This window comes from Sorghum bicolor, chromosome 5 (genome assembly GCF_000003195.3).
Source record: "Sorghum bicolor cultivar BTx623 chromosome 5, Sorghum_bicolor_NCBIv3, whole genome shotgun sequence".
Lineage (NCBI taxonomy): Eukaryota > Viridiplantae > Streptophyta > Magnoliopsida > Poales > Poaceae > Sorghum > Sorghum bicolor.
This window is the reverse complement of record NC_012874.2, coordinates 60,555,754-60,627,842: the sequence shown is the minus strand read 5'-3', so window position 1 is coordinate 60,627,842 and position 72,089 is coordinate 60,555,754. Positions and strand designations below refer to the sequence as shown.

General features: G+C 41.6%; 4 protein-coding genes across 5 annotated transcripts; 2 read left to right on the top strand and 2 right to left on the bottom strand.

The window, feature by feature from the left end:
- Window positions 23,826–30,413, top strand: LOC8057005 (heparan-alpha-glucosaminide N-acetyltransferase). Of its 2 annotated transcripts, none has more exons than XM_021460808.1 (13): window positions 23,826–24,162; window positions 26,222–26,359; window positions 26,502–26,583; window positions 26,720–26,796; window positions 26,973–27,085; window positions 27,203–27,314; window positions 27,436–27,552; window positions 27,730–27,821; window positions 27,906–27,972; window positions 28,100–28,175; window positions 28,524–28,615; window positions 29,889–30,032; window positions 30,153–30,413. In XM_021460808.1, exons 1-13 carry the CDS (start codon window positions 23,935–23,937, stop codon window positions 30,177–30,179), a joined length of 1,365 nt encoding a protein of 454 aa, XP_021316483.1. In that variant the 5' UTR covers window positions 23,826–23,934; the 3' UTR covers window positions 30,180–30,413. The 2 variants fall into 2 exon arrangements, with proteins under 2 accessions (XP_021316483.1, XP_002450896.1); XM_002450851.2 differs by having other exon boundaries at window positions 28,097–28,175.
- Window positions 30,508–38,531, bottom strand: LOC8057003. Its single transcript, XM_002449599.2, has 5 exons — window positions 37,867–38,531; window positions 37,010–37,773; window positions 32,624–32,672; window positions 31,754–32,464; window positions 30,508–31,439 (listed from the first exon to the last, which is right to left on the bottom strand). The coding sequence occupies exons 1-5, from the start codon at window positions 38,491–38,493 to the stop codon at window positions 30,684–30,686; spliced, it is 2,907 nt and encodes a 968-aa protein (XP_002449644.2). The 5' UTR covers window positions 38,494–38,531; the 3' UTR covers window positions 30,508–30,683.
- On the top strand, window positions 53,776–54,819 carry LOC110435589 (uncharacterized mitochondrial protein AtMg00810-like; the record flags this gene model as incomplete). Its single annotated transcript, XM_021461282.1, has 1 exon — window positions 53,776–54,819. A coding segment is annotated over exon 1 (1,044 nt), but the record flags the coding sequence as incomplete, so codon positions are not given.
- Window positions 69,655–71,189, bottom strand: LOC8057002. The gene is made up of 2 exons (XM_021461772.1): window positions 70,765–71,189; window positions 69,655–70,656 (listed from the first exon to the last, which is right to left on the bottom strand). The coding sequence occupies exon 2, from the start codon at window positions 70,288–70,290 to the stop codon at window positions 69,862–69,864; it is 429 nt and encodes a 142-aa protein (XP_021317447.1). The 5' UTR covers window positions 70,291–70,656; window positions 70,765–71,189; the 3' UTR covers window positions 69,655–69,861.

The following is a 72,089-nucleotide window of genomic DNA, read 5'->3' as shown; positions in this document are numbered from 1 at the left end:
ATAAGTTCACTATCCCACTCACATGGTTGGCCAATGCTATTACAAATTTTCATCTCGAAGCTCACAAATCCAAAGAACCACCTTGACCTCTGGTCGAGTTAAAGCCTCTTCTATCTAGCCTTAAGTATGCCTTTCTCAACAGTGATCCCAAAACTCTCGTGATCATAAGTGACAAGCTCTCTGAGGCAGAAGCCATCAAGCTGATCACTATTTTAGGAAAAAGCATCAGTCTATGCTTGGCTACTCACTCCAAGACTTAATGGGGATTAGTCCTACACTTTGCACTCATTGCATCCCCAATGATCCCATCTCAACTCCTTAGAGAACCCTAACGAAGACTTAATAATGCAATGCGAAAGGTCATAAAGAAGGAAGTCTCGAAGCTCTTACATGCTGGAATAATCTATCTGGTTCCTAATAGTGAGTGAGTAGTTCAAAATGATAAGAACAAGTTGATTCCACAATGAACCATACTGGATGGAGAATGTGCATAAATTATAGGAGGCTTAATAAGGCAAACAAGAAGGATCATTTCCCCCTACCGTTCATCAATGAGATGTTGGAGCGGTTGGCCAATCATTTCTTATTCTGTTTCCTTGATGGATACTTCAGGTATCATCAAATTCCAATCCATCCAGACCATCAAAACAAGACTACTCTGACCTATGTCCCTATGAGACTTATGCTTACAAACGTATGTCTTTTGGACTATGCATCACTCGAGCCTTGCTCCAACGTTGCTTATTGACGATCAAAGCTTCAACTATAAAGGTTTTTTTTTATCTTGTAGAACCCTACAATGTTAGTATGTATAGGACGATTCTCCGTATGAGATTGTTGAAAATTTAAAAATCTAATAATTTTAAATAAATATCTGTGACTATAAACAATTATAAATAAAAACTTGTTAACTATAAAGTTATAGATCATGTCGACCAATATTATTTTTGTATTGACCATGTCAATATCCAAAGTTGTTTGAAAATTGTAAAAGTTAAATTTTAACACCTTAGAACTTATGCACATATTTGTAGACCACATTGAAAACTACAACTGTGGTTTAGATCATGTCAATCTTCGATGTACGGTTGTTCAAAAAGTTTAAACTTAGAATTTCAAAGTCTAAGAACTTGAACCTATATTTTGATGCTAAATATTTTCAAATAAAAACTTATGAACTATAAAGATGTAGATCTCGGTAAGCTCTACAGTTTTGATATAAAGGTTGGCTTCATTTAATTTTATATGCAAAAGCTATGATTTTTTTTCACAACTATTTATAGATACAGGCGTTACTTAAAAGCTCTTCTGTGGTTAATGGCAATTTTCAAAGGTGGCCTTTTTAAGACACCCGTTTTTTAAGATCCATTTGCAAAGACGGTTGTTTTTTGGATTGTAATTTACGATTGACAATGAAAAATCACTAGGCATTTCAGGATACAAAATGATACTTTTTGACGGCCTATGTTAAAAGGGCACACGTCTCTTAAAATTGTTGTTCTTTGTAGCAGTCAAGTGAGATGAAAACTGATTGTCCTTTAAGTATATGGTTTGATGTCTCTACTATGCACTTAATTGCAAATCGTGTGTTTGCCACTGTTGTGGCGTAATTAGTGTGGGCGCTTGCAAAGGTGTGTAGCGTTGTGTAAGTGCACCCAAATGGTACATAGTTTCAAAATTTGTATGTCAGATATTGGTAGGGACATCGTTGAGCAATCCTCTAGATTCATCATTCAGCAATTGTTCATCCAACCCCATCCAGATTCAGATCCTGAATTTGAGTGTCTATTCCTCTTCTAAATGAAAAAGGAGAAAGTTTACATAACCCCCTAAACTATCTAGAGTGGAATACTTCATCTCCAAACTATAAAACTAGATATTCTACCCAGAACTTTCAAAACCGGTCAAATAAACCCCTAGAGTGGTTTTAGTGGGTGGTTTTGTGTTTATATTTTTTTATTTGTTCCCGTTGAATCTTTGAAAAATCATAATAAATCACAGAAAAATCATAAAATGAAAAATTCAATTTTTGTTGGACTTCTGATGAGTAGATCTACATAATGAATATATAATAGGGTATATATTAGTACGAAGTTTTTGTTGTAGCTTTAAATCTATGTTTTTCTATAATTAATAAGAATAATTCATATATGTAGTTCCTATAGTTCAATTGTGGTAAAATTTTTATGGTGGGCTCATTATTGTATGCTTGAACTATGGTAAAAGTTTTGTACCCATTGAATCACGTATAACTTAATTATAGATTTATTTAGCTTTATTCTTGTTAAATCTATGCTTTATCTATAACTAAGTTATACGTGATCCAATGAGTATGGAATTTTTACCATAGTTCAAGCATAAAATATTGAGCACACCATAAAAATTGTACCACAATTGGACCATAGGAACTACATATATGAATTATTCAAATTACTTACAGAAAGACATAGATTTAAAGCTATAACAAAAACTTTGTACTAAAGTATACCATATTATATATTTACTATGTAGATCTACTCATCGAGAGTCCAACAAAATTGAATTTTTTATTTTTTGATTTTCCATGATTTCAGCAAAAATAAATAAAAAAGAAAAAGACAAAACCACTCTCTAAAACCACTCGAGGGAGTTATTTGACCGGTTTTAAAAGTTTAGGGGGTAGAATATCCGGTTTTATAGTTTGGGGATGAAGTTTCACCTTATATAGTTTGGAGGATTATGTAGACTTTTTCTAAATGAAAAACCACCTGGTTCGTCCTCCTAGGGTGGATCTTGTTTTTCTTAAAACAAACCGAAGAGCTCTACAAAAGAGGTCATCAAGATCTTTCATAGGTATTGCAGGTGATTTTATGGACATCTGGTCTATCCTTTTTCTTTATTTAAAGCAGGATTTATTGTTTCTTCTCCTTGAGTCCTGAGATGTTGAAAATACAAACCGTTAGATTTATTATGGGCTAGGCCCATTTAAATTTAATAAATCAACAACTCTTTGGTGTGTAGTTGTGAGGAATATTATTTGTGCTGGACTGAAATTCCAAAGGACGTTGACTTGACTTATAGATTGAGATTATTTCACTTAACTGGAGAGTTGAGAAAGGAATAGATGCATGCCACACGCGCGTGCGTGCTGCTGCCATCATCGCTGACCAGGCTGTGGGCATGGCGAGGCGAGGCAAGGCAACACTCACCTCCCGTGGTATACACATTATGTGCAACTGAGCTGATCTCTTCGCTTACCCGTCTCCTGAAATTCCTGCGGCCTCTTCTCCCCACGTGAGACGTCTGCTGGTGTCTCTTCCTTCCCGGGACGCGAGGGTATAATCCTCTATCTCCTCATTCCTCTCTGAACCCCAAACACAACCAGACAATACAATTCCATAGCAAAGATGGCATTCCCCATCTCGTAGCTCTCTACACGCACAGGAACGAGAGGACAGGTGACTCTGAAGCCTTGCCATCAGGGATCCTTGCACGGGAAGGTAAGCAATTAGGTTTTTGGGGGAGCGTATGTACGTGACTGCCCTAGAGCCTCCGCCACTGTCGTCTTCTCGGTGGTGATCATTGCCTCGTCTTCTTCCCGGTGCTGGTGCATTGTCATCTTCAACAATATGGAGACTAGACAAGGCTCTGGAATGTGACTATCCATTGGTATAACCGATTTATCTTCTTACTTCTATATGTTCTTGTCGCTATCTATAACATGTTTATCATGTTTTGTGTTAATGTTCTTTCCGGTAAGCTTTGTCATGTGTCACATGTTTAGATACTTGTTTGATGATATGTTGTCTTCATGTCTACATGCTATCTATCATATCCATGTTATCCACATGATGTTTGATCTTGCTGATAAGCTATATAATTCTTGGATGAATTATCATGATCCAATTGTTGATTTCATCATATCTGCAATCATGTTGTTCATGTTCACCTTCATAATTAAATATGTCATCACCTTTTTGCTATTTTTTGGAATTAAAATGACATAGAAAATGCCTAATTTTCAAACAATCCAAAAACCTAATTTTAGGCTATTTTCTGTTAGAGGTTTTACTGCTGCATTGAGGCCTGAACCTTTTACTAGGGAAAACTTCTTGATTTGGTGTGCTAAGATGGAGTTGTGGCTTACTGCGATGAGTTGCTACCATGCTGCAGAGGGCAAGCCTGCAAACTTATCTCCTGAGGATGAAACTAAGTTTAAGGTTTCTGATAACCTCTTTAGAGGTGCATTTATTGGCGCTCTTGATCCAAAATTTTAGAAAAGCTACATCACCCATCTTACAGGCAAAGATCTATAGGATGCACTTGTGGGAAAGTTTAGAGTAACGGATGCTGGTAGCAAGCTGTATCTCATAGAGCAGCTGTATGACTACAAGATGGTTGAGAACCGATCCGTAGTAGAATAGGCTCATGAGATTCAGGCACTAGCTAAGGAGCTTGAGCTTTTTCCATGTGTCTTACCTGACAAGTTTGTGGCTGGTGGTATAATCGCCAAGTTACCACCTTATTGGAAGGACTTTGCTACCTCTCTCAAACATAAGAGACAAGAGTTCAATGTGGAAGAGCTCATCGGTACTCTTGATGTTGAGGAGAGGGCGAGAGCAAAAGACAATAGAAAAGGTGTTGAAACTTCTAGCGCTAATGTTGTGTAGAAGAGAAACTCTGGATTCCACAAGTTTAACAAGAAGAAGAACCAGAACAAGTAAGAGAACACCCCTAATCCCAATTAGACTACACAATTTAAGAAAAAGAACAACAATAACAAGAAGAAAGGAGGATGCTTTGTTTGTGGCAATGAGGATCACTGGGCAAGTGAGGTCCTTGATCACAAGTTTAAGTAGGAGAAGAAATCAGCTTATATTGTGACTACTGAGACTAGTACAAGAACCTCTGGGTATAGTAATTCTTTACCATTTGTTCTTTCTATTTGTAATTCACTTGAGCAATGGATGGATAGTAATGCAAATATACATGTGTGTGTTGATGTTTCTTTGTTTGCTACCTACCAGGTCAGGAGGTCTGGCGCCTTGTTGATGGGCAATGGGGCGCGTGCTTATGTTCTTGGTGTGGGTACCTAAAGTTTACTTCGAGGAAAGATGATGCCATTGAAGAGCATGCAACATGTACCCTCCATCAAGAAAAATCTTGTTAGTGCTTCTATGCTATGTTGAGATGGCTACAAAGTTGTTCTAGAGTCTAATAAATATGTTGCGTCGAAACGTGGATCCTTTGTTGGTAAAGGATATGATTGCGGAGGGTTGTTCCACTTATCACTGTATGATGTGTATAATAAAATGGTGAATTCTATCAATATTGTTGATGAGTCAGATTTATGGTATTCATATTTCTATCATGCTAGTTTTGGCTGTCTTATGCGGTTAGTAAATCTAAATTTAATTCCAAAATTTAACTTAGTCAAAAAGTCTAAGTGCTATATGTTGAATCAAAACAACCCCACAATTCTCACAAGTTTGCCGAGGCGAGGAATTTGGCACCTCTACAACATGTTCATTCTGATTTTTGCGAAATGAATGGAATTTTGACTAAAGGCGGTAAAAGATACTTCTTGACATTTATAGATGATTCTACTCAATTTTGCTATGTGTATCTCTTAAAAACAAAAGATGAAGCATTTTATTATTTTAAGGCCTATAAAGCTGAAGTTGAGAATTAACTTGAGAGGAAAATAAAACTGCTAAGGTCCGATCGAGGTAGATAATATTTATCTAATGATTTCGATGAGTTCTGTGTGGAACATGACATTGTTCATGAGAGGATACCACCATTCTTTTCATAATCTAATGGGATTGATGAAAGGAAAAACCGCACTCTAATAGAGTTGGTGAATGCCATGTTGAGAACAGCAGGATTATCCAAGGAATAGTGGGGTGAGGCGATACTGACAGCATGTCATGTCTTATATTTGCGCACTTGGGGTTGCTTGGCTAAGGTTAATATGCGAGTGAAACAAAAGCATAAACTTGGGCCTAAAATTGTTGATTGTGCATTCCTTGGTTATGCTTTCACAACATTGGATATAGGTTCTTAATTATAAACTCTGATGTTCCTGACATGTATGTTGGTACTATCGTGGAATCCAGAGATGCTACATTCTTTGAAAATTAGTTTCCTATGAAGAGCACACCTAGTGAAACAAGTCATGAGACTATAATTCCCATGAGCATGAACCTTCTATTTCAATAGATCATGCCGAGGATTCTCATGAGCATATTCCTGAGGAGGATGACACTATAGTCACTTGAAAGAGCAATAGACAGGGGGTTGCAAAATCTTTTGGTGCTGACTTTATAGTGTACCTTTTGGAAGACACACCAATTACCATTAGAGAGACATATTCTTCTCCTGATGCTGACTTGTGGAAGGAAACAGTAAGGAGTGAGATGGATTCAATCATGTCTAATAGAACTTGGGTGGTCGTTGACCGTCCTTATGGTTGTCAACCTATATGTTGCAAATGGATATTCAAGAAAAAGCTTAGGCCTAATGGTTCAATTGAGAGGTACAAGGCATGGTTTGTGGCCAAAGGATATACCCAAAAGGAGGGTGGAGATTTCTTTGACACCTATGAAAGGTCCTAATATGGCTAGAGGGGGGTGAATAGCCTATTTAAAACTTCTACAAACTCACTAGAGCAAGAAGTTAGTAAATAACAAAGCGAAGCTTTTTGCTCTAGCTCTAAAGGGGTGTTTGCAAGCCACCTACCCAACAATTCTAGTTGCTAAGATCACTATGCACACAAGAGCTAAGTCTCTACAAGCTACACTAGAGAACTAAGCTACACAAGGCAAAGTAAGCAACCAAACTAATTACACTAGTTTGCGGTAAGTAAAGATAGGATGAGATATTTATACCGCCGTGTAGGGGATGAACCAATCACCAATATATACAATCAAGCACCGGGAGAATGTCAATCAAACACAATTGAGACACCATTTTTTTCTCCCGAGGTTCACGTGCTTGCCGGCACGCTACGTCCCCGTTGTGTCGACCAACACTTGGTGGTTCGGTGGCTAAGAGGTGTAGCACGAACCTCATCCTCACTAGGACACTACAAGAACCTACCCACAAGTGAGGTAGCTCAATGACACGAGCACTTTACTAGAGTTACCTTTCGGCTCTCCGCCAGGGAAGGTACAAGACCCCTAACAATCACCGAGAGATGGCCACGAACAATCACCAACTCGTGCCAAAGCTCTTCCGCTGCTCCAAGCCGTCTAGGTGGCGGCAACCACCAAGAGTAACAAGAAAACCGCAGTTAGAACGATCCCCATGTGCCACTAGATGCAATCACTCAAGCAAATGCACTTGGAATCACTCCCAATCTCACAAAGATGTATAATCTATGAAGGAGATGAGTGAGATGTGTTTGCTTAGGCTCACAAGTATGTCAAGTATGCTAGAATGCCAAGAGGGTGAGCCCTAAGCCGGCCAACAACTATTTATAGACCCCTCAAACAAATAGAGCCGTTGGCTCTCTTACTGGGTCTAACTCGGGGTCACCGAACGCTCTTCAAGGGGCACCGGACGCTCAACACCTACGTCCGGTGCTCCAACGTCAGCCGTGTGTCAGAGTCTAACAGTCACCTGTAGTGCACCAGACGCTGAGCAAGTTAGCACCGGACGCGTCTGGTGCACACCGGACTCATGCGCAGAGAGTTCCGCAAACCTACGGGTCACCGGACGCTAAGCACCGGTAGCGTCCGGTGCTCACCGGACCCATGCGCAGAGAGGGTCGCAAAACGCCCGCACACCGGACGCTAACCACCGGACTCTCTCTCAGCGTCCGGTGCTTCCAGTCAAACACTCCGACCGAAGTCAGATAGCACCGGACTCATGAATAGGAGCTCCCCAGCGTCCGGTGTTCACCGTCCGGTGCTTAACCCTAGCACCACAGCACACCGGACGCTCAGCCACAGCGTCTGGTGCCTCAAAGGCCAGCGTCCGGTGAGTGTTTCTCTACGAGGAACACTCCCGTGACTTCTCCAAAATTCCCACCGGCGCAAAAAAATATGCACTTCATTTTCTGAAAAGCGCGAATCCATCCTCTCTCTACCCTTCAAAAGAAACGTGGAACCCATCCTCTCTCTACCCTTCAAACTCCACCTCCTTCTCATAGAGTGCCAACACCACAAAGTGTAAACCAACATGTGCACGTGTGTTAGCATTTTCACAAACATTTTCTTCGAAGGAGTTAAGTTAGCTCACTAGGTTCTAAATGCATGCACATGAACAATGACACCTAGTGGCACTTGATAACCGCTTAGCTAAAGAATTCCCCTCTTTATAGTATGGCTATCTATCCTAAATGTGATCACACCCTCTATGGTGTCTTGATCACCAAAACCAAAATCCTAAGCAATACCTTTGCCTTGATCTCCATAGGGTTTTGTTTTTCTCTTTCTTCTTTTCCAAGTTGAGCACTTGATCATCTTGTGGTCATCACCATCATCCCCATGATCATCTCTTGCTTCATCACTTGGCATGTACCAACCTCATTAAGTCTACACACACTTAGTATAGAGGTTAGTACTAGGGTTTCATCAATTATCCAAAACCAAACTAGGGCTTTCAACCTATTCACCAGTTGCTCGATTGACTATAACTCGAACTTTGATTGTAGTGGCAGCCTCTTATGGTCTTATCATTCATTAAATGGGTGTTAAGACAACTTTTCTAAACGAAGAGTTAGAAGAAGAGATCTATATGGATCAGCCAAAAGGGTTCATTACAGATGGTCAAGAGAACAAGGTGTATAGGTTGCTAAAATCATTATATGCCTAAAACAAGCACCTAAGCAATGACATGAAAAAGTCGATAATACTCTGACACCTACCGGCTTCTCTGTGAATGAAGCTGACACAAGTGTATTATCGGTATGGTGGGGGTGACTTTGTAATGTTGTGTCTTTATGTTGATGACATACTCATCTTTGGATCAAATCTCAAAGTGATTGAGGAAGTGAAGAAACTTCTATCGAGCAATTTTGAAATGAAAGATTTGAGAGAAGTAGATGTCATTCTCAACATCAAGCTTATAAAAGAAGGTAATGGTGGGGTAACTTTGTTACAGTCCCACTATATGAAAAAGGTTTTAAGTCGCTTTGGGTTTAGTGACTATGATCCTGCTCCCACACCTTATGACCCTAGTGTGCTATTAAGGAAAAAATCAGAAAATAGGAAGAGATCAATTAACATACTCCTAGATCATTGGGTCGCTCATGTATCTTGCTAGTGCAACAAGGCCTGACATCTCTTATGCTGTATGCAAGTTGAGTATGTTTGTATCTAAATCAAGAGATGATCATTGGCGTGCTCTTGAGAGAGTGTTGTGTTATCTAAAAGGTACTATGAGTTATGGTATTCATTATACTAGACACCCAAAAGTGCTAGAAGGCTACAGTGATGCCAACTGGATTTCTGATGCTGATGAGCTTTATGTCACAAGCGGATATGTGTTCTTGCTTAGATGTGGCGCTGATTCCTGGAAGTCTTGCAAGCAAACTATCTTAAGGAAGTCTACAATGGAAGCAGAACTCGCTGCATTGGACACTGCTGGGGCTGAGGCCGAGTGGCTTCATGAGTTCCTATTGGATTTACCGGTAGTTGAAAAACCAATACCGGCTATCTCTATGAATTGTGATAACCAAACTGTGATTACTAAGGTTAACATAGTTCTAGAAATAATATGAAATCTACAAGGCATGTTAAAAGGAGACTAAAATCTCTCATAAAGTTAAAAACCTCCAGAGTTATAACGGTGGACTATGTTCACACGTAATCTAGCAGATCAATTTACTAAGGGACTATCACAAAATGTGATAGAAACTGCATCAAGAGAGATGGGTATGAGATCTATGTGAAAATCTACTATAGTGGTAACCTGCCCTATGTGATCAGAAATCCCGTGAAGTAGAGTGGTGAAACAAGCTATGAGTAGATTTAGAGGAAAGTTCCTATGAACCTATCTCTGATGCATAACTTTCCTTCTATAAGGCAGAATGATATTTATCTTAATATATTCCATGGTTACAGTCTATGGCATTTGGATAATCCCTAAATACTTATGAAAGGCACTGAAGTGTGACTTATATGCTTCAAACAGCGGGGATACCTGTTGAAGCCTAGTATCAGAAAAGGACTTGAGTGAATCTCACCTTAGACAAAACTATCAATTCAAGGCTTAGTCCATTGTTTAGTTGTAAGTGAGTGAAACTCTTATTCTATTTGGATGTTCAACTTAATAGTCTCCATCGAAACACTGGTATATCAAAGAATTGTTTTTCTGGTACTTCATCATTACAAAACCTAGAGTTTGGTGGGAATTGTTGGATTTATTATGGGCTAGGCCCATTTAAATTTAATAAATCAATAACTCTTTGGTGTGTAATTGTGAGCAATATTATTTGTGCCGGATTGGAATTCCAAAGGACGTTGACTTGACTTATAGGTTGAGAATTATTCCACTTAACTTGAGAAGTTGAGAAAGGAATAGATGCGTGCCACACGTGCACGCGCTGCCATCGTCACCACCGGCCGACTAGGTTGGGCCGGGCCGGGCTGGGGCATGGGCATGGCGAGGTGAGTCGAGGCATGCAGGCAGTGGGCGAGCGTGGTAAATTTTTACCACTCACCTCCCGTCGTAATGGAGAGAGTTTCAACTCTCCTGCATTATGTGCAAGTGAGTTGATCTATTCACTTACCCGTCTCTTAAAGTTCCCATGGCCTATTCTCCTCCCGCGTGAGATGTATTGATGGTGCTCTTCCTTCCTAGGATGCGAGGATATAATCCTCTGTCTCCTCCTTCCTCTCTGAACCCGAACACAACCAGACTCTACAATTCCATAGCAAAGATGGCCTTCCCCATCTCATAGCTCTCTGCGCGCACAAGAACGAGAGGGCAAGTGCCTCCGAAGCCCTTGCTGTCAGGGATCCTTTCACGGAGAGGTCGGCAATTAAGTTTTTGGGAAGAGTGTGTACGCGACTGTCGGAGAGAGTCCGCCACCGTCTTCTTCCCGGTGGTGATCGTCGCCTCATCTTCTTCCCGGTGCTGGTGCGTCGTCATCTTCGACAACATAGAGACCGGACACAGGCTCTGGAATGGGACCATCCACAGGGTTTAACCGATTTATCTTCTTACTTCTATATGTTCTTGTGCTATCTATGATCCGTTTATCATGCCTAATATGTTCTTTCCAGTATAAGCTTTGTCATGTCTCACATGTTTAGATACTTGTTTGATGATATGTTGTCTTCATGTCTACATGCTATCTACTACCATATCCATGTTATCCACATGATGTTTGATCTTGCTGATAAGCTATATAATTCTTGGATGAATTATCATGATCCAATTGTTGATTTCATCATATCTGCAATCATGCTGTTCATGTTCACCTTCATAATTAAATATATCATCACCTTTTTGCTATTTTTTGGATTAAAATGACATGGAAAATGCCTAATTTTCTAACACAAACCACGCCTTCAGTTACATCCGGACACTTAATTAAACTTGATTTGTAGCGTGGGTACTCGATTGGTATAGTAGTACTTTCACACCTCTTGTGTCGCCCAGAAGGCCAAATCTATGAGAGCCGAAAGACGAAAGGCGACCTGCTAGCTAGTCAGCTGTCGCATGCATGCGCCATGCAAGTGCCTCGATCTCTTCTGACGAGCAAGTGACCACTGACCACCAATTAAGCTACTCTATCTGCACCCAAAGGTCATTAGCTATGGCTTCAACTAGCAAATATATAATTTAATTATATATATTGCGCTAGCTTGCGTCGGGTGACGACGTACGCGCCGCCGGGCCAATGCGACCTGCCGGGGATCAACTGCAGTGCATGCAGCCTCCCCTGGTTAGGGTTAGCCGCGCACGCGAGAAATTCGGCCTGCTTACATAGTTACTACATGCGCGTCTAACAAGTTTAATAATACAACCCACTTATTAGCCGTAAGTTTCCTTGCAGTTAGTTTTTGTGCCTAAGCTGGCTATAAACTTACAGCCTGCTTTTCTTTTCTCTCCTCATTTTTCTCCTCCAACTTAACATTTAGCTAGCTTACAGCCTACTATAATACTTGCTCTAATGGTGACGCGGAGCAGGGCATTGGCATCCGCAGATGGCGATGCCCTTACTTACCCCTGCACACAGGGTCCAAGGCAGGCAGGCAAACCAAGCAAAAGGCCACCCTGGATGTTAGGCCGTGCGCCTTTCAGGTACGGGCTGGCCGGTGGTGTTTGCATACATTATGTGGGCGCCTGTGTCATTCGGCGCATCTTGTTACTAGCAAAAGTTTAATTAGATACATCTTTAATATATGTGCCAAGTGGTATGGTGGGCTTCATTTGGAGAGCTTAAGGTGCATGCCTCTGCAGCCAATGGCCATGGCGGCTCTAGTACTTTACTTCAGTGTCAGCCACCTCAGGGTAACGGAGAAATTAAGTTATCCTTCATCTTGTGCTCTATTGGTCGCAAGCTGATATCCAGATTTAAGGACACGCCTAACTGTGACAAACTAATAACTAGCCATGTCGTTCGATCTCTAGGAAAACAAAGACTTTGCTACCCCATATTAGTGATCAATATACATACCTGGGCTAAAAATTAACGTCCGTAAGGGTGGGTTATTCGGTTTTTTTTTGTGATATTCCATATCGAACAATAGTCTCCATCTGCCATCAAACCGATAGGGGTTGGTCAGATGTGATGGCCAGGATCGATGGTGCGGGTGGAAGACATCATGATGGATGAAGACGGCTACTTCGACTTGTGGTCATATTTATGAGGTTTTGATCTTGATTGGGGTGGTCGTTGCGGTATTGGCAACGATGGTAGTGAAAATCATGGTGGACTCTGGGTATTTTGGAGAAGTTTTTTTAGGATTACGTGGCTTAAATCGATGGCAGCAACATGCAAGATCCTACGCGGCTGATGGTTTTCTCGATGATCATGGAGATAGGATGTTCTATTTTTGATCGTTGTGGAAATGGGTTCAGGTGATGGTGTTCATTTGTTTGCATATTTTCTTCTATGATGATTATGCTTCTACATACGTTTGTTAGGTTAACAAAAGGTACATGTTATGCATTAGAATGCGTATTGGCTTTTAGCTTGAGATGCTTAGTTAGTTTTAAAGTTAGCATGCAACATACTAATATAACCTCTTGATTATGCATACATGATTTTTCCTACACTTTTATGTAATTTCTTGATTACACATACATGATTTTTTCCTCATGATACACACTTAGCAGTCAAAATCAAATACCAACAAACTTTAGCTCAAAGATTTTCAATACCATTGATAACAATAGCCATCAGTTCTATATTCCATTTTGTAAGATTTTCTAGAACCAACATAGAGCACCTCACAAACTTTAAATCAATAATCTCGAATTTCATAAAAAGAGACATGAAAAGACAAGTTTGAGGTTTGGAACCTTGGAGATAGGTGTTTGGCTTCAAGCCATGATTTGATCAAGTTCCAAGGGTCCCAAACCAATCCAAAATCAAGTATACAACTCAGCCAAACCAATAGATTGAAAATCACCATGAAAGGGAAATTTCAGATTTTGGGGGAGAACAAGTGTTGCACAACTTGATCTTTATGTTACTTCACCATGTGAGGTTACAATCCAATTCTAGCAGATCTCAAAACTTGGATGGAAAAAATCTCAATCAAAGAACCTCTCCTCTCCTCCCTCCCATGCTCTAACCCTAAGCAAAGCTCTCCACCTAACAAATGCGAGTCTAATCCCTAAAGGCTTGGCTTCCAGACTAGTCATTTCACTACCCCAGATCTTCACATTACCGTCGGTTCAAAACCCTCTTCATTGCTAGATTTTGAACCAGTGGTGATGAGGGGTTGACGTCACTGCCGGTTCGTAAACTGATACTGATGTAGTTTCCTGCAAAGCCAAAAAATGCCCTAAAAACAGCCACATGGTCACGCATCACAAGTCACAAGCCACACGATTTTGTCACACGAAAAACACATGCTTCAGGGCTACCGGTGCTCGAGCCCCTGACCTCTTGCTTCGTGTCTTCAACCTCTAACCACTCTACCTGCAAATTATTTGTGTCCAAATGAGATTTTTGTCCTAGCCATTTTATATTTATCTGATTTTGAAATGAGTATTTGGGACTCTAAATAAATTCAAATAAAAAAGTTATCAATTATAAAGTTTTATAACTTTTTGAGATCTACAACTTTCATTTTGATAGTTTCTTCATCGGAGGTCACTTACAAAATTTGAATTTTAAATTTGAGAAATTCAAACGTAATTTTTCATGACAAGATTATTTCAAATGAAAAGTTGTCAACTACAAAGTTTCATATCCTTTTGAGATCTACAACTTTTATTTTGCTATTTGTCCATCTAAGGGCATTTAAAAAATTCAAATTTCAAAGCTTTAGAAATTCAAACATAATTTTCCTTGATAAGACGATTTCAAATGAAAATGTTGTCAACTCCAAATATTCATAACTTTCTAATATCTACAACTTTTATTTTGGGAGCTTCTTCATCCAATGTTGTTCACAAAATTTGAATTTCAAATTATAGAAATTTAAACATAGATTTCCTTGACAAGATGATCTCAAATTTAAAAGTTGTCAACTACAAAGTTTCATAACTTTTTGAGATCTACAACTTTTATTTTAGTCATTTAATTATTCATTCATCTGAGGTAGTGGTAGCAACATTTAATATTATAAGAGAAAGATGTAAATTTTGTGAACAATGTTACTACCACTTTATCGGATAAAGAAATGACCAAAGTTACAGATCTTGATAAGTCATACAAATTCTATATTCAAGACTTTTTTGACTAAAATAGTTTAGTATTTCAAAATAACGTTTGAAGTTGCTATTTTCTAAAATTCAAAATTCAAATACATAAAACATTGTCACATGAAAAAGATGGATAAATAATAGGTGTAATACCATAATAATTCAATAGAGCTTGATTTTAGAATTTTCTATAAAAAATCAACAAAATTCAAGTTAGTATGAGAGAGAAAGACTAGTTACAGGTTTTAGCCAGAGATTAAAAAAAGAAATCAGAGTTCTTAAGTAATTTTAAATTTTATTTTGAAACAACAACTTGAAGCAGTAAATGGTATCAAATGAAAAAGTTTTTAACTATAAAGTTGCATAACTTTTCAAGATCTACAACGTTCGTTTTGGTAATTTTTCCATCCTAGGTTGTTTGAAAAGTTTAAATTTTAGAAATCAAACAGAATTTTGGTTAGATAGATGATTTCAAGTGAAGATATTTCGACATCCAAACAATTACAAATTAAAAATGTTTGAACTAGAAAGTTGTATATCTCGTCGATTACTACAACTTTAATATAAAGTTTATCTTTATCAGACATCGTATGAGAAACTTATAAAATTTTCTTGTAGCATATCACTATCGCGATAGTATCATTGTTGGTTCTGCAGTGATGACCCAATATCACTGCCGTTTCTTGGCTAAAACCGACGATGATATGAACCAGGAGTAAAGACCTGAATATCAATGTCGGTTGGTACTATCACTGCTGGTTTTAGCAAAAAACTGACAGTGATGAGCAGTGATGGGCTATCATTGTCGGTTTCTTAAATCCGGCAGTGATGCAGCCGACAGTGATGTCTAATTCCGTAGTAGTGTTTATATATATAAGTGTTATTCTACACCTTAGGTGTAGAATATTATTCTACACCAAACTGTTATACTGAACCAAATTTAGTATCGTTCAGTATTCACGTTTCAGTATTGTTCAGCTGAGTGTAGTCCTAGATGATACTGTACGCTGTTCAGTACTGCTCAATATTTTTCTGCTCAATTCTGAAACACGAATACTGAACGATACTAAATTTTGCTCAGTAAATTCTGTATCGTTCAGTATTCGTGTTTCAGTAGTGTTCAGTATTTCGTGGTACTGGATGTTGGATAAGATGATACTGAACACTCTCGAATACTGCTTAATATTTTGTCTACTCAATTTTGACTTGCAATGTTTATATATATATATATATATATATATATATATATATATATATATATATATATATATATATATATATATATATATATATATATATATATATATATATATATATATATATATATATATATATATATATATATATATATATATATATATATATATATATATATATATATATATATATATATATATATATATATATATAAAACTTAGCTATTTTTCAAGTTGCTCTTACATGAAGCACTCAACCCAAATACCTCAAGGGGCAAGACTCTCTAACTTTTATGATCCAACGTGCCTTCTCAACTTTGCTTTGCCTCGACGTAAGTGTCTGTTGATCTACCATTCCTAGGTTTTGGGACCCAAACCAATCAATCCCATTGGACATGGTTTTTAAGCCAAAACCACGAAACTATATATTTCTAGGTTTGAGGATCAAATTGGCAAAGTATTGTGCATGTCTTGCAAGGTGTGACTCATCATATATGTCCAGCCTCCGCCAAGTGCCACGATGTCATTGCTGTTCTCCTTAACTTGGTCGTTGTCATCGTCATCACACATGTGCTCTCTTAAAAGTTGGGTGCCAAAAATTTACACTTGCAGGTCTAAGATATTGAAATGTATTCATCGCACATACATTAGCACTAACTGCTCTAATGCCTATCATACATGCAAAAGGAACGTCGATATATATCGTTCGCTAAATTTAGAATGTGTGGTCTATGATCGATAGTGTGGGCCGATTCAGCCCTTATTTAGTTCGTGAAAAGAGAAGTTTTCAGATACAATAGCACATTTATAACTAAAGCAATTAGTGTCTAATTATAGATTAATTAGGTTTAAAAGATTCGTCTTGCAACATGTAAATTATACAATTAATTATTTTTTAATCTATATTTAGTGTTCTATATATGTGTTCAAATATTTGATGTGATGAAGTAAATTTATTTTTGGATAGAAACTAAGAGCAACTCCAAGAGGCTCTCTAACTCCTTCCTAAATGTTAGGAATAGAGATTTCGATGAAAAACTACTCTTCAACAGCTTATCTAAAATGCTAAAATGCTAACTCCATAAACCTAAACCCTAAAACCCTAAACCTAAACCCTAAAACCCTAACCCCTAACCCCTAAAACCCTAGAGCCTAAAATGCTAACTCCCTAAACTCCAAAACCCCAACTCCTAAACCAATACCCTTAAACCTTAAACCCTAAACCCTAAGCCCTAACCCCTAAACTGTAAACCTTAGAACCCTAAAACCCTAACACCTAAACACTACAACTTTAACCCCTAAACCCTAAACGCTAAACCTTTAAACCCTAACCTAGAAACCAAAACCCTAACCCATACATTCGCAATAACTGCACTAATGTGCATCTCATAATAAAATGGTCAAGATCGTTTATCGATATTAATTATGTTTTAATTTAAAATAAAGTAACAAGTTGTGGACCCCACATAAAATGGTCAATCTCCAATCACTATATTTATTAAGCCCAACTTCCAACATATAATCTAATTGAACATTTGCGTTCCTTGTAATTACATCTACAAAAATACCAACATTGATAAACCCAAAACCGTAGATGTATTAAACTCTAAACCCTATAACCCTAATCTAAACCCTAAAACCATAAACCCTAAGCCCAAGACCCTAACCGATGAGTACATGACACCTTCTAATATGTTGACTATAAGGTGATTTCATTCCTACATTGTATAATGATTTTTGGTATAATTCACTTGGTTTCACATGTACATGTCATCATTATAATGATGAGAACATGACACCTTCGGATATGACCATTGACTATAAGGTAAGTTCATTCCTATATTTGTATAATGATTTTTGGTATAATTCACTTGGTTCCACATGTACATATCATTATTTGCATGTAGGTACGAATGTGTCTCAAAGTGCAAGGTCATCAAAGCTGATTTTTCAGTTTGCTAGCGGCCCGATAATGCTTTATTGGGAAGGTCATAACTTATCCATCCGGAGTGAGATAGAGGTCAATGAGCACTTGATGGAAAGTTTGTTTAATAAGCTTTCAAATAGATCTGGTCCTACCTCAATATCTCACCGGCAAGGCCTCCAGATTATCATGTATGCTTTATTGGGAAGGTCATAACTTATCCATCCGGAGTGAGATAGAGGTCAATGAGCACTTGATGGAAAGCTTGTTTGATAAGCTTTCAAATAGATCTGATCCTACCTCAATATCTCACCGGTAAGGCCTCCATATTAATATATTATCATGATATTCTATTGTTGTTTCTGCTAAGAGCTACATCACCATCATCATCATGGGTATGTTTTTCATCCTTGGGACCTTGGTCCAAGTGAAAGCACGCCCCAAGGAGAAGAAGAACCCATAAAGGGAGCCCTTGGACGTCCTCCTCCTTGGCTACCACCTTATAAGGTTAGCAAGTTCGTTCAAGCCAAGTCAGAGGCCCAATCCATATCAAGTTAGAGTCAATCTCGGGCTCTAGGAGCAGTCTATAGTAAAACGGACACCCAGAACACATCCAAACTCCGTTGTTGATGATACACATATGGATGGAAATATAATTTCATAAGCTAACCAATGACTTTGTTTTGAGGTCCAAATTCAATCGGAGTCAACAGAAATCGTCAAAACAAGTTGACATCCAGAATCTGTTAGGGCGCTATGTCGCCGTCTTTTGGGCTGTTGGGCCTTGTAACGTGTTAGAGTACCTTATGGATGTGAAGAGGGGTTCTTAGACGTCCCTTAGGCTATATAATTAGTAGCCGCCACCTACATTAGGGTTTGAGTTTTGCTTAGATTTTTTTGTCAAGAATAGTTTCACCGTTTTATCGGTTTGTGAGACCCCAACTCGTGAGATTAATCTTTCATCTGCAAATTGGTTGCATTCTTGTTCTTGCTTGTGTTCTTTGATTCGCAGGCAAGGATTAGCCTTCTTGACAAGGTTGACCTTGCAGCGTCGGTCGATAACTAGAGAAGACGTGGTGCTAAGGTTGCACGGTTCGGTTCTTTGTGATTTGAAGCCGAATCGGTGTGTCGCTCTCCAAACAGATTGTTGTTTATCTTGAACTTGACAGAAGATCGAGAACCCCATCCCCATTATTTGGTATTCAGAGCCTTAGGTATACCGTCAAGTTCATATTTTAGCTGATATTGCCTCGTCCCTTAGTCTACCACCATATTTGTTTCCTGTCCTACAACCATTCATGCCATAGCCTTGCATATTTCAGTTTGAGTTTGCTGTATTGAGTATGTGTCTTAGGTTAAGGTCTTGTTGCTGGTTTAGATTGTGTTCTTTTCTACTTTGTGTTGATCTATCTACCCGCCATCATCCCGTATCACAATCCTTCCATCTTGTGTTCATTAAAACCCTGATTCGAGCATTTTTCTTAAAAATGTCATAACTTTTACATCCGAACTCGAAACAGGGCAAATTTTATATCTACGGAGAACGCCAGAAAATTTTGGATCCATTTTATCCCGGGAAATCTGGGTTTGCAAGAATTATATTTGCAAAATTTGATCCAGAAAATCTAGTTTTTGGGCCACAAAATTTGGTATGCTTTTTTAGCATAATTCTAATTTTCTATTGGCCACATCTTTTATCCAATTGAGCTCAAATTTTTTGTGGTTTGTCCTTGTGTGCTTCTTGCTGAGGAAAAATATCACAAGAGCAAAAGAAAGAAAAAAATTTTGGACAAAAAAAAGAAAATGAAAAAATAGTAAAAGAAAAAAGAGATAAAAAAAGGAGCACATAGGGAACACTCAGTAGCTCTATTGTTTGTGGTGTCTTTTACCTTGTCTATATTTTTGTTGCTACCTTTCATACTTATTTCAATTCATATTTATTTCACTTCTTTGTTTATCACAATCGATATTAGGAACACGTATAATCCAGCAACTAGAGCAATTGCTCTAGATATTTATTCAATATTACTATCTGTTACTGACTTTTGTGCCACATATACATATTTATTCTTTTGTGTGCCTCCTAAGCTCCAAGACCCGTACAATCTTGGACTATGCCTTCCAGGTATCCTTTGCCTTAATAGTAAGAACCTTGTAAGCATGCACTTGATAAGGTGTTTCCTTTGTTGTGATCTTGAGAGACACCACTCCACCTGCGTATATTTAGGATAATCTTCACTGTTTGTTGCTGTATTTTGTGTCTACAATGGCAGGTTATGACACTCATCAATATGAGACATACACTATTGCTGCTACACCTTCTCTCACAGGTCGTTCTATTCTTTCTTCCCCACCTACTTATGATGGTATTGGTGCTGATGAGTACATTGAGTGGGGAAGTAAAATAGATAATGTTTTTGCACAATGTCGTATGTGTGAACAGAGAAAGATTAAGAATGCATCTAGTGTTTTATGACATTTAGCATCAACTTGGTGGGAGTCTTTAAGTTCTTCAGATAAACCTCATACATGGAATGATATGAAAATTGTTATGAGAGAAACGTTTGTTCAACCATCTCGTGTGATTTACTCAAGTGATAAGGTCCATCAACTAGATCAGTCCCTTGTTATTCCTCCTGCTATGCCTAACCTTTTGTAGGACAATATACAAAAGAGTGTGGATGACATGATAGAAAATGAGGTGCTCCCAACCTCATGTGAAAATTTAGAACCATCACCTATTACTCCTCTTGAGATCACCTATTACTCCTTTTGAGAATGAGCCCCAAGGTAATGCCCATGATGCTAAACTCATAGAAGGTGAGAGTTCTCTTGATGTGCTGAATTTTTCCAACAACCAGGCTATAATAGAGCAACATTTAGTAAACACTAAAACTGAATGGCCTTTGTCACAAAATAATGGTTCTAATAATGCTTATGATAAAGAAGAGTTGTGTGATAATGATTTTATTATACCTATGTCACAACTAGTGGATGAGCATGATGCTTTTATTTGCAACCAAATACTTGTGCTCAAAATAAACATTTGCTTCCAATTGCTAATGAAAAAGATGAACTAAAATTGTTGTCTTCTTTAAATACTTTGGGATATATAGAATTTGATACTTTGTGTGCTCTGAGTAGATTGGAGAAGAAATTTAAATGTGTTGAATTGCCATGGTTGTCTATATGTACATATCACTTTATTGGCAAATACAATTATAAAGGAGAGTATATGGTACACCGAGTTTATATTTCTTCAAAACTGATATCTCCTTTTGTTGTGTAACAATATGATCAATTTGAGGGCTGCAATTGTTATAATCTTGTCATGTCGAGTTTCTCTAGTTTTTTTCTAAAGAAAAATGTTAAATTTCAAGAAGGGGAGCAATATTGTATACTACCTACAACCTGCCCTCCAAGAAAGCCCAAACCGAGGACGGTTTGTTGTCAAGAAGGGGAGAATAATGATGACATGACACCTTCGGATACGACCATTGACTATAAGGTGAGTTCATTCCTACATTTGTATAATGATTTTTGGTATAATTCACTTGGTTCCATATGTATATGTCATTATTTGCATGTAGGTACGAATGTGTCTCAAAGTACAAGGTTATCAAAGCTGAATTTTCAGTTTACTAGCGGCCTGATAGTGCTTTATTAGGAAGGTCATAACTTATCCATTCGGAGTGAGATAGAGGTCAATGAGCATTTGATGGAAAGCTTGTTTGATAAGCTTTCAAATAGATCTTGTCCTACCTCAATATCTCATCGGCAAGGCCTCCAAATCATCATGATATTCTGTTCTTGTTTCTGCCAAGAGCTACATCATCATCACCATGGGCATGTTTTTCATCCTTGGGACCCTGGTCTAAGTGAAAGCACGTCCCAAGGAGAAGAAGAATCCACAAAGGGAGCTCTTGGACATCCTCCTCCTTGGCCACCACCTTAGAAAGTCAACAAGTTTGTTCAAGCCAAGTCAGAGGCCCAATCCATATCAAATTTGAGTCCATCTTGGGCTCCAGGAGTAGTCGATGATCCACATATGGATGGAAAGATAATTTCATAAGTTAACCAATGGCGTCCACTGGGATAAAATAGATCTAAAATTTTCTGGCATTCTCCGTAGATATAAAATTTGCCCTGTTTCGAGTTTAAATGTTCTAAAATAGCGTCCACTGGGATAAAATTATCTGGCTAGTATATATACCCCCAAAATAGATCTAAAATAGCTGTACCCCCAATTTTTTTGTAGAAACACTATAAATATGTATACCTATATTGTATTATTATCTAGAACACTTTATGAAATAGCAATCTCTTAAGCTCAGTTACTTGGCCAAGAGGGATAATAGTCTGCAACCTTGTACTATAATTCTGTTTTCGAGCTAGAAACCAGAATGAACACATGCACTACCGGAATCCGGCTCTTTGCCGAGTGACTAGTGGTTTGCCGAGTGTTTTTTTCGGGCACTCGGTAAAGAGCTTCTTTGCCGAGTGCTAAAGAAAAAACGCTCGGCAAAAAAAAACACTCGACAAAGAGGGTTCTTTGCCGAGTTTAAAAAGAACACTTTGCCGAGTGTTAAAAAAACACTCGGTAAAGACCTTTTTTGCCGAGTGTTCTTTTTAAACTCGGCAAAGAACCCTCTTTGCCGAGTATTTTTTTTGACACTCGGCAAAGACCCTCTTTGCCGAGTGCAAAAAAAGAAACACTCGGCAAAGAAAATTTCAAATCAAAATTTGAAACTCTAAACAAATTCAAATCAAAAAGTTTTAAACTACAAAGTTGTATAACTTCTCAAGATCTATAATCTTTATTTTGGCCATTTCTTCATTTGGTAAAGTAAAAATAAATTTGTTCATAAATTTTATCTCTCTCTTATAGTTCCTAGAACTACAAGAGAAATATATAAGATTGGGTGAAAAATATTAGAATTACCGTGTCAAATGAGCAAATGATCAAACAACCAAAATAAACTTTATAGATTTTGACAAGTTATGAAATTTTTGTTTGATAATTTTTTCATTTGAGTTTATCTTATCATTTAAAACTGCGTCTTTATTTGAAAATTTTTAATTTTGATTTTCTGAAATTACCTCGGATGAAAAAACTGACTAAATAAACTTTGTAGGTCTCGAAAAGTTATAAAACTTTGTAGTTGATAACTTTTTGATTTGAAATCATGTTGTCATGCAAAAACTACGTTTAAATTTCTCAAATTTGAATTCAAATTTTGTAAACGACTTCGGATGGAGAAACTTCCTGAATGAAAATTATAGATCTCAAAAAGTTATGAAACTTTGTAGTTGACAACTTTTTGATTTGAAATCATTTAGAGGCTCAAATAATCAATTTGTATATGATTTAGTATGATATATGAGGAACCAAAACGTAATGTAATCACAACCGATGGGCAGCCTTTCCAAAAAAAAACAATTTTTTTTCTTCTATTTTTTCAGTTTTTTTATTTTTTTTTGTTGAGTGTCGGCATTGCCGAGTGCCCGATAAAAAACACTCGACAAAGACTTTTTTGCCGACTAGAATTTTGCCGTGTGCTCTTTACCGAGTGTGTTTGGTTCTTTACCGAGTGTTTTTGACACTCGGCAAAGCGTCTGTCTCCCGTCACATAACATAAGATAAATATGAGAACTGCGCCACTTAGGTCGTACCTCTATGATTGAAATTCTAGATCGGCTACTGCCGAGGAAGAAGTGCTGGAGTTGAGAAGAGGACAAAGCGACACCTCCATTTAAAACGCTAATGGTAAATAAACGCGTACTACTGTAGCTCCACTAGCCAGCTGGTCCACTTGCGATATCTATGGGGAGGATATATACTTGTGCCCCGGGGCACACATACGTTCTGCTATAAACTATAAATACGCGGCACGGGTGGTGTGAGCCTCTGCTCGCCCCATCTCCATTATTAGCTAGTCAACCGCGACTCCGCGAGTGCTCTCCACGCGCTAGACTAGCAAAGTAGCTAGAGCGTCGTCCATGGCAGCAACGGCGGCGAAGAGCGTCGACTTCCCCGCTGGCGTCAACGGCGGCTCGGCAACAACGAACCCAGCAAATGGCGGCGAGGGCCACCGAGACATCGAGGCTGGCGGCGGCTGGGCGAGCACGTCGGCTCCGACGACGACGACGACGACGGCGACACAAGGGCCGACGACGAGGGGGCAGCGCCTGGCCTCGCTGGATGTCTTCAGAGGCATCACCGTCGTGGTCAGTATCTACTGCTGCGTTCCTATTCCTAGCTACTCGTTCGTTCACAGCCGGAACTGCATGCGTGACGATCATGGATGGGTTGGTATGGGTCGTCTAGGAGAACCTGCAGCGGTAGAGTGCCATCACACAAAGAACAGTGAATGACATACAGACGCGCTTGCGCGTTAGTTTTGGCTTGGCCCTGTTTAGTTTTCATCCAAAAAAATTTCGCCCCACACGTCGAATATTTAGGCACATGAAACATTAAATATAAATTAAAAAATAACTAATTATATAGTTTATATATATTTTGCGAGATGAAACTTTTAAAACTAATTAGTCTATGATTGATACTAATTGCTATAGTTACAAAGGTGCTACGGGAACCAAAAGTTTTTCTTTTCGCGAACCAAACAAGGCCTGCAAGAGAGGCAACGGTGGCACCGTTTGCTTGCTGTCAGAAATAAAATGAACGGCAGCGATCCTCGACCGGCGGCTACATATAGGCTAGTTAGATATTAGCTTGACACGTTTAGATCCAGAAGAGCTAATCATTAATTAGCTCCAATCTAAATAAGCTGATTTAATTTCCTGATAAATTTGTCTTCCACCAACCAGTGAAAACGCAAACACTTATTTACCCACGATATGACAACGACTACTGATAGACATGCATTTGTGGTGAACTAGAAATATATGAACTTAGTGCCTGTTTAGATCCACGATATATAGGAACGGAGGTGGGAGTAGGCCACGTCGTTATCGTCAACATGTCTAGGAAATGCATGGCCGTGTGTCGTCCGGTGCTTTGGTCTTTTGTTGCGTTCTGGGTGGGCAACTCCTAAACGATCGATCGAGACCTCATGATGCCACCCTGACACAGTAATATATTTTTATTAGTAAATAAATAAGGGAGTTAGTTGTTATATAATTTTAGATGCCTGAATTTGTAGAGTTTCCTCAAACAACAATATAATCTCACACAATAAACTAACACAAGAGACAAATTGTATTTTTATTTCTATATATCGCCAAAACAGTGACAAAAGATCTGCAGGCACCTGAGATATACAAGTGAATAGTTCACAAAAAAAGAAAGACATACAAGCGAATAAATAAAGTAACAGGCGTGTCTTGAGTGATCAATAACGTGTGATGCGATACAAAACGCGAAGCAAATACATCCACACACGCGTAAAACAAATGAACATTTAAGATGAGCCCAAGCCACTACATACGTCGCCTAATGGCTAAATTAAAGCTTGAGATTTATATTCCAGGCTTGTTCTTGATTACGCTCCATGGTGACAAACTATACACTGTTTCTCACCTGTGGAATTTCGCGGACACATAAGGTCGTTCTCTCTCTCGTCAACACGTCTAGGAAATATGGGCCTTGTGTGTGGTCCGGTAGTATCGAGCCTGTTCACTTGGCTAAAACATTATGACTAAAAGTATTGTTCGCTGATTTATTGTGAGAGAAAAACACTACTGAATGCTGACAGATTCGGCAGATAAGCTTATCTTTTGTGACGTACATTGTGGGCAGTTCCTGGCTAAACGATTTCAAGGCGCGTTGAGCGATCGACGTGTGGTGTGATACCAAAATCTTTTTTCCCCAAAAACTGAAGAAAACACATCTGTCCACACAACAAAACAACAAGCTGAACCAAGTACATCGCCCAATAACTAAAGGCAGAGGGAGTTCATTGACTGACTTCAGATATTATTTTCTAATTCAGCCCATTTCCATGGAAACAAACGAGTGCTGGTCGTCAGTGGCATTGGTCCCCCATGCCCCAAGTGATAGAGACAACACCCAGAGTCCAATAATAATGGATCAATGGAGCCTTTTGGACATGTTTGGGACTTTTCCACTCCATCTTGTCCAGCTTTGCTCCATAATTTACAAATAATTCAGTGTTTTAATGTTTCAAATTAGCAGCTTCCTAGTAGCGAGAAGATCGATACAAACATAATAATACAGTTCATTGTTATTGTCATATTCATTTAGATATTTCGTTGACGAATTAAAGAAGCTCTCTCAGTATGTATGGCTACCTTGCAAATATGACAGCTTATGATCCTTGTGGACGATGTTGGTGGCCTTGTCCCAGCCATCAGCCACTCTCCGTGGGACGGCGTCACACTTGCAGATTTTGTGTTCCCCTTCTTCCTCTTCATCGTTGGAGTCTCATTGGCCTTTGCGTACAAGGTAGTTGAACAAAATTCCAATGCAAAACATTTTATATGATGTTCAATATATAGCAAAGACTTAATTACGGTAAATTTTATATTTTGTTTATAGTATATATGTTGAAAAAAAAATTCTAATATACCCACTTCATTTTGTATAGAGAGTGCCAAACAAAACCCTGGCAACCAAGAAGGCTCTAATCCGGGCTTCAAAGCTCTTCCTTCTAGGCCTACTACTGCAAGGTATAACATTGGCCTGGTTCTTAGTATTTATTCCTTCGATTGATTAGTCTGAATCAATGATTCTTTCAATATGTATGGATCTTTCAATCTAGCGAAAACATTGGAAATAACAATAACTTGACCTTTTCTATTCAAGGTGGCTACTTTCACACCATCCACGATCTTAGTTACGGAGTCGATCTTCACAAGATACGGTTAATGGGCATACTTCAGGTATCACCATATACCTCTATCTATTTGTCATCCACATTCTAGGAGTCCACCTTAAACGTATCACATTTTTTTTTCTTTTCTAAAAGATCATATATTATGCTCTGCATATATGTATCTCCGATCCATCCAGCAAACGTCGTCCAAAACTTCAAATTAAAATTGTCCACTTGTTGTAGAGAATTGCAATAGCCTACTTTGCAGTGGCACTATGCGAAATATGGCTACGAGGTGGTGCAAGTGACAATGGAGCCGGTGGCTATGTCTTGATCAGAAGATACCGTCATCAGCTGTAAGCATGCTAGAACACCAACACACTTGAAATAATAGTAAAATATATCCAGTTGGTTAGATCATAACTTAGTTACGAGTTCTGCATTGCATCACCTGTTTGTTATATTTTTCTCAGGTTTGTGGGTTTGGTTCTCACGGTCACCTACACGGTGCTTTTGTATGGCATGTATGTGCCAGATTGGGAATATGTGGTCACATCTCCAGACACCACTTTGAAAAACTTTATGGTAATTAAATTAATAAATTTTAGAAATAAATATTTCAATATATATATATATATGGAATTAATTCACGTTTGTTTCAGGCTGTTCTTTGTTCTGTTTATGAGCTATATATTGCTGCATGCAGGTGAAATGTGGGGTGAGGGGTGATACAGGGCCTGGCTGCAATGCTGTCGGCATGATCGATCGATGTGTTCTTGGAATCCAACATCTCTACGCACACCCAGTTTATCTCAAAACAGCGGTATGAAAAAACATTCAGTTGCTGAAATATATCTGGCCTAGAAGTTAACATCCATGAAAGAACCTTGGCTATTGCTAGCTATTTGATCCCAGCATTTCTAAAACTGTCTTTTAAATGTTGAAGTTTTTTGAGAAATGAGAGAACTAACAGTCTACCATATCTCCTTTTTTATTAAAGCAATGCAGCATCAACTCCCCTCGAAATGGGCCGCTTCCATCAGATGCTCCAACATGGTGTGAAGCCCCCTTTGATCCTGAGGGCCTGCTCAGGTAATTAGTGCCTTACAGTAGTCTAGCTAGCTACTTTCTAAAATCACATCCTGTAGTCCTAAACTATGTCTTTACAATTTGTAGTTCCTTGATGGCAATTGTGACCTGCTTGATTGGCCTCCAGATTGGCCATGTCATTGTGCACTTCAAGGTATATACCCAGAGCCAAAGTTCAGTTTCAAAATGTCTCATCATTCTGAATTTTTTGGTCTTTCTATGGGAGTTATTGTGTACATTCAATTTAACTTTCAGTTGCTACTTCTTTTTTACTGCAGCAGCATAGCAAAAGAATAGTACGGTGGTCTATTCCATCGCTAATCTTGCTGATTCTTGGCGTCTCGCTTGACTTGTTTGGTAATGAAATGATTTGTTAACCAAGCATTTTGTTATTATGACCATTATTAATAATTGTGTTGTATGGCAGCACCTTTCTACACCCTAGAGTAGAACAATATTCTCACATAGTAACATAGAATTCACTACTGAAAATTTTCAAAAGTACTACTATGGAACGATTAGTAAAATTTCAGTACTGGGACTTCAGTAATCAATGTCAACGGTTACTTATTTTATTCAGTAATTAACTTGTTATTATGTATTAGGTGTAATTATATATACAATAGGTGTAGATTATATTAGCACTTGTTTATTATGTATTAGGCGATTAATTGTCATCTACATCTTTTGTGAATTAACTTGCAGGCATGCACATGAACAAATCGTTGTATAGTCTGAGCTACACCTGCGTCACCACGGGCTCGGCGGGTCTCTTCTTTGCAGGAATCTATTTGCTGGTTGGTACAATAATTTTATTTTCTCAAATAATCACATGATAAAGTTCCGTCATTCATTTGATGGAGTATTGCAGTAGTCGAGATACATGAATGTGAGGAGATGTTGCAAAAAAAAAGAAACAAATTAAGGTCCAAGTATATCGACAAAAAAATATAACTTAAGTACTATTTTTTTTCCTTATGGTATGTTTGAAACACATCATTCTCCAATAGATAGTCTCTTTCCATTTTAAAATTACCAATTGGAGGCTTTCCATGGAGCCTGAATGTTATTTCTCATGAGGTGCATTAGAACAAAAGATAAATTCTAAACATTCTTATAGAGGTAGAAAGATCTAGTAGCTATCAATTATGTACACTATAATCATGTTGTGCACGTCTCTAAAGTGTACACTATCAATTATATACATCTTTTAAATTACCCAGTTCTATCAATTATATATATATATATATATATATAATTAAAATAAATACATGTTGTGCAATCAATCGGATCAAAGTTTGCATGTATATTTATGGCCAATTATTCTATATTATAGTATAACTATAAACACTGCATTTTTCTAAAAAAAAACTAGAGGCACTTAATTCTTTGGTACATATTAAGCACTGAGTGATGGAGAAAGTTATTGTAGACCATAATTTTCTATGGTCTCCTGTTTTTAAAAATCCTTTGTAGTAAATATTGATTATTAGGCTTACAATGTTGGCCTTTTCTAGATATCAATTTAAGCTCCACCGACGATGTCCAGCTTAAATGTCTATTACTCCATCATAGTTACACATTTGGAGAATAAATAAATATTTTCTTAAAAAATATTGATTTTTGAGTACCTAGTAAAATAAGCTCAAGATTTTCAACTTCAAATGTAAATGAAAATGTTATAGCAACATGTAGATAAAAAACTTATAGCAAGTAATTATATAAAAATCCAAATTTATGACGTCACCATACATGGGGACCAACAAATTTAAGTTAAGGTTTCAGCTAAACATATATTTAAGACACATTATGTGCCATGGTGAAAGAGAGAAACTATAGACATGGTAAAATGTTAGGAAATAAACAGAGAGAAAACACAAAGATAAGTAATTTTGATTAGTCATAGATACTGGACGTGTTCACATTTTTAACAATTATGCCTCTCCTACATTGTTTGATATGCTAGTTTATCTAGCTGAAGGTCTGTAGTTTATGCCAACTGTGATGAAAAGCGTGTGTTACATGGATTCTGATGTGTCACCAACATGATATATGAATATGCACTTTCAGGTGGATGTTTATTTTTACAAGAAGCCGTTTTTCCCTATGGAGTGGGTGGGTAAGCATGCTCTCATGTTTTTTGTTCTAGTGGCATGCAACATCGCCCCAATCCTGATACATGGCTTCTATTGGAGGGAACCACAGAACAACCTTGTAAGATATATATAAACATGTTTTGTTAGTTTCTTCATTATTTCATATTCCAGTTCATCCATGAAGCGCTACTATATTTTAACTTAATACACACTTGTGTCATTTGTTTTTGTGTGACAGTTGAAATTCATCGGAATTGGAGGCTGACCGCTTCGTCGATGTCTACATGATTTGTTCAGGGGAAAACAATAACACAGCATACACCACCGATTTCGTCAATAGTGCGGTGCCCACATGTTTAGAGTTGGCTCTTACTCTTACACGGAGAAAGTCAATGTACAAATCATGATCTCTATATGTGTTGGTTTTTTTTCTTTTTATTACATTTCGTCCCATCAGAATCACTCAGAGGTAGTATTATTGCAGTCTGATTTTTCCCAATTTTGTTTGCCATACCATCCTTTTTCCGTAATTTGAAAACCATTAATAATACAATAGAAACAAACTCAGTTGAAAGGAAAAGGAAAAAAAGAGGAAGCCAGAAAATGAACAAATGGAATCCACAGCATTAATCAACACAATATTCGACAAGAAAAACAGCGGAAAAACAACAATCTCAAACAGATCACCAATGTACACAACAAGGCCGGTAGGTGCCGCACACACATACAGCAGATGAATGCAAATAAAACGCTGCACTGCAAACATCGATCACATGGGAGCCGGCGCCGCCGGCGAGCCACCGTCAGCGCTGCCGCCGCTCGGCTGGTAGTATGGCAGCACGGTGTAGACGGTCTGCATGATGGTCATGACGAGGAGGAAGACGGCGGCGGCGAGGGAGAGGAACGCCCAGGGGCTCCTGAAGTAGGTGTGGATGAGGTTGGCGCGCCACATGTTCCACGGCTTCCGGCAGTAGGCGTTCACCTCCCGGTGCACGGCGTCGAGCGCGCTCTCGGGCTCCAGCACCACGTCCTTGGAGATGCTGTTGAAGAGCTTGGCGACGGCCTTGTCGCTGCCGACGGCGTTCTGGATGATGCCCTTGGAGCTGAGCAGCGCCACGTCCTTGGCGGAGTCGATGATGTTGTCCATGAAGAAGACGTACGCCGTCACGTCGTTGCCGGCGCCGACGTGCAGCCGCTCGAACGCCATCATGTTGAGGAACATGTACTCGGTGGAGTCGTCCACCGTCACCGCCGGCATGCTCAGCTCGCCGTGCCGGAACCGGATGTCGTGGAGGCTCTCCGAGCTGCTCCTCCTGAACCGGATCCCGGCCTCGTACAGCTCCACCGCCGACCGGATGATGTCCGTCTCCGGCACCTGCCGTGGGGAACGGTGCTGGTAGTGCCCGTACAGCATGTTCCGCCGGTGCACGTCCAGCGCGTGCAGCCCGATGCCGACGCCGGAGGTTGCCAGCCGGGGCGTCGGCGTCAGGAACCTCAGCACCATCCTGTTGATGACATCGCCATTCTGCATCCATCACATTAATTTCTTTTGTGTTAGTTCTAGTACGTTCTGTAAGATGATAAAGTGATATTATATTCGATCTGATCTGTCTGTAAATTTCTGATCTGTGACATGTTACAACTTAGAAACTGCAGAAACCCAGTACTTTTGTTTTGAAAGGCAAGCTAGTGTGATACCATGCATGTGAAAAGAGAGGAGAACTCAAGATGATGACGGTGACAGGTACACGCCTAGCTAGCTTTGCCTTTTGCTTTATTTGATTGAAAGGCAAGACCAAAAAAAGAAAAAGAAGGAATGTATATACCAATTAATCATACCGTAGGCTTGCCAGTCTCGACGGCGACGAGCTTCTCGAGCAGGATGAGGGGCAGCTGGTTCTCGAGCATGAGCATGTCGCGGCGGATGTAGGGCACCATGTAGAGCACGCCGTGGTGGCTGAAGATGGGGTCGTTGGGCGCGTAGTCCACGGCGGCGGTGTTCCTCCCGTCGAGGCCGGCGGCCCTCATCACCTCCAGCAGGAAGCAGCCGTCGACGATCATCACCTCCAGGAACCGCTCCCTCCCGCCTCCGGCGCCGGCGCCGCGCCACTCGGCGCCGAGGTCCAGGTACGCGCTCTCCAGCGGCTCGGCGATGTCGTCCACGGCGGCCACGAAGTCCTCCAGCGGCCGCTTGGCGCGGCGCAGCAGGTGCCGCAGCGCCCGGCGCTTGTGCTCCTCCATGGGCACCAGCTCCGGGTCGCCGTGGTGGAAGGGGCCCAGCGACACCACCTGCGGCTTGTACGCCTTGGGCTTCAGGTCCTTGATGCACGCCGGCACCCGGTAGATGCTGTGCCGCTGCCACCGCGACACCTCCACCGACGCGTCGGCTTCGCCCAGGTTCTTCTCCACGTCCAACACCCACGGCCGCCGGCCGCCGCCGGCCGCCGCCGCCATGATGGACGATCCGATCGACCAGAAGTTAATATGATCTATGCACGTAGCTGATGATGTGTCTAATAAGTAAACATAAACATGGAATTCGATCGATCCCTAGCTATAGCTAGATTTGTAGGATCTTCATGGAGGGATCAATGTTAGACACTAATCTAGCTAGGCTAGATCGATCGAAGCTTAAATATATAGAGCTACCGAAGATCGATCGGCGTTGCCAGCCAATGGCAACTAATGTACGTACGCATATGTGGTTACTTGCGTTGCATGCCACCGAGTGCGTGCGAAGTCCATGAAAAAGATATCGCTGTCATGTGAATGCATATGGCTAGCAGCTATATATTCAATGGGTTCTAGGCTTAGTCTCTATAGTGCTCCATTCGAAATTGCGTTTTCTTTTTTTTTTAGAAAAAGGAATAATTTTGGTCTCTACAAACGTACACAGCGAATCTCTTACAAGATTTTCATCATAAATGTTGATTACTAAATAAAGGGAAAGAACACACTTTAGAATGAAAATGATAAGCGAAGTGTATTACCGTTTTTCTATCCATTCTTGGTGAAGATATTCAAAACGACCACCTCCAAACATTTGCTCGCTAACCGGATCATCTCAGTGTCCTTATGTTGCAGCAGCGCCCAAAACCCCAAGCCAATACATTGGTAGCCTGCAAAAATGAAGTATATTGTGTTTTCTAGGCTAACTATATATTTTTTCATGCTACAATGCGACGTGTCACACGATCTATGATTACCAGAGCCCAAAGCATAAGTAAATATAGGTTAACTGGTTGTGAAGATGCAGAAAAAAATGAGTTACTCTTCCTGTCCCTGAATAAATGAATTTCTAACTCAAAAATTTGTCTAAAATAAATAAGTCTCTAGGAGGCCTGAATGTTCCACAAGCCCATTTATTTTTCTCGTAGTCTTCTCATATTTACTGCACCCCCTTCCATCTTCCAATCTGTTGGGTTCTTTGAGTTGCAAGCTTTTATGGCTAAGGCTAGTCTCAATGGTGAATTTCATAGCTTTATTTTCTAAGACTGCCATGTCATATGAAATAAAATAAAACTAGGATGAAACATCCACTTCCAATAGAGAATTTCATTCTATGGCAAAATCATTTAATTTTGAGACTTATAGAGAGTTCGTAACTATACCAAGAGAGTTTCATCATTTCTTCTCTCTCTTCTTAAATACACTGTCATGTTATCAAAATTGTCTATATGGCAATCTATTTAATGCATAAACTCTTTTCAAACTTCGATTGAGACTAGCCTAGGAGATGATCATACTGCTTTCCGATGCAAAGTACATGATCTTTTTAATGTTTAATTATGCTTTTAAAGTTGTTCTGCAACTATTAGTGCTTAGCTAGCCTCCTATACAATAATCTTAATGGTTTAGCCTTCTTCAGGTCATGTTTTGATCTTAAAAAACCACAAGAATGGAACAGAGGAATAAGAATGAGATCCAAACACTTGTATTCTAGGGGAAGTTTTTTTTATCTAACCATATCTTTATCCAAAACCTACTAATTGGAGATATATACTTTATATGAAAAAACAATAGTCTAGATTACTTGTTCACTATTTAGTTCTTCCATTCCAAATTGTAAGTCATTTTGGATTTTCTAGTTACACAACTTTTACTATGTATCTAGATATAATGTATATCTAGGTATGTAGCAAAAGCTATGTGCATAGAAAGGTCAAAATGACTTACAGTTTGAAACGAAGGTAGTGGATTATATTCACTATGATGAGAATGAGATCCTATGCAAACGGTTCTTTAAACTACTTGTCCGCCTATATCCTAGCTTCTAGGTGATTTTGGCCTAATTGTTCTAGCGTTAACCCTCTTCACTTGCACCGCTAACTGTAGAGGTTTGCATACAAGATGCCGGTGCGAATCTATTATATATTATAATGTAATAATATATATAATAATGTGTGAACTGATTGATTAGCTGGCCAGAACAAAACATTGACGAAGCGAGGAATATGTACAAGGCAAGGCCGCTGTTGTTGGGAATGGTGCATGCATGTCCGTAGGAGGAAGAAAGTTGCTTGCGTGGCCAGAGAATAGACTAGAGAGCAGGGGGAGGTATCTTGATCGTTGCTCTTTCTCTAGTTTTCCATCAGTCCATCCATGCATGAGATGGAGCCGAGAAGGAATCAAGAAAGGAAGCTCCAGGTGCACGCCGCACACGTGATACGTCCTCGGAAAAAGCTCCGTCGAAACTAAAAAAAAAACTTGGTTAATCGGTAAAATTATATATTATTAATTTTTTTTAGATTAATTATATATTAATAAATAAATAAATGGGTCAAACAGGATCTGGTTATGTGGGCCTGTAGGGGAGATGTTGGGCCGCCAGAGGTTGGAAGAGCATTGCATTGCTGGGTTTGTTGAGCTGGAAACCTGTTAATGGTTTGGACCCAAATTGATACAGTATTGGTGGTTTAGATTGTTTTTTACTAGGCAATATGCTTTGCTTCCTATGTGGTGGTTGTCCCTAGAGCTCCGGGGATTGGGAAGACAGAGGTAGAGCTAGCTCCACAAGTGCAGGTCATGATAGAGTCATTCACCAAGAAATCGAATTGTGTAGGTCAGTTGCTGGGGATCGACCGTGGTTTCTTTGCAGATAGAGTGCAGAGCCAAATCAGAGAGCCCACTTGCTCGCGGCATCAATAGCGACACAACATGGTTAGAGGCTTGGTCATAACTGTCACTAGAGGGTGAGAGCTCCAAGAGTAGATCAAGGGCGACGCCATGGTTGTATGAAGCAAGCTAGGGCATCAGACATATAGGCCTAGTGTGAGGACGAATCCCATATCGCACTTACACGCCAATTCACCATAACGGCTGCCACACTTTCCAACTTAACGCCCAAAATAATGGTATAGGAGTAGTTGAAGAAGCTAAGACCGAACATTTTGTTTTGTGATAGTGCCCTGCTACCACACTCCACACGTTGTTAGTTATGTTCCACTGTGAGCTTGGCTAGGCCTCTGATAACCATGGGCCTAATTTATTGCTCTATTTGTCCCGCTACACCGACATGTTTGGAGCCATTTTATTAGGCTATAGGTGCACCCTAGGATTTTTTTATCCCCTTGTGAATATTTGTTGGCCTCAATATAGTTAAGTATCCACCTATGCCAGTAGAAAAACAATGCCAAGGTAATTCCCCAAATTTGCATCAAATATTTGTCAACATTACATTATCCTGATGTAATAACCACATCCATTAAATTAGAAAAAACATTCAAAAGAAACTCCTTTAATCTATATCTAAGTTACCCAAATTCACCATTGTTTGGAAGACAACCTAAAGAAACGTTTAACATTTGCATCTTACTTGCCTTTCATTCTTATAAAAAAGAAAGTACTTATATAGAAATTAAGGTTTGCATGCATGATGTGTGCCACCATTTAGACCGTGGCATAATACATGAATGTGCAAATCAATAATTATATCAAATTCTATGTCAAAAGCATAGCTCAAGATAAGATTTCAGCTAAAGTTTATTCCATGGAGACACATAAGATTCATCTATATGAGTATTATGACATAATATATATGAAGAAACTATTAGAGAGAATAGATATAAGCAATATTGATTAGCTTAGGTCCTAAGTTAATCCATGAATTTTTAACAATTATCTCTCCTAAATTACTAGTCCTTGCAATAGTAGCAAAAAAAGTAATTCAAATTGTATAAACTAGAATCATGCCCTACGCGGTGCCGTGTGATTATTTAAAAAAATAAATTTGTTTTTATATAGAGCATTACTATTCTATATACTATGTGTATATATGAATTTGATTTGTATATTATTTTGTTGTATTGGATCTAGTAGAAAACGATAATCTAATAGAAGAAAAACTTATAGAATATTTAATCACATTGTAGAAGAATTGGTGATGAAACAAATAGCATATGTAGATGACTTTACGTTGATATATTAAGGATTAAAAGTAATGAACATAATAGAGATGATGTAGACATTTTGTATAATTAATAAGGGATACATGAATAGCTTGCATGAAAGAATTGCAAGTTAGTGAGACATTTTGTGCTGATATAATGTGGACATTACATGAAGAGATAAAACATCTAACGAGGTTTAGCTTTTATAAGAGTATATAGATGTGAGAAATCTATATTTGGATGAGATACTAGTCGAACAAAAAAGTTATTATACACTGCGACGCAAACAAACTATCTGCTGTGATGGTTCCAGCACAAATAGTTACCGAGGTATCTGTGCTGCTGGTTTTATCACGAGCAACAACATATACTCCGTATTATCTATCCGCCGTGCTGTGTCAACCGGCACAAGACACTCATGGAAGCATGCATATGGATCACCCTTTTTTTTTACAAATTCAAAATCGTCCATTTTAATAACAACTCAAACAAGGAAAACACAAAACCTCCTCCTCCAAAAGACAACGAAAAGGAATTCAAAACATCATTCAACACCGAACAACACCTCATCGAGAAAATCAAGGAAAAGAGGTGCATGCAGAACAAAGTCAAACAAAGCCCACCCAATTTACATGGTGCCGGCCGGCCGGCACGCTTGCATGCAGATATGAACACAAAATAAAGCTGCATGCCGCAGCAACATCACAATGGAGCCGGTGCCGCCGGCGAGCTGCTGCTGCCAGCTTGGTCCTGCTGGTAGAACGGCAGCACGGTGTAGACCGTCTGCATGATGGTCATGGCGAGGAGGAAGACGGCGGCGGCGAGCGACATGAACGCCCAGGGGCTCCGGAAGTAGGTGTGGATCAGGTTGGCGCGCCACAGGTTCCACGGCTTGCCGCAGTAGGCGTTCACCTCCCGCTGCACGGCGTCCAGCGAGCTCTGCGGCTCGAGGACGACGTCCTTGGAGATGCTGTTGAACAGCTGCGCCACCGCCTTGTCGCTGCCGACGGCGTTCTGGATGATGCCGCTGGTGCTCAGCAGCGCGACGTCCTTGGCGGAGTCGATGATGTTGTCCATGAAGAAGACGTACGCCGTCACGTCGTTGCCGGCGCCGACGTGCAGCCGCTCGAACGCCATCAGGTTCATGAACATGTACTCGGTGGAGTCGTCCACCGACACCGCCGGCATGCTCAGCACGCCGCCGCGGAAACGGATGTTGTGGAGGCTGTCGGAGCTGGTCTTCTTGAACCGGATCCCGGCCTCGTACAGCTCCACCGCCGACCTCATGATGTCCGTCGTCTCCGGCGCGATGTCCCTGGACACCTCCTGTGGCGGCTGCTTCGGGCCGTAGAGCATGCTCCGTCGCCGCACGTCCAGCGGGTGGAGCCCCAGAGTGCTCCCCGGCGGCAGCCTGGCCGACGGCGACCCCGACATGAACCTCAGCACCATCCTGTTGATCACGTCGGCGCTCTGCGCGTGCGTCGGCGCTCATGCAGAACGACATGCTTATTCACTTGGCCTCGTAACAGAACATGCACTGGATGATAACGACGACGTACATACCGGAGGCTTGCCGGTCTCGACGGCGACGAGCTTCTCAAGCAGGAGCAACGGCAGCTGGTTCTCGAGCATGAGCATGTCGCGGCGGATGTAGGGCACCATGTAGAGCACGCCATGGTGGCTGAAGATGGGGTCGTTGTGCGCGTAGTCGCTGACGCTACTCCTGCCGTCCTCCTCGGCGGCCTTCATCACCTCCAGCAGGAAGCAGCCGTCGACGATCATCATCTCGAGGAACCGCTCCCTCCCGTCGGCGCCGCGCCACTCGTCGCCGAGGTCGAGGTACGCGCTCTGCAGCTGCTCCGCGACGCCCTCCACGGCGGCCGCGAACTCGTCCAGCGGCCGCTTGGCGCGCCGGAGCAGGTGCCGCAGCGCGCGCTGCTTGTGCTCCTCCATGGGCAGGAGCTCCCCGTCGTCGCGGCGTTGGCGGTGGTGGTGGAAGGGGCCCAGCGACACCACCTGCGGCTTGTACGCCTTGCGGTTCAGGTCCTTGATGCACGCCGGCACGCGGTAGATGGAGTGGCGCTGCCACCGCGACACCTCCACCGACGCGTCCGCTTCGTCCAGCGTCTTCTCCACGTCCACCACCCATGCCCTTCTGACGCCGCTCTCGCCGGCGGCCGCCATGGCCATCGTCAATGGGTTGCTACTCCTCCTAGCTAGATGGATAGCTAGCCACTAATTTGTGTAGAGGTCTATGGCTTGTCTGCATATATATATATATATATATATATATATATATATATATAACTATATATATATATATATATATATATATATATATATATATATATATATATATATAGTTATATATATGCATGTGAACGTACAGATATAGGTATCGCATCGTATGTAGGCATATGCGGTTGCTTGCGTTGCATGCAACGGGGCCGGCCCGTGCAAGGTGCCCGGCAAAGAGGTAAGCTAAGGGGCATCCGGACATGTGCACACACATGACATGAGTGACCCCTTTGTGTTCAGATTCAGACGCACTACTACAGAATGAGGCATTGGTCGATGTTCAAAATGGCCAAAAACCTCGGCCTTTTTGCGGCCCGGGGTTAAAGACCCCTTTAGCACCGGCCAGAGCCACGGGCCGAGGCAAACCCTTTAGCATCGGTTTTTGCCCTGAACCGGTGCTAAAGATCCGGTTTATAGGCCGGCTCCCTCCTCCCCTCTGCCCATTTGAAACCGAGAGCACCATTGTTGTTCTTGGAGCTTCTTCTTGCTTGTTCTTCATTTGTTCTTCATCTCCAACGCCTATCGTTGATCTTCTTCGACTCCGTCATCGTCTCTTCGTGCTTGGAGGTGACTAACTTCAGCCTTTCTTGTCTTTTTCATGTTGTTTTCGGCTTGTGATGTTCCCATCATTTTTTAGCTCAAATCCACTTTGTTATTTTGAATCATTCACATGAATCACATTTCATGGTTGACCTAGTTTTAATGTAGTTTGCAAGAATGAATTATAGTATATTTTTATGATCTTAGAAAGTAGGATAGTTCAAATTAATTGGTTTGTTAATATCACTTCATTTATTTTTATTAATACATATAATGTCCATTGTATCATACATGTTTACTAGTAAATGTAGAATTTATAATTGTTTAAAAATTGAGTATGGATAGTAGATGGCAACCGTGACCGGGTCTTCGGTCTCTCAACGGGTTCAAAAGCGATACCGTCCGGAACTCCCTCTCATTACTTGTGGCAAGTGTGGGCAGAAGATTTTGATGGAGTACAAAGTGTCGAAAGAGGGAGTAAACAAGGGTCGTATATTCTACAAGTGTCCAGATCGTAATGTGAGTTATTTCCAGACATTTGCTTATATATGTGCATATTTTTTTAAATGATATTAATGAAACTTTTGATTCTCTCTTTTAATTTCAGTGGGACGGTACCGGCGGATGTACAGGTTGGTACTGAGAGGAAGAATACACTGAACACATTAAGAAATCTTTTGCACAGGTGGTTGAGGCTGAAGGTGGTGAGGCAGTGAGCCGATGAAAGGAGTTCAATGATGTTGATCAAGCGAATGATCTATCTATTATAGTTGGGATCGGACGCGAACTAATTATGTTGCTTAAGTGCATTTTAGTTTTGGTTTTTTTAGTGCTAGTTGCGATTGTATTTGTTGTAGCCAAGCTTTCGTAAATTAATCAACTATGTATCTTAGACATATTGTGCAATAAGATGAGAAACTATATGTGTGCATGGTTTTCATAATATATATGTTATATTTAATGCAGATGGTAACACGTAATTGGATGTATAATGCCGATCGGCGCTCCGAAGAGTTCATTAATGGCGTGCACTATTTCTTAAGTGTGGCCAAGTCAAATAAGAGGGACGGTTTCATGTGCTGTCCATGTGCCGTGTGCAAGAATTTGATGGAATATTCTAACTCAAGAACTCTTCATTCACACTTATTAAAGTCTGGTTTCGTACCAAACTATATTTGTTGGACCAAACATGGAGCGGGATTATAATGGATGAAGGTGAAGAAGAAGAAGAAGAAGAAGAAGAAGAAGAATTAGACCATGCCAAGATTATTGCTTAGTACGGTGGCTTCAATGATGTTGCAATGGGGGGAGATAATGAAGAAGAGGTGGCGGCAGAAGATGATCGGGGCGATGATGCTTTTGGTGATGCCATCCGTGATGCACAAAGAGAATGTGAAAGTGATAAAGAGAAAGCCAAGTTCGAGCGCATGCTAGAGGACCACAGGAAATCGCTATATCCCACCGCTGAAGAGGGGCAAAAAAAGCTGGGTACCACACTAGAATTGCTGCAATGGAAGGCAAAGAATGGTACATCTGACAAGGCATTTGGGCAGTTATTGAAGATCATAAAAAAGATGCATCCGAAAGGCAACGAATTGCCCACCACTACGTATGAAGCAAAACAGGTTGTCTGCCCTTTGGGATTAGAAATCCAGAAGATACACGCATGTCCTAATGACTGCATCCTCTACCGTGGGGAGGAATACGAGAATTTGGATGCATGTCCAGGATGTAAGGCATCACGGTATAAGATTAGACGAGATGATCCTGGCGATGTTGAGGGTGAAGAACGTCATAGGAAGAAAATTCCAGCCAAGGTTATGTGGTATGCTCCTATAATACCACGATTAAAACGTCTGTTCAGAAATAAGGACAATGCAAAGTTGTTGCGGTGGCATAAAGAAGACCGTAAGATAGACAATATGCTGAGACACCCTGCCGATGGATCCCAGTGGAGAGCGATAGACAGAGAATTCCCAGATTTTGCAGATGATGCTAGAAACTTGCGGTTCGCCTTAAGTACAGATGGTATGAATCCTTTCGGTGAGCAGAGCAGTAGTCACAGCACTTGGCCAGTTACTCTATGTATCTACAACCTTCCTCCATGGCTATGCATGAAGCGGAAGTTTATTATGATGCCGGTGCTTATCCAAGGACCGAAGCAACCTGGCAATGACATAGATGTCTACCTAAGGCCATTAGTTGAGGAACTTCAACTTTTATGGAGCAAACCAGGAGTTCGCGTGTGGGATAAGTACAAACAAGAGCACTTTGACCTGCGAGCATTGCTGTTTGTAACAATCAATGATTGGCCAGCTCTGAGTAATCTTTCAGGCCAGTCAAACAAGGGATATAATGCATGCACACATTGTTATGAAGACCTTGACTGTGTATTTTTGAAAAAATGTCGAAAGGTCGTGTACCTTGGCCACCGTCGGTTTCTTCCTATGAACCACCCAGTATGAAAGAAAGGCAAGCATTTTAAAGGCAAGGCAGACCACCGGACCAAACCTCTCAATCGAACCGGGGATGATGTACTCGAAATGGTCAAGGATATAAAAGTGGTATTTGGAAAGGGATGAGGCAGCGAACCTATTCCCAAGGATGCTAAGGGACACGTACCCATGTGGAAGAAGAAATCCATATTTTGGGAGCTACCTTACTGGAATGTCCTAGAGGTCCGCAACGCGATCGACGTGATGCACGTGACAAAGAATCTTTGTGTGAACTTGCTCGGATTCATGGGTGTCTACGGGAAGTCTAAGGATTCACTTGAAGCACGACAAGACTTGCAGCGCATGAAAGAACGAGACAACCTGCATCCAGAAAAGACAGATGATGGACGTCATTACTTAAGCCCTGCTAGCTACACTCTGAGCAAAGAAGAGAAGGAAAGCATGTTTGAATGTCTTAGCAGCATCAAGGTCCCATCTGGATTCTCCTCCAATATCAAGGGAATAATTAATGTGCCAGAGAAGAAATTCCTAAACTTGAAGTCACATGACTGTCACGTTCTAATGACGCAATTGCTGCCGGTCGTTTTAAGAGGAATTCTACCTCCACACGTACGTCTAGCCACCGTAAAGCTATGTGCATTCCTCAATGCAATTTCTCAGAAGGCAATCAATCCAGAGCAACTAGCTACTCTGTAGAATGATGTCGTTCAATGTCTCGTCAGCTTTGAGTTGGTGTTCCCTCCATCCTTCTTCGATATCATGACACACCTCCTAGTTCATCTGGTCAAAGAGATTCGTATTCTCGGTCCTGTGTTCCTACACAACATGTTCCCCTTCGAGAGATTCATGGGTGTCCTAAAGAAATATGTCCATAGTCGTTCTCGGCCAGAAGGAAGCATTGCCCAGGGCTACGGGACAGAGGAGGTCATAGAGTTCTGTGTTGACTTTATTCCAGACCTTGACCCAATTGGCATTCCTGAATCTCGACACGAGGGCAGACTCAGCGGAAAGGGAACACTTGGGAAGAAAACATATATTGGTACGGGAAACGATTACTTCAATAAAGCACACTACACAGTTCTCCAGAACTCCTCATTGGTGGAACCATATGTTGAGGTACACAAAGATTTCCTACGGTCCCAGTGGCCCGGGAAGAATGAAGCTTGGATAATGCGTCAGCACATGAAAACTTTTGGCGATTGGTTGCGCAAAAAATGTCAAGGTGATGAAAACATTGATGAGCAGCTTTATTTGTTGGCCAGGCAACCATCATGGCATGTCCTCACATACAAAGGGTACGAGATAAATGGTAACACATTTTACACAGTTGGCCAAGATAAAAGGAGCACCAACCAAAATAGTGGTGTACGCGTGGATGCCATGGATCCAAATGGGAACAGACAAACATATTATGGACGCATAGAAGACATATGGGAACTAGTCTATGCAGCTAATTTTAAAGTTCCTTTGTTCCGATGCCAATGGGTGAAGATGACCGGAGGTGGGGTAACAGTCGACAAGGAGTATGGGATGACAACCGTGGACCTTAACAATACTGGGTTCAAAGACGAACCATTCGTCCTTGCTGCAGACGTGAGTCAGGTGTTCTATGTCAAAGATATGTCTACGAAACCAAAGAGAGGAAAAAATGATGACCACTCAATCATCAATGAGCCAAAGAGCCACATTGTCCTTTCTGGGAAAAGAAACATTGTCGGAATTGAGGACAGGTCAGACATGTCAGGCGATTACGAAAGGGATGATCGAATTCCGCCCTTCATAGTCAACAAAGACCCAAGCATTCTGTTAAACAATGAGGATACTCTATGGTTACGGCAGGATCATAACCAAGGGTCATACGTCAAGAAGAAGTTCACTGTTGTGTCGGCTTGACTTTGTATGAAACTATATTTGAGAATTGTGAATTTTGATGTGTGTAACAAACTTTGTATTCATGACTTTGTATTCATGACTTTTCCAATTGTTAGAGATCATCAAATGCAAAAATTGTCATGACTATATGTGTCAATTGTGGATTTTCAACTACACCTTCCCAAAACTTTCTCAAATACAAAAATCGTCTATATATGAAATGTAGATTCTGATGAGTGGAACAATATTGGTATTCATGACTTTTCCATTCGAGACCATCTAGGGTTCCGAAACCGCTGCGTGGTTATGAGTTCTACGAAAATTCAAAATTCAGTGGTTCAAACTTTTCCAAATGAAAAGTTGACCATTAGACAAAATGTAGAACTTGATGAGTGTAACAAACTTTGTATTCATAACTTTTCCATTTGGGACCATCTAGGGTTCGGTCAAAGGGTGTGTTTGTAAAAACCAATGCTTTGACTTTGGTCAAACTTGGTCAAATGGCCCATTTGATGACTTCAAATGAAAAAAGTTTGAATACAAAGTTGTTAGAGATCATCAAGATCTATATTTTATATATTGTCCATTTTTCCATTTGGATAATTTTGAGTCAATTCTAAATACAATTCGATAAAATCCAAGACGGGTTTTGGTCAAACTTGGTCAAATGACAAACTAAATTACTTCAAATGAAAATATTTTGAATACCAACTTGTTAGATATCTTCAAGATCTAAACTTTTTATATACACAACTTTTCCATTTGAGAAAGTCTAAGTTAACAATACCCACCAATTCTTGAATCTCACACAAACTATATGAAACTATATGTGTCAATTGTGGATTTTCAACTACACCTTCCCAAAACTTTCTCAAATGCAAAAATGATCTATATATGAAATGTAGATTCTGATGAGTGGAACAATATTGGTATTCATGACTTTTCCATTCGAGACCATCTAGGGTTCCGAAACCGCTGCGTGGCTATGAGTTCTATGAAAATTCAAAATTAAGTGGTTCAAACTTTTCCAAATGAAAAGTTGACCATTAGACAAAATGTAGAACTTGATGAGTGTAACAAACTTTGTATTCATGACTTTTCCATTTGGGACCATCTAGGATTCGGTCAAAGGGTCTGTTCATCAAGATATATATTTTTATATGATAAATAGATTTTTTATTTGATTTAAACTATACCCTACTAGCATTCCGAGTAATAAATAACAAAAATAAAAAGTTTAACGTCAATATGATGTGAAAATAGATTTCCAGTTGATTGGATAAATTTTTTTAAAAAATTTATTGGAATAATATATTTTTGCATTAACAAAATACTAAACATTTATTGCAAAATCATTGCAAATTATAAATATACAGCAAGATATTTAAGGTTAAAAATTTTCATGTGTATATTAAAAAAATTACAATATATGTCACTGTTTAAAAAATATTATGCAAAATATTTGTTTTACTATACAATTTATAATATAAACTGTATATATAAACACTTTAAGATGACCTAAAGTAAAAAACAGGGCCTTTAGCACCGACCCATAGTGGGAACCGGTGTTAAAGGGTCCTGAAAATTTTCAGGACCCCGCCCCCTTTAACACCGGGTGTTACGCGTCGGTGTTAAAGGGACCCTTTAGCACCGGTTCCAGCCACGGACCGGTGCTAAAGGGTCCGCCCCTATTTAAGTCATGGGCGCCCTGGATCTGAGCAGTTCTTCATCTTCGTCGAGTTCATTGTCTCCAGCGCCGCCGCCTGTTCATGTGCCCGCGTGCGACCTCGCCGATATCCAGCGCCACCGTCTCCAGCGCCGCCGCGGCCAGCTCCGGCCACCAGCGCCGCCGCCGCGGGCACCATCTCCAGCGCCGCCGCCGCCGCGCCGTCTGCAGCTCCGGCCGCCACCATATCTCCGGCCACCGATCGATCGAACTCCGGCCACGTCGTCGTCTCAGATCTACATCCTCTACGTATACACTAAATCGATCTCCAACAGTTTATATATATAATCTGCAGAATGATGAATGAATGTATATTAGTTTTTAGTATATATATATATATATATATATATATATATATATATATATATATATATATAATCTGCAGAATGAATGAATGTATATTAGTTTTTAGTATATTATATATATATATATATATATATATTAGTTTTTTATTAGTATATTAGTATAAGTGTAGTGTTGACCTGTTATTATAAATTATATTATGCTAGTATATATTTGTAATATATTAATAATATTCTTGTATTATTCTGTAGTATTATTTTTTTGTATATTATTTGTAGTATTATTTTTAGTATATATTTGTAGTATATTATTCTTGTATTATTCTTGTATCATATTTTATTTTCTTGTATTATTCTTGTATTATTCTTGTATCATATTATTCTTGTATTATTCTTGTATTATTCTTGTATCATATTTTATTTTCTAGTGTTTTGTATATATATTATTGTTTGTACTATTATTGTTTGTATATATAATCTGCAGAATGAATGAATGTATATTAGTTTTTAGTATAATATATATATATATATATAATCTGCAGAATGAAATGTATATTAGTTTTTAGTATATTATATATATATATATATATTAGTTTTTTATTAGTATATTAGTATAAGTGTAGTGTTGACCTGTTATTATAAATTATATTATGCTAGTATATATTTGTAATATATTAATATTATTCTTGTATTATTATGTAGTATTATTTTTTTAGTATATTATTTGTAGTATTATTTTTTAGTATATATTTGTAGTATATTATTCTTGTATTATTCTTGTATCATATTATTCTTGTATTATTCTTGTATCATATTTTATTTTCTAGTGTTTTGTATATATTATTGTTTGTACTATTATTCTAGTGTTATTCTTTTTGTATATTATTCTAGTGTATTACTAGGCTTCAAATTCTAGTATTATTTTTGGAGAACTCCAGCACTTTCATTTGTGTAGTACTAGTAGTATATAAGTCTCTAATATCTATTTTATTTTCTAGTGTTTTGTATATATTATTGTTTGTACTATTATTCTAGTATTATTCTTTTAGTATATTATTCTAGTGTATTACTAGGCTTAAGATTCTAGTATTATTTTTTAGAGCACTCCAAATTTATTCTAGTATGGTTTTGTATATATTATTGTTTGTACTATTATTCTAGTATTGTTTTTTAGTATATTATTCTAGTATATTTCTTATCTTATATAGAATATATATATATGTATGGTTGCAGACATAGAAATGACTGACCGTCCTCATGATGATCCTGATTATATGGAAGCTGCCATTCAAAATATGATCGACGACGGTAGTCAGTACTTTGTTGATTACCACGATATCATGCAAGGCAATCCTACTGAGCAACAAGAGGGCAATGCCTCCGAGCAACAAGAGGGCAATGCCCCTGAGCAACAACTTGTCGTGCAACAAGAAGAAAATACTGGCGAGGTATGTAAATGTAAACATATATAATTAATGCATCTCTTACATTAGGTTTTAGACTTATTACTTGGTTATTAATTTAGTATTTTTGTTTCTATATCTATGTGTAGCCTTCTGGATCGACCTCTACGGGGAGAAGCGTACCTCCACGAGGGCCAAAGAAGCCGTTGGAGGGCCGCTATGTAATCTCTGAGTTTGAGATAGCTACAGGCAGACCACTTGGTGAGCATGCAAATAAATATGTTAGTCACTGTGGATATCTTGTGAGAGATCAAATACCGATCAGTGCTCGTGAATGGAGAGAGAAGCGAGGTGCTCTTGAGATCAGTTTTGTCTCTGATCGTGACAAGGAGTTAGTTTGGAAAGCCGTCACAGACGTTTTCACCTTCGACACCAACGATGAAGAGTTGAAGGTGCAAATTTATGACTGGACTATGAAGAAGATGGCAGTACTCTTCTAGAATTGGAAGAAGACTTTGTACAATAAATATGTCAAGAAAAACGAGACTCCAGATTTCAACCTCAAGCAATATGTAAAACTGAGGGCCTTCTGGGATGACTTTGTGCTGTACAAAACATCAGAAGAGGGCGAGGAACGAGCCAATAGAAACAAAGAGAATGCCAGTAAAAAGGCATACTACCATCATATGGGATCAGGTGGTTATAAGAGTGCTGTTCCCAAGTGGGACCGAATGGAACAGGAGATGCTTGCTAGGGGGGTCACACCCGAGACAATAGCAAAGAATTGGAGCGAGCGCTCCAAGCATTGGTTCTACGGTCATGGGGGAAGCGTGGACCCTAAAAGAGCATCTAGGCCCCTAGTGATTTCGGTGATTAATGACATTATTGATTACCTTGACTAACATGTGTTTTGCAGAGGCAAAGTCATAGGTAAGGTCATGGTAAATAGGTACTCGATGGACAGGGACGTACATGCCTACTTAATAGTGGAAATCGTTTCGGTTTTCAAAGGATGGATGGACATCGTCAAGACTAGACTAGGTCTAAGTGCCATATGGTGAAGAAGGGCACTTAGAGTAGTTTAGGACTTTGTTTTCCTTTGACCGTACTATTAAGAGGGGCTTTGATCTAGTAGCTTGACTTAGGCAAGGCTTTAGGTTTAGGTGTGGTGCACACTTGGTAAACCTAGCACTAGGCAGCTCAGAGATAGTCCTTAGATCGAGAGGAACCAACTTCGTTTTGGAGCGATCGCGTTTCGACGAAGTTTGGGTGCCCAAAGGGGCACCAGACGCTGCACCGGACGCTCTGTGAGAGCGTCCGGTGAGGTCCTTAGCCGTTAGAACAGGCCAGTGCCTAGGGTTAGGCACCGGACGCTAGCACCGGACGCACCGGGTAGCGTCCGGTCCCTTACCCAGGGAGTTTGCAACGTTCCCCTGAGCACCGGACGCACCGGGTAGCGTCCGGTCCCATGCGCAGGGAACATGTAATGTTTCCCCGAGCACCGGACGGTGCACCGGACGCTGGAAGTTAGCGTCCGGTGACTTGTCAGAGAGAAGTACAGTTAGCCGTTATGAAGCACCGGACGCTCGGTGCAGTGCGTCCGGTGCAACATAATGTGCGTCCGGTGACCCCGTTTTCAGTGGAAAATGGTTGGCTGACCTTTGGACTTCGTGGATAGTATTTATACTCCTCCACCTCGTCCATAAGAGTGCTCTTGCCCATTTGAACATTAGAGAACCTTGTTGTGGAGCAAGAGAGTTGCAAGAGCCTAGAGAGGATTGAGATTTGAGTGATTTCTTGAGAAAATCCTTCTCTAGTGAGTTCCAAGAGTCAAGTGTGCATCCACCACTCTCTAGAGCCTTGTTTGGGTCAAGTGAGAGTTCTTTGCTTGTTACTCTTGGTGATCGCCATCACCTAGACGGTTCGGTGGTGATTGGAGGCACGAAGACCGCCCGGAGTTCTTGTGGGTGGCTCGTGTCAAGCTTGTGAGCGGTTTTGGGCGATTCACCACGACGGAGTGTCGAAGAATCAGCCCGTAGAGAGCACTTGGTCCTTGCGCGGACCAAGGGGGAGCAAGACCCTTGCGCGGGTGCTCCAACGAGGACTAGTGGAGAGTGGCGACTCTCCGATACCTCGGCAAAACATCGCCGAGCACTTTCTTCCATTACTCCTTTACTTTCTAGCATTTACTTTGTGCTTTTACATTCTTAGAATTGCCATGTTAGAATAGGATTGGAACTAGGTTGCAAAACTTTTTATCCGATAGCTCTCTTAGTCACACTAGGCACAAGGGGTTGAATTGGAGCTTATAGGTTGCTTAAATTTTTAGAGAAGCCCAATTCACCCCCCCCCTCTTGGGCATCTTGATCCTTTCAATTGGTATCGGAGCCTAGTGCTCATTATTTAGGCCTCACCGCCTAGAGAAAGATGTCTAACGGGGATGGACCGCCACCCATGTTCGATGGGAATGACTTCCCGTATTGGAAAATACGGATGGAGTCATACCTTGAGGCATGCGATGTAAAGTGCCTAAAAGCCGTGACCGAAGGGTTTGCCCCTCCGGAAAGAGCCACCGCTCTTACTCCACAAGAGCAAGAAAACGAAAAGTGGAATGCGAAGGCCAAAAACCACATCTTTAGAGGCCTTTGCAAAGAGGTGTTCAACCGCGTTCGGAGCCACAAAACCGCCAATGAACTTTGGAAGGAACTTTGTGCGCTCCATGAGGGATCAAAGAGTGAACGCGAGGAACGCTATCACTTGGTGATGAACAAGCTTAATACATTTGAAATGCTTCCTAAAGAAAATGCTAATGAAATGTATTCTCGCTTGAATGTCATTGTAGAGGAGCTTAATGGACTTGGGCTCACTCAAATGAGTGCGGCAGATGTAGCAAGGAAGATACTATGTGTTCTTCCCATTGAGAAATATGGGCACATAGTGACGGTGCTTCATCAAGGAGATCTTTCCACCGCTACACCAACCACCATATTGGGGAAGATCAACGCTCATGAGATGTACATGCACATGAACCCCCAAGATGGCTCCTCGTCGGCCAAGAAAGAAAAGAAGGACTTGGCTCTCAAAGCTTCTCACAAGGGCAAAGCCAAGAAGATTGAAGTTGAGTCATCAACTTCAAGTGATGATGATGCATCTATTGCCCTCTTGGTGAGAAGAACCACAAATATGTTGAAGAAGCTCAACAAGAATGGAGTCAACTTTGACTCCAAGAAGAAGAGGTTCTTCACAAGTAGCAAGAGGAAGCCCATCTCCGAGATGGGTTGCTATAATTGTGGTGAGCTTGGTCATCTTGCTCATCAATGTCCAAAGCCCAAGAAGGACAAGTACAAGAAGAAAAACAAAGAGCAAGATGATTCAAGTGATGATGAGAAAAATGACAAGAAGCAATACAAGAAGAAAGGTGGCAAGAAGAAGGAGCACTACAAGAAGAAGAATGGCAAGGCTTACATTGTTGGTGATTGGCTCACCGACATTGAGAGCTCAAGTGGTGACTCCTCCGGCAATGAAAGTGATGATGAGAAGGTTGCCGCCATCGCCATCGATGCTCCATCACCATCATCTTCACCACCATCTACATCCTCTACACACCTATGCCTTATGGCCAAAGGTGACCGGAAGGTACAAAGTGAGGATGATAGTAGTGAAAGTGATAGTGAATTTGAATCACCTTCTTATGATGAACTTGTAAAATTGCTAAACAAATATACAAAAGTCATAAGAAAGACTAGAAGTGAAAATGAAAAGCTTGAACTTGAAAATGACACACTTCTAGCAAAGCTTAAGTCTAGTGATGAGCTTAGAGATCAAAATGAGATCATGACCACTAAGCTCAAGGAGCTCAAACTCTCTCTAAAAGAGCTCAAAGAAAAACATGATAAACTTGAGAGTGTTCATGATGAGCTTATCACTAGATATAGAGCAATGAAAGAAGAACTAACAACTCTAAAGGCAAACTATGACAACCTTGAGATTGCTTATGAACTTGCAATTGATGAAACACATGTTGCTACTAACAATGTTGCTAAGCTTGATGTAGCCACATCTTGTGATGACTTACTTGTGGAGAGCACAAGCAAATGTGTTGATTGCAAGGGCAAGAAAGTGGTAGTGGCCGAGAGTTATGAGGACACTATCAAGCTCAAGGATGAAATTGTCATGCTCAAGAAAGAGTTGCAAGACCAATCCAAGCACAAGACCATTGTGATTGAGTCACTTGATCAAGACAAGAAACTTGCATATGAGAACAAGTTACTCAAAGAAGAAAATCAATATCTCAAGCTTGGTTTGATGTATGACAAGCAAGAAGAAGATGAGATATTCATCTTGGATGAGTTAGCAAGCAACAATGACCCAATCATCAAGAAGCTAACTCAAGAGAACAACAAGCTCAAGAAAGAGAAGGAACACCTAACCATGGGGTTAGCAAAGTTCACCAAAGGGAAGGACCTTCAAAGTGAGCTTTTCATGAACACCGTCATGAAGATGGACAAAAGCGGAATTGGCTATAAGGCTCATCAAACAAAGCTTATCAAGTCTCTAGCCACTCATGATCAAGCAAGCAAGCCAAAGCCAAAAAGATGTTTTGAGTGTGGTCAAGAAGGACACTTTGCTCATGAGTGTAAGGCACCACTACCACCACCCTTGCCCAAGCATGCAAGACCATTTGCCTTCAATGCTCATTACATTGTAAGGAAAGACAAGTATGGCAAGGTCAAGGTTAGCTTCATGGGGCCACCAAACAAGCAAAGGCCAAAGAAGATTTGGGTGCCAAAGCAACTAGTAGAGAAGGTCAAGGGCCCTAAGCAAATGTGGGTCCCTAAATCTCAAGCTTGATCTCTTGTGTGTAGGTGAACTACAAGACCAGTGGATCACATTGGGTAATTGATAGTGGTTGCACTCAACACATGACCGGAGATCCACGGATGTTCACCTCTCTTGATGAAGATGTTGACAACCAAGAGAAGATCACATTTGGTGACAATTCAAAAGGGAAAGTCAAGGGGTTAGGAAAAGTTGCTATATCAAATGACAACTCCATCACCAATGTGCTCTATGTGCAATCTTTGAGTTTCAATTTGCTCTCGGTTGGACAATTGTGTGACCTTGGATTTGAATGCCTATTCAAGAAGAAGGAAGTAACTGTGACCAAGGAAGATGACAATGAAGTGATATTCAAAGGCTTCCGGCACAACAACTTATATGTGGTTGACTTCTCATCCAATGAAGTTAATGTCAAGACTTGCTTATTCACCAAGACTTCACTTGGGTGGTTATGGCATAGAAGGTTAGCACATGTTGGAATGGGCACACTCAAGAAGTTGATGAAGAAAGAATTGATTAGAGGCTTGAAGGATGTGACATTTGAGAAGGACAAGCTTTGTAGTGCATGTCAAGCGGGCAAACAAGTAGCAAACACTCATCCAACCAAAGCCTATCTCTCTACTTCAAGAGTGCTTGAGCTACTTCACATGGACTTGTTTGGACCAACAACATATGCTAGTCTTGGAGGCAACAAATATTGCTTGGTCATAGTTGATGATTTCTCCCGGTACACTTGGACATTCTTTTTGCAAGACAAAGCCGAAGTTGCATCAATATTCAAGAAGTTTGCTAAGAATGCCCAAAATCAATTTGATGTGAAGATCAAGAAAATTAGAAGTGACAATGGCAAAGAGTTTGACAACACCAACATTGAAGAGTATTGTGATGAAGTGGGAATCAAGCATGAGTTCTCCTCAACATACACACCACAACAAAATGGGGTTGTAGAAAGAAAGAACCGGACGTTGATCACCTTGGCAAGAACAATGCTAGATGAGTACAACACTTCCGAGAAGATGTGGGCCGAGGCAATCAACACCGCATGCTATGCTTCAAACCGGCTCTTTCCCCACAAGTTCCTAGAGAAGACACCATTTGAATTGCTAAATGGGAAGAAGCCCGATGTCTCATTCTTTAGAGTGTTTGGGTGCAAGTGCTACATCTACAAGAAGCGCCAACACTTGGGAAAGTTCCAAAGAAGATGTGATATTGGCTACTTGGTTGGCTATTCATCAAAGTCCAAAGCATATAGGGTCTTTAACCATGGCACAAACATGGTTGAAGAAACATTTGATGTTGAATTTGATGAAACTAATGGCTCCCAAGGAGCAAGTGATAATCTTGATGATGTAGGTGGTGAACCATTGAGGGATGCCATGAAGAACATGCCGGTGGGAGACATCAAGCCTAAAGAAGATGATGATGATGTGCAAGTCATTGAGCCACCATCCACCTCACAAGGTCCACAAGATGAAGACAAGGATGTGAGAGATGCTCATGAAGACACTCAAGTCACTCATGAGCAAGCGGTGGCACAAGCACAAGATGTTGATGCTCCCCAACCAACCCCTCAAGTGGCACCAAGAAGAACATCACATCTCCTCCAAGATCACTCTCAAGATCTCATCATCGGGAGTCCATCACGTGGTGTAACTACTCGTTCTAGACATGCCTTATTTATTGAACATCACGCTTTTGTGTCTCTTGAAGATGAACCAAAGACCATAGAGGAAGCTCTTCGTGATGCGGATTGGATCATGGCCATGCAAGAGAAGTTGAACAACTTCTCTCGCAACCAAGTATGGACACTTGAAGAGCGACCCAAAGATGCAAGAGTGATTGGAACAAAGTGGGTCTTCCGGAACAAGAAGGATGATCAAGGCAACGTGGTGCGCAACAAGGCAAGACTTGTGGCAAAAGGCTTTTCACAAGTGGAAGGTCTTGACTTCGGTGAAACCTTTGCACCGGTGGCAAGACTTGAAGCAATCCGTATTCTACTTGCATATGCATCTAGTCATGATATCAAGTTATTTCAAATGGATGTGAAAAGTGCCTTTTTAAATGGTTATATTAATGAGCTTGTCTATGTTGAGCAACCCCCCGGTTTTGAAGACCCTAGGTACCCCAAGCATGTCTACCGGTTGTCCAAGGCTCTCTATGGTCTCAAGCAAGCTCCTAGAGCTTGGTATGAGAGGCTTTGGGATTTTCTCATTGAGAAGGGCTTCAAGATTGGGAAAGTTGACACAACACTCTTCACCAAGAAAATGAATGGGGAAATCTTCATTTGCCAAGTCTATGTTGATGATATTATCTTTGGCTCTACTAATGAAGATTTTTGCAAGGAATTTGGTGATTTGATGTCCAAGGAGTTTGAGATGTCCATGATTGGCGAGCTATCCTTCTTCCTAGGATTTCAAGTCAAGCAAATGAAGGAAGGAGTCTTTATCTCACAAGAGAAGTACACTCAAGATCTTCTCAAGAGATTCAAGATGATGGATTGCAAGCCAATCAAGACTCCCATGGCATCAAATGGGCATCTCGACTTGGATGAGGGAGGTAATCCTATTGACAAGACTCTCTATCGCTCCATGATAGGAAGTCTACTCTACCTCACCGCATCTAGGCCCGATATAATGTTTAGTGTGTGTATGTGTGCAAGATATCAAGCAATGCCTATGGAATCTCACTTGATTGCGGTCAAGAGAATTCTTAGGTATCTAAAATACACACCTTGCCTAGGCTTGTGGTATCCCAAAGGTGCAAAATTCCAACTTGTAGGCTATTCCGATTCGGATTATGCCGGGTGCCGGATTGATAGAAAAAGCACATCCGGAGGGTGCCACTTCCTAGGTAGATCTCTTGTCTCTTGGATGTCAAAGAAACAAAATTGTGTTGCTTTGTCAACGGCCGAGGCGGAATACATAGCCGCCGGTGCTTGCTGTGCACAAATACTCTACATGAAACAAACTTTGCTAGACTATGGAGTAGTACTAGACAAAGTACCTTTGTTGTGTGACAACGAAAGTGCCGTAAAACTTGCAAACAACCCGGTTCAACACACCCGCACAAAACATATTGACATCCGCTACCACTTCCTTAGGGATCATGTTGCTAAAGGTGATATTTCCCTAGAGAATGTGGGAACGGAAAATCAATTGGCGGATATCTTCACAAAACCCCTAGATGAAGCTAGGTTTTGTATGTTGAGAACTGAACTTAATGTGCTCGACATGTCCAACTTCACTAAAAGATAAAAGTTGTGTGTTGAATCTTGTAAATAACTTTTGCTTTGCATTTCATGCATACTAAATCTAAAATCCAACTTGCATGTAGGGCTTGTCTAACATGGTTAAGATAACCCCTCGTGTGTGTGAAAAAGCTTAACCTTGGATCAAACTTGACAAGCATTAGCTTACTTTCAAGTATTGCATTACAATTCATATCATGTGTATGCTTGTTAGTGGTCCGTTTCTTTTCGGTTATTTGTTGAGCATCCGCTGTGTTCGTCCATAGATAGGGGGAGCATTCCAAGCTCATTTTAATTTAAACCCCTAGCTTTATGGCCATACGATGCTCCTTGGTGATTTTCTCGAACTATTTTCATAAAAAACCTACTAAGCCTAGGGCTAAATATATGTGAAAATTTGAGGGTTTGTAAGAAGTCACTCATACCAGTTCCATTTGGTGTTTATTTGTGTGCTTTTGGAAATGGAACTTGGTTGGGTCAAAGTCGGACGTGGTGCTTAGTTGAAAAAGTGCTCAGAGGAGCACCGGACGCTGCCTCTGAGCGTCCGGTGCGGTGAGTGTGCCAGACTGCACTCACCGGACGCAGGAACAGTATCCCTGCTGCGTCCGGTGCGGTGCGTCCGGTGCCCACCAGGCGTAATCCGAAGCACCGGACGCTAAAGCCAGCGTCCGGTGCACGTCGTCCGGTGCAATGCCGTTTTGCAAACCTCTCTGCGCATGAGTCCGGTGGTCACCGGACGCGTCCGGTGCCACTTTAAGTGCGTCCGGTGACCCCGCGGCGGGCGCATAAAGCCCGCGCCCAGGGGCTTCGAGCGACCTTTCTTTCTTTCCTCCGCCGACTTCACCCGAGCCGACCGTGCCCTAGCTCGGTGGAAACCACCGCCGCCATTGATTCTCGGCAAATCCGCGGCGCCCTCGCCTTTCTCCCGCGACAGATTTGCCCCAGATCTGCTCCTCTCCCTTGTCTTCGCGTGGTTCTCCAAATCCCGCAGAGATTCAAGGGTGTGGGTGAGTTCTCTGAACTATGCCCCTAAGGTGCTCGAGCTTTTGTTTCAATGACTTTCGAGTTAGGTTTTGATTCCAATCTCGATGGTCCTCTCGTTGCAGCCCTTGAGGAGAGGATTCGTGGTCTCCGGTAGTTTCTCGATCGAGAGATTTCATCCGGAACGCGTCTCGTCCGTGGATCGTAAGCCATTCGCGTCCATATCTTATCTACTCTTGTGATCCATAGGTTTACCTCATCTCTAGTCAATATGATTGCTTATCTAGACCCTTTTTTGTCAATTCTCTGCAGTGCATTGTTCCCCATTGCCAGTCAGCTGTTCGTCGGACGCTTGGTTTGCTATGGCTCGTACCAAGAACGTCAGTGGTCCGACAGGTGGCTCAGGAGGTTCCCCAGGAGGTGATGGTGGAGGTGATCCTCCTCGTCGCCTATCAGCGGCAAAGAAAGGCAAGGGAAAGAAGCTGGCCACCAAGAAGCGCAAGGCCAGTGACAGAGATGCAGAGGTCGCAGAGGCAGTTGCAGCAGCGGCTGAGGCAGCCGAGAGGGGTGGTCGCTCTGGTGCTTTGAGGATTGGGGATGATCTTACGCCACGTCAGAGGCGTGCAGTGCTTGAGGCAGAGGCTTTCCATGGATCCCCTCCAGGCACCGTGACGATTGGAGGACAGAGGGTTAGGCTTGTGGTCAGGGATCCAGCTCAGGAGGATCCAGACACTGAGACAGAGACCCAGGCAGAGGGTCCAGCACAGGAGCAGGAGCAGGAGCAGCCACTCAGGAGGTCGACTCGTGCTCGTACCCAGGCCGTTCCTCGGACCGGTACACCGGGTCAGTCCACTTCCACAGCTCGTGCCACACCAGCGAGAGGTACACCAGCTTCACGCCCGAGGCCAGTCAAGATCCACAGGGATCTTTCTCTTGTGTCAGCCAGAGAGATCCAGCAGCTGAGGTTCGTTCCGTTTCCCACCTGGTTTCCAGCTGCCAGGGATCCTAGAGCCGATGCCAGGTTCTACAAAGTCATTCAGGAGGACATCTACGAGGCACTAGTTCGCTCTCAGGCTCAGTTCAGGGAGCACAGGGTGATTGACCTAGAGATACTCGGGAACGTGGTCAGGGCAGATATTCGACAGTATTTCACGTACCTCCACGGACTCCCAGAGCTGCTAGCGCTCCCAGGTACTTATTGTGAGCAGTGGGTCAGAGAGTTCTATGCGTCAGTGTGGATTTCTCCAGATCACAGCTATATCCACTACGCACTGGCAGGGACCGACTACAGAGTGACTGCACAGTTGGCCAGAGAGGTGCTTGGACTTCGAGCCTCTCCCACCAGGATTCACCAGCTGTGCTACGGGAACGTGGATCCCCCTCGTCGTCCTCACGGTGGTGAGATACCACCGGTTGACTTCGTGGCTCCATGCTTCCGTGCACCCTTTGGGGAGGGCTCCAGCAGGACAGTGGCAGACTTGACTCGCCCAGCCAGGATCCTCGACTTTGTGTTGAGGAAGACTCTTCTCCCCAGGACAGGCTACAGAGATGGATTCACTCGTATGCAGCAGTGGCTCGTCGCTCACCTTATCTCTCAGACAGAGTTTGACTTGTGGGATCTGATTGTCTCAGAGATAGAGGACACCATATCAGAGAGCTTCAGGGGACGGCGTCAGTTGCCGTATGCACATTGGATCACTCTACTTATACTTCGTGCTAGGCCACTGCCCCTGCCAGCTCACTTACAGAGAGAGTTGACAGAGTCCGACACCGTCTTTCCCCACTACGACCCCCGGCAGATGTTGAGAGTGCACCACGACCTTCGCGGTGCACCTCCTCCTCGTGCTCCACGTGGACCGGTGCCCCCACCCTCTCCTAGGGGCACCCGCAGTACAGCAGCCGTTGCAGAGACAGAGGAGCAGCAGGATATAGCTATTGGGGCGTTTGCAGATGCAGAGGCAGAGGGCGAGTTTGATTTTACCTCAGACAGTTCAGACGACGACTATCAGCCGCCAGTGACTGACCTTCCTCCCAGAGCTCACGACCACGAGGCAGGCGGTTCTTTGAGTGCTTCAGATCCCGCCTTACTTGCTATACTAGAGGGTATGAGGGCAGACCAGCGCCGTGCAGCTGAGGAGCAGGCGAGGCGCGACACGGATCAGGCTGCCATCAATGCAGCCATGCAGGCCAGGCAGGATGAGCTCCAGCGTCAGCTTCTCACCTTTCAGGAGCAGCAGCTTGCTTTCCAGGCCCAGCAGACAGCGATGATGGCCGCTCTCATGGCCGCCTCCGGGATTCAGTTACCGCAGATTCAGCTCCCAGGCACGTCGACTGTCAGGCCACCTACTCCTGCACCCCAGACTCAGAGCCCGTCTCAGCAGCCGCTTCAGCTACCAGCTCAGAGTCAGCCGCTTTCGACTCCACAGCACCAGGTATCTCAGGGTGCTATCTCTTCAGGCTTTGAGCAGGTACCGCAGTTTATCCCTCTCCGCTCAGGCTTCACCCCTCAGTCAGCTTCAGCGTCATAGCTTGTACCGAGCAGCTTGCACCGTCTACTACTGTTCCAGAGACGACAGCTGCAGCGACCGAGTCCGTGCCAGTTTCGTCAGCCGGACTTGAGCAGCCAGCACAGCCTATGACAGCGCCAGAGCAGACTTGGACCGCTTCTCCAGCACCTGTAGCTTTAGAGGGTCACTCCACCTCCTCCACCTCGACGGCCGACTCTTCAGATGATGCAGCTCGCTTCGTGGCCACGCCGAGGGACTCTACTGCTCCGCCTCCTCCACCGTCTTCTTAGGTTTTTGGCGCTTGATGCCAAAGGGGGAGAGAGTGCGTATGAGGGAGTTAGGGTGTTAGGGGGAGCTAGTGTTAGGGGAGCTAGAGAGGGAGTTTTTATTCTTTTGAGATACTTTCTTTGTGTGCTAGCATCATGCATCACGTTTACCTTTATGCATTGCACTTGTGTGAGATACTATGGTTGTGAGACATGACTTTTGGTTATTGTGATATCTTAATGTCATGTGTTTTGGTGTTTTGGCTCATTTTATCTTTGCTTCCGCGTTCTTACTCCGATGTTCTTATGAGCCTTATGTTTATATCCTGTCGTATACCACTCACATATTTGGATGCAGGGTATTGGACTTGGTTAATATAAGCATTACTAATCTCTCTATTCTTATTGTAATATGCTTATTGAAACCAAGTCACTTTGAAAACCTCAACTCTTTTCATACTCGAGGTTGTCATCAATCACCAAAAAGGGGGAGATTGAAAGAGCATCTAGGCCCCTAGTGATTTCGGTGATTAATGACATTATTGATTACCTTGACTAACATGTGTTTTGCAGAGGCAAAGTCATAGGTAAGGTCATGGTAAATAGGTACTCGATGGACAGGGACGTACATGCCTACTTAATAGTGGAAATCGTTTCGGTTTTTAAAGGATGGATGGACATCGTCAAGACTAGACTAGGTCTAAGTGCCATATGGTGAAGAAGGGCACTTAGAGTAGTTTAGGACTTTGTTTTCCTTTGACCGTACTATTAAGAGGGGCTTTGATCTAGTAGCTTGACTTAGGCAAGGCTTTAGGTTTAGGTGTGGTGCACACTTGGTAAACCTAGCACTAGGCAGCTCAGAGATAGTCCTTAGATCGAGAGGAACCAACTTCGTTTTGGAGCGATCGCGTTTCGATGAAGTTTGGGTGCCCAAAGGGGCACCAGACGCTGCACCGGACGCTCTGTGAGTGCGTCCGGTGAGGTCCTTAGCCGTTAGAACAGGCCAGTGCCTAGGGTTAGGCACCGGACGCTAGCACCGGACGCACCGGGTAGCGTCCGGTCCCTTACCCAGGGAGTTTGCAACGTTCCCCTGAGCACCGGACGCTAGCACCGGACGCACCGGGTAGCGTCCGGTCCCATGCGCAGGGAACATGTAATGTTTCCCCGAGCACCGGACGGTGCACCGGACGCTGGAAGTTAGCGTCCGGTGACTTGTCAGAGAGAAGTACAGTTAGCCGTTATGAAGCACCGGACGCTCGGTGCAGTGCGTCCGGTGCAACATAATGTGCGTCCGGTGACCCCGTTTTCAGTGGAAAATGGTTGGCCGACCTTTGGACTTCGTGGATAGTATTTATACTCCTCCACCTCGTCCATAAGAGTGCTCTTGCCCATTTGAACATTAGAGAACCTTGTTGTGGAGCAAGAGAGTTGCAAGAGCCTAGAGAGGATTGAGATTTGAGTGATTTCTTGAGAAAATCCTTCTCTAGTGAGTTCCAAGAGTCAAGTGTGCATCCACCACTCTCTAGAGCCTTGTTTGGGTCAAGTGAGAGTTCTTTGCTTGTTACTCTTGGTGATCGCCATCACCTAGACAGTTCGGTGGTGATTGGAGGCACGAAGACCGCCCGGAGTTCTTGTGGGTGGCTCGTGTCAAGCTTGTGAGCGGTTTTGGGCGATTCACCGCGACGGAGTGTCGAAGAATCAGCCCGTAGAGAGCACTTGGTCCTTGCGCGGACCAAGGGGGAGCAAGACCCTTGCGCGGGTGCTCCAACGAGGACTAGTGGAGAGTGGCGACTCTCCGATACCTCGGCAAAACATCGCCGAGCACTTTCTTCCATTACTCCTTTACTTTATAGAATTTACTTTGTGCTTTTACATTCTTAGAATTGCCATGTTAGAATAGGATTGGAACTAGGTTGCAAAACTTTTTATCCGATAGCTCTCTTAGTCACACTAGGCACAAGGGGTTGAATTGGAGCTTATAGGTTGCTTAAATTTTTAGAGAAGCCCAATTCACCCCCCCTCTTGGGCATCTTGATCCTTTCAGACCCAGACACCGGGGCACTAGTTTGGGGCCAAGAAATCTCTAGAGCAGCAGAGAGACTAGTCCGTGCACGAGAGGCGGTTCAGTATGGTGAGTTCAGGCCTAATAGGGAGAAGGATGAACTCACCTATGCGCTTGAAAATCCTGAGCACGGTGGGCGTATGAGAGGCTATGGGGCAGTTCTGTGGCTGCAATCATTCCAAGCCGATCAAGATACCTACAGAAGCCGCCAGAGAAAGAAGGATGAGGAGGCAGAGCGGATCCGCCGCCTGGAAGCTTTTGTTCTGCAGTCACAAGAGCGCGAGAAAGCTCGTGAAGAATGGATGCAGGCAGAGATTCAAAGGCAAGTGCAAGCAGCACTTAGTCAAATGACGAAAGGGCAAGGTACATCACAGCCTGAGGTGAATGTTAGCCCCCTAGGCCAGTTGAAAAGCAGCTGCGCATCCACGGAAGTACCAACCATTCAGGATGACACGAAGCTACACTTCCCCATGGATGATGTCATAGAGGCTTTTACTACCTGTGAGCTGCATGTACCAGATGGGAATGCCACCAAAAAGGTGGCTATCGCTGTTGTCAACCCTATCGACCGAACGAGAACTCCAAGAATCCATAATCGACCAGTACCTGGTGGATATGCTAGCGTCTCGGTTGATAGGGTTGAGAAAGTTTGTGGCAATGTGCCACTAGACATAGAAGGGGGAGACAGAGAGAAGACCTTAGGTGAAGCTGAGAAGACATTTATTTGTTGGCGCAAGCGCTTCATAATTATTCCTCAGCATAGGTTTGTGTGTGATTTTACTTCTTATATTATATATTATGTATTGAAATTAAAAAAAGTTTGCTCACAAAACTTGTAATTGTTTTCTTTGCAGGGACTCCTCCAACCTAAGTCCAGTTCTCTCCCCAGCGCATCATAGTGCTGCGGGCGGTGACAATGCTGGATCTCCTCCAACACCTGCGGTGGCCACACCGACCCCGCCACCGCCTCCACCACGGTCTCCACCTCCTCCACCGAGGTCTCCAACTCCTCCACCGCGTTCTCCAATGCCAAAAAGATTGGCCCCACCACATCCACCGCCTGCACCGCCCTCTCCAAAGAGTGCACGGTCGGTCCCCTCGCCTCCAAAGCGAGGTAGTAAGAAGCGGTCCGCCCAAGAAGGACCGAAGTCATCGGTCTCACCTCCAAAGAAGATTGCCTCAGCAAAGAGAGCTAAGACGCCAGAAAAATTACCTTACGAAAAGAGTGAAGAGGAGGTAATTGCTACATCCAAAGCTGAGGTCCAACAATTTTTTGATAAAATAAAGGAGGATAGGAAAAAACGGCTTAACCCAGAAAAGCCGTACTTTTATGTGAAGCCATCGGAACTGAGGCAGAAGGTGGCGGACCATCAAAAGAAGCAACACGAAGCTCAGAAAAAGCCAGCACTTTCGGACTATGAGCGGTCTCTAGTCAAGTCTTCACAGCCTACTAAGAAGAGAGTAGGAAAGGGGGTCCCACAGCTCGGAGAAGTATCAAAACCGGTGCCCCCCTTTGATTGTGCCAAATCAATACGGCTCAAATGAAGACTTGATGCCAAAGAAATCCTTAGCGTTGTCTGAGCTAGACTCGCTTGAGCGTTACTTTGGACAGAGCGGTTTAAATATGGAAGAAATTGCCGTCATTCTTGGATGCCAAACATTTGAAAAAGCCGAGGTAGTTGATCAATGGAGGGCAAGATATGAACCGGGCAGGAGTCTATTCGACCCTAAGCGTTTACACGAGCTCGGCACACAAATGTTTGCAATAAACAAATGGTGCATTGAGGCGTCTAAAAGGGGAGATAATTGGATTTCTGTTCGTATTAGACAACATCACTACTTCCGTAGAGATGACCTCATATACGTGCAGTTCGAAGAATTGCACCAATTATGCCACCTCGACGCTCTTGACAAATCTCTTGTCAGCTGCTTTTGTCTGTAAGTATTTTTTTCTTTTTATTATACTTCTAACTTTTTTAATTACATGTATATAATCCTTACACACTTAGGATTTGTATGTATATATGCAGGCACCAAATGAGAGAGCTCAGAATGAGAAATGACAATAGTAATGGGTTCGTTGACCCTTATATTGTTTTCAAGGCTCCGCAGGCAGTGTGGACAGCAGATCATGAGACAGAAGTCTGCACCAATCTTATGAGGTTCTTTGTGAACCAAAAAGAAAAATAAAAAATACTCTTCCCCTTCAACTTCGAGTGAGTTATATAGTTATTAAGTGCATGCATATTTTATTTTAAATTATAGGACTGACTATATATATATATATGTGTGTAAACAGCATTGAAATTCCCAAGAACTGGTTGATAATCTTTGACTCAATGAGAAAACCACAAGAAAATTATCAACAAATGGTAAACATTATTCAAAGGTACGTAAGGTCGATCTCAGCTACAAAAATATCATAATATGACTCTGTAATTATTAGTTCACGATCTACAATGGCTGTGTATAGGGTTTGGGAAAGATTCATTGACCGTGAACATCTCAGTGGATGTAAAGCACCGCTTAACATAATACACCCACAAGTAAGTTCTACTAGCTAACAAACTTTCGCTAACTTTTAGCCTTCTTATTGTCGTGGTCGTGAATATTTTTATATATATATCGTACAGTGGTGTTTAAGACAAGAAGAGGGGAACAATCTATGTGCATATTACGTGTGCAAATTCATGATGGCACAAGTCAATCAAACACCCACAGAGACGCTCAGAGTACGTTACATGTCTCGTTTCATTATCTCCTGAATTATATTGAATAACTTAGATAACTAATACCTTTTTTATTTATTTCAAATTAAAGATTAAATGGCTGAGGGAAAAGGTCCTACAACAAGACCGAATCAAAGCTATCCAAGAGACGATAGCAGGATTTCTCCACGACCAAGTGATCAATCCAAACGGCGAGTTTCACTTCAACGGCAACGAAACTCTTATTCCAAACAACGATGATCATTTGTATCGTTTGTAGACATTGGGAGAAAAAACTCTATGTATATATGTGTTACGAATTTTGTACATATAAAACTATATATATATATAAAGCTTTTTACATATCTATTTAATTTTTGATGTGGTCTATTCATTTTATTATAGGCAAAGCTTAATTATTAAGCTAAGCCTATAATTTTCATTTATATATGCTTAATATGCGTGTAATATAAATATATTATTGTATCAGCAAAAACCTATTATTATATATTATAAAAAACAATAAACAGAACCGAAGAAGTGAACCAAAAAAAAGAAACCCTTTAAGAGTCCTGCAACGTGGCAGCCCTGGCAGGACCCTTTAACACCGGTTGGTATTACCAACCAGTGTTAAAGTGGGGGCTTTAACCCCGGTTGCCCAAACCGGGACTAAAGGGTGGGCCTTTAGTCCCGGAAGGGCAGCACCGGCTCGGAAACCGGGACAACAGGCCCTTCCCGACCGGTGCTAATGCCCGAACGTGTGCCAATGACGACCAACTGTTTATTTGTTGGAAATTACGGTGCAGCGTGACACGACCAGTACACGACACAATTATATATATAATCGAAACCGTTTACTTTGCGACGACAGGTCACGATCATCAACAAAAATATACATTGACCGTGTGGGAGGGGCCAACAAGTTAAAGTGTGGGACGAACACCGGATTTTACATCGCGCGGAAAGACGATCAGTAGGGAATTCAGCAGAGGGAACATGTTAATGCATTTTGTAGGCTTTATGAAAAGAGATAAAGATACTATAGTACGAATCATATTGATCTTTTTTTTTATTTTTTGAAACAACTTGATCTTTATTTAGGAACAATAATCTACATAATGCAATTACATTATGAACTACTTCTTTGATCCTAATAAATAAATCAATTTTCAAAGTTGTCTTCGCTAGACTGAATTTATATATAGAAAAAAACATCAAGGTTTATACAAACAAATTAATATCGAAAGATATACCACAAAATATATTTTTATATAGTTACTCATTTTTCAGAAGAGGGAACATGTTAATGCATTTGCAGGCTTTATGAAAAGAAATAACGATACTATAGTATGAATCATATTGATATTTTTTTATTTTTTGAAACAACTTGATCTTTATTTAGGAACAATCTACATATATATATATATATATATATATATATATATATATATATATATATATATATATATATATATATTATAAACTACTTCTTAGATCCTAAACAAATCAATTTTTAGAGTTATCTTCGCTAGACTGAATTTATATATAGAAAAAGGTTTATACAAACTAATTAGTATTATAAGATACACCATAAAATATATTTTATATAGTTATTTATTTGATATCGTAAATATTGATGCTCTTTATAGATTCGGTCAAACATAAAAAAATTGACTCAAGATATCTTTAGAAATTGATTTATTGAGCAGAGAGAGAGAGATGCATGGATGGCTTGGGGTTTCGTTCTCGCTGGCGGGGGACGCGGAGGAAGCGAGGAATATGTAAAAGATAGGCCTGGCCATTGTTGGGAATGCTGTGAGCAGGTATAGGGGAAAGTTGAGTGCTTAAAGAGGATAGAGTAGATGGCAGGGAAGGTATCATGATCATTGCTCTCGCTATGGTTTCCTGTCACCAACGGGGAGCAAACAATTAAAGAAGGGGAAGAGGATCTTGCACGTGAATCGCGTGCTACATGATCTGTCATCTTGGCAGCTTGTGTATATATCCATGAAACTGGGTTGCCCTGGTGGTCACCTAAAAAAATCAAACATGTCAAGGTTCGTGCAAATAATTTTGGTCAATATCAGCATATAATGTTGGGGAAAATTTTTTGGAGGGTCTTTAGAAGTTTGGTGGATTTACTGCACGAATTTGTAATTGTCTTTGATAAGGCCTTGTTTAGTTGGCAAAAAAATTTAGATTTTGACACTGTAGCACTTTCGTTTGTATTTGGTAATTATTGTTCAACTATGGACTAATTAGGCTCAAAAGATTCATCCCGTAAATTATAGATAAATTATGCAACTAGTTATTTTTTTATCTATATTTAATGCTTCATGCATACGTTTAAAAATTCGATGTGACGGGAATTTTTTTAAAAAATGGGAACTAAACAAGGCCTACATTAGTATAGGAAGGGCTGGCGAGTCCGAGTGGCTCCTTGAACCAGCCCTCAAACTAGTGACCCGGGTTATGAAATTAAAATAAAGTTGGAAATGTGGAATCAAGTACAGAAATTTGGAGGCAAGGGAATTTCGGTGTGTAGCAATGTGTGGTTAAAGAGATGAAGGGGGGAGCGAGAGATAGTGGCTAGTGGGGAGAAAACTATGCACACGGGGCCGGTAGGCCCAATTGATCACTCCTACTAGTGCCACTTATAGGGCAACACACAAGCGAGTTGGCCCCGCCTATCGGCCACCTTGAGGAAGCATGTGTAGGGATAGCAATGGTGCGGCTCAAAGCCAAGTGGAGCATCCACGCACTCAACAACTCGCCCTTGACCCGAACTCCCTTTCGAAGGAGATTGTGCATCCGGCCTTGAACCTGATGTGTCCTCAACACCCATTGGGCGCGTCTGAAACCTGAACACAATTGAGGAACAGAGTGGTCACCTCCACCTTTGAGGACCAAGTGAGGAAATAGGGATTCGAGTGGACATGTACAGAATTGTGTGTCTCAGCCAGCAACCTACACCTTGCCAAACTGTGCCTGAAACAAGGAGCTAGCACAAGGGCTCCCTTTCCTCCCTAGATTTCAACTCTATCTCGTTGCTCACCTTTGGTTGGGAGAATAAGGATTCGGGGAGATATTACCATGAGCGAAGAGCCGATGACAAAAGGGTTCGTACAAGAAAAGAAAGAGGATGTAGTTGAGCAGACCGCACGAGAGTAAGGGAGGGTCGTTCAACTGTTCCTCCACCTCGTATCCTTGCATGTGGAATGGTGAATGTGAAGTCGAGGATGACTGACCGGATGAGCACCTGAGAGTCGAGCGAGAGATGGGGGTGTATGAAAGTGCCATGGATGGGATTAAGAAGAGGGGTACATGGATGGTGTTGTTAGGGATTAGTATGTGGGATTGGGATGAATGTGATGGGCTTCATCTTCATGCATCTGTGGGCTGATGAATTTAGTTATAACCCGCCCTCACCCTAGACCTGATTCGGGTCCCAGAACCTAAGATCCATGGGAGGAAAATAGACCCGCCCTGACTGGTCCAAAACCCGCATGTCTCGAGTTCAAATTAACCTAGTCAATTGTCTTCCCTAAACACCCGTGGGGAGTGGGAGTCACACATTTTGAGTAGCTGAAGATGTCTTTGACAAAAACTACTTTTGTAGTAGTGCACGGTGTGATCGATCATTGATAAATCTCTAAAGCACTCTAACCTTATGAGTTAAATCAACCCATATGTTTAGGCACAACACGGAGTTCAATTCCAAGACGAACACATCATATGCTGCAAGTTATCCAAGTGATCAAGTAACAAAGTTCGTCCAATTGCGGCAGACTAACATGTTTGCTACTTACTCCATCTCAAATTATAAAGACATTTTAGACTTTTCTAGATATATTATTTTAACTATGTATCTAGACATTATTGTGTATATCTAAGTGTATAGCAAAAACTACGAACTCCCTTCGTATAGGATTTAGAAGTCGTTCTGTACAAGGTTTAGGTAAAAAATTAGAAATAAAAATCATGAGTAACATTTAAATTTTTGAGTTTGTAAATGTGAAAATTATATAAATAGATTTGTTTGAAAAATACATTCATAAAAGTATACATATATCATTTTTCATAAATATTTTTATAAAAATAAGAGATCAAAGTTGTGTTTTGGAGACCGTGTCGCTATCCTATAGGACTTCTAAATCCTATACAGAGGGAGTATCTAGAATAACCAAAATGTCTTATAGTTTGAAATAGAGAGAGAGCAATATATTTCTATTATTAATTAGGCTCCGACAAAGGCTCCCTGTTAATCCACACTAGAAGTGCTAGATAAAAAGATAAAACCTAAAATTTCTCACAATAATTAAAAAATATTTAGTCTTTAATTTGGTAGACTCGAATCATCATCATCGTCATTAGTAGCCACAAGATCTATTATATTCTATATAAAAATTACCCACCGCTACCATTATAAAAAAAATATAAAAGTAACCTCTATTTTTTATCTAAATTACCCACATATGTCATTATAAAAGATAATTCAAAATAAACCCTTATGTTTATATAGAAATTATCCACTTCTATCATTGTCAAAGATAAATTTAAAAGAACCCCTTAACTTTGTATAAAATTATCCACCTTGTTTCTTATGAAATATAGTTCAAAATAATCATTTGACATTGTATCCGAATCACCTACCCCTGCCATTACAAAATGTAATTTAAAATAACCCATGAATATGTTTTTATAAGTTACCCACGCCTACCATTATAAAATATAATGCAAAGTAATACCTAAGTTTCCATTCAAAATACCCATATATGCCAATATGAAATAAAATATAGAGTAACACATTTTGAGTTGTATGTAAAATATCTAGCTCCATCGTCATGAAATAATTCAATATTCATAAACAATATTTTTATATAAAAATTACACACTTTTATGACTATTAAGTTAAAAGTACGCATAATTTCATGTTCCACTGTATAGACCAAGTAAACATATGTATATTAGGATAAATACTTATTTTAATAGCTTGTCAAACATGAAAAATGTTCTCTTAACAACCCACATAGCAATGACACTAACAAATCACTTTAAGTTATATTTATATTCTAATAATAAATTTCATAAGTTGTTATTGTCTAAATAAGTAGTGTGTCAATTCAATACTTGTAGTAGTTTAATATTAAGTACTGCATATATTTATAGAACAATGCTATCACAAATACCATTCTAAATTCAACATGTTAAGTGTAACAATACAAGATCAAATGACAAATTATGTCATTATAAGAACAAACAGGGAAACTTAGAACTAATAACTTTTTAATACTCGCTTCGTCCACAAAAGAATCAATTTTAGAGTTGTCCTAAGTCAAACTTTATAAACTTTGACCAAATTTCTAGAAAAAAAACGCTAAGATTTATGGTATCAAATTAGTATCATTGGATTTAATATATTTCCATATGATACACATTTTATGTCATAGATGTTGTTACTTTTTTCTATATGGTTAGTCAACCTTAAAAAAGTTTAACTAATATGGATTCATGTACGGAGGGAGTAAAAAGGAATAATTTTTTGGATAAAAGAGACAACAAGTAGAGGTTGAACTTAACATGTGTATAAAAAAATCTGCAACAACTAGAAAATGTGCAAAGCTAAACTACATATTCATGATGTCACACAAGGGGAAGTAACAAGAGTTTGTATAACTTGTTTAGCTTTCAACTAAATACATATTAAACTTGAAAAAAGTATAAATGCTAGAAATTTTCCATACAGGCCTATAATTTAGTATCAATTTTAGTCCTCAGGAGACCTCTTTTGTCATCAGTTCTTACAAAAATCAGAAACTTCTTGTCATTAATTCAGTAGACTCTAAACACCATTGATGATAATAGCAATTAGATAGTGATGAAGAGGAAGTGATGGAACCAGCTGGGCCGTGCCGTAGCATCAGGAGTTGAGGACACAGAAGCCCAGCATCCAGTCGACGGCCCAGAATGGGTTAAGCCCAAGTGAAGAGACCTACGTGAGTGAGTTATGCAGTCTCTGCTATATGTGACCAAACTATTCCTGTTACATTAATCCTTCATCGCCAATCCTACCAACTCTCCTTAAACAAAATCCTATCAACTCTGTTCTTGCCCCTGCTACTCTTCCATTCCCAACTTCCTTGGTAATAGAATGATCATTCATCTTTCATTGGTTTTATTTACACTAAATCTCCATGTTTTAACAAAGGTCACAATTCGTACGGCGTATTCTCCATCTATGGGAATGTACATCAATTGGTGCAAGCGAATACATACATGTCGCTAGAAGAACCAATGAAAGCTGCGAATAATCTCCCATTAATTAATTGGAGCCTTGGAGCAATGGCGCTGCTAACGTCGTCGGAGCGTGTAGAACTGCAGCGCGGTGTAGATGGTCTGCACGATGAGCAAGACGAGCAGAACAACGGCGAGGATCGCCCACGTGGTACTCCTCGAGCACTCGTCCCTCACGCGGCGGCTAAGCCTGGCGCCAGCGCCACACATCCTCCACGGCCTCCGGCTCCGGCGGCAGTAGGCGTTCACCTGCCGGTGCACAGCGACGATGGCGCTCTCCGGCTCGAGCACCGCGTCCTTGGACATCCTCTCGAACATCTGCGCCACCACCTTGTCGTCACCGCCGGCGGCGGCGTTCTGGACGATGCCCTCGGAGCGCAGCAGCGCCACGTCCCTGGCCGAGCCGAGGACGCTGCTCATGAGGAACACGTACGCCGCCACGTCGCTCCCGCCGGCGCCGGCGTGGAGCCTCTCGAACGCCGTCATGTTGAGGAGCAAGTACTCGGTGGAGTCGTCCACGCACAGCGCCGGCACGCTCAGGCTCGGCACGCCGCGCCGGAACCGGACGTCGCGCAGGCTGTCCGTCCAGCTCCTCTTGATCCGGACCCCGGCCTCGTGCCTCGTGGAGCTCCGACGCCGGCCGGATGATCGTCGTCGCTTCTCGGTAGGTGTCCACTGTCCAGCAAATCCCTCGAGTCCGGCGGCCGGTACACGTCATGCACCAGGCTCCCGCGGTAGACGGCGAGTGGGTGGAGACCCAGCTTGTCGCCGCCGGCCGGTGGCAGACCGGAACCGGACGAGGGGGACAGAAACCTCCTCGTGGATAACAAATTGGAGTATTTATATTTTATACTGATTCATAATTCATGGTTAGTAAAAACACAGCTCAACAACAAGATTGAAAACAAGATTACGGCCATATATATATCTAGCTAGTAGTTATATACTATTTGCTACTACCGGCAGCTGTGTAGTCATGACGGCGACGAGCCTCTAGAGCACGAGCAACGGCAGCTGGTTCTCGAGCATGAGCATGTCGCGCCGGATGAAGGGCGCATCACGTACGTAGAGCACCCCATGGGGCTGAAGATGGGGTCGTTGGGCGCGTAGTCACTGACATTACGTTTCCCGTCCTCCTTGGTGGCCTTCATCACCTCCAGCACGAAGCAGCCGTCGATGATCATCATCTCCAGGAACCGGTCCCTCACGCCGTCGGCGCCGCGCCACTCAGCGCCGAGATCCCGTGTTGGCCCTGAGCAGCACGAACTGCACTCACGCGCACACACACACGAGAGAAGACGGAGGCGGACGATGAAACAGTGGGCACGAGTTTACCGGCGACAAACGCCCCGGCCGACGGACGGCGGCTTTATTGACTGGAAGATACACGCACCTGAACTAAACAGAATAATCGGCTAAATAGCCTTGCCAACATGCATAAGGGAGCCATTACTGCCCGGGTCTCATGCGCACTCGCACGTTGCACAGCTTTCGAGCCACACACTCATCTGCTGCACGTACGCCGCATGAAACGGTCCTCTGACCAAGCCACGCCTCCAAACGTACCTGGCTAACATACAGTGGCTAATACTACTCTACCGTATACTCAACACATGCAGCTCCTAGAGACTAGCTAACAACCTGTTGTGCAACACACGCACACACTAACTTGCTAACTAGCCTAATCTACATGCAAATGACTCTTGAATCTGCCAGGAGAACACATCTCGTTTTGGATGACACGACTACGTACATGACACACATGTACACATGGCCTATATGCAATAACTCAAATAACCAAGTCATGATTATTCCTAACATCCCGGTACGCGCTCTCCAGCTGCTCCGCCGCGCCTCGCATGGCGGCTCTGAACTCCTCCATCAGCGGCCTCCCGGACCGCCACAGCAGCAGGTGCGCCAGCGCCCGGCACTTGTGCGCCTCCATCGGCAGGAGCTCGGCGGCGCCGTGGTGGAAAGCGCCCAGCGACACCACCTCGGGCCGGTACGCCTTGGGGTTGAGCTTCTTGATGAACGCCAGCACACGGTAGATGGCATGGCGCTGCCACTGCGACGCCTCCGCCGCCCACGCGTCGGCCTCGTTGGGCGGCGTCTTGTCCACGTCCAATGCCCACGATGACATGGGACAGACGACTGATGATACAAGATTACAAGTGCTAGATTGAACTTGTAAAGATGATTACTAGATTCTTATAGAACATAGTGTATGTTAGGAACTTGAGAAGTTGGCAGCTATATATATCAAGAGATACCACTTATATAGAGAT

Coding starts and splice junctions, on each gene's coding strand:
- LOC8057003 (XM_002449599.2), bottom strand. CDS start 38,493: ATGGCCATGGCGGCCGCCGGCGAGAGCGGCGTCAGAAGGGCATGGGTG. Junction 37,774..37,866: donor TCGAGACCGGCAAGCCTCCG/GTATGTACGTCG, acceptor ACGCACGCGCAG/AGCGCCGACGTGATCAACAG. Junction 32,465..32,623: donor CTCGGTGGCATGCAACGCAA/GTAACCACATAT, acceptor AGCTATAGCTAG/GGATCGATCGAATTCCATGT.
- LOC8057002 (XM_021461772.1), bottom strand. CDS start 70,290: ATGACGGCGTTCGAGAGGCTCCACGCCGGCGCCGGCGGGAGCGACGTG.
- LOC8057005 (XM_002450851.2), top strand. CDS start 23,935: ATGGCAGCAACGGCGGCGAAGAGCGTCGACTTCCCCGCTGGCGTCAAC. Junction 27,973..28,096: donor ATGTCATTGTGCACTTCAAG/GTATATACCCAG, acceptor TTTTTACTGCAG/CAGCATAGCAAAAGAATAGT. Junction 28,616..29,888: donor TTGCAGGAATCTATTTGCTG/GTTGGTACAATA, acceptor ATGCACTTTCAG/GTGGATGTTTATTTTTACAA.